Source organism: Rhinopithecus roxellana, chromosome 21 (assembly GCF_007565055.1).
Source record: "Rhinopithecus roxellana isolate Shanxi Qingling chromosome 21, ASM756505v1, whole genome shotgun sequence".
Classification (NCBI taxonomy): domain Eukaryota; kingdom Metazoa; phylum Chordata; class Mammalia; order Primates; family Cercopithecidae; genus Rhinopithecus; species Rhinopithecus roxellana.
The window spans coordinates 63,251,276-63,323,364 of record NC_044569.1 but is presented as its reverse complement, the minus strand read 5'-3'; the positions used below and the strand labels follow the sequence as shown (position 1 = coordinate 63,323,364).

At 42.8% G+C, this 72,089-nt stretch overlaps 1 protein-coding gene and 1 pseudogene across 2 annotated transcripts; both read right to left on the bottom strand.

Annotated features, from left to right (window-relative positions):
- Positions 1–13,793: 13,793 nt before the first annotated feature.
- On the bottom strand, positions 13,794–14,218 carry LOC104673014 (annotated as a pseudogene).
- A 9,340-nt stretch (positions 14,219–23,558) lies between these two features.
- On the bottom strand, positions 23,559–43,317 carry SEC11C (SEC11 homolog C, signal peptidase complex subunit). Of its 2 annotated transcripts, XM_010376896.2 has the most exons (6): positions 42,760–43,317; positions 33,121–33,230; positions 29,727–29,876; positions 26,611–26,730; positions 24,772–24,829; positions 23,559–23,763 (listed from the first exon to the last, which is right to left on the bottom strand). In XM_010376896.2, exons 1-6 carry the CDS (start codon positions 42,844–42,846, stop codon positions 23,710–23,712), a joined length of 579 nt encoding a protein of 192 aa, XP_010375198.1. In that variant the 5' UTR covers positions 42,847–43,317; the 3' UTR covers positions 23,559–23,709. The 2 variants fall into 2 exon arrangements, with proteins under 2 accessions (XP_010375198.1, XP_030781942.1); XM_030926082.1 differs by lacking the exon at positions 24,772–24,829.
- Positions 43,318–72,089: the final 28,772 nt, after the last annotated feature.

The window sequence follows — 72,089 nt, the reverse complement described above, 5'->3', positions numbered from 1 at the left end:
CTCTGATGACTCAAAAGATTTTTCTATCATTGATGTTCTTCAGTTTCACAGATATGTCTAGGTAAAGATTTAATTTTATTTAGTTTTCTCAGTATATAGAGAATATCTTTATGGTGAGGGCTCATGACTTTATTCAGTTCTGGAATATTCTGGAATAAGATCTTCAAATAATGCTTCTCTGGAATTTCCTCTTTTGTACTTTCTTGACTCTTTATTGGTGCATGTTGCAGTCTCTCACTCTAGCTTCTGTGTCTACCTATTTCCTTTTTCTTTCTTTCTAAGTCTCTTCGTTTCTCTGGCCTGCATTCAGGAGCATTACATAGTATTACCTTAAATTTATTAGTTATCTCTTTACCTGTATCTAGTCTAGTATATCCTATCCCTTGAGTCTTTAATTATTATTAGCATATTTTTATTTCCTGATTTCAAATTCCTTGTTTTTCATACACTCCTGTTTTTCATCCATTTCTGCCTACTTATTGTTGATTTTTATAGGTGGTTTTCCTTCATTTGCCTTTAGCAATCTTGAACATAATGACTTAAAATCCTTTAAACTTTGTTACATTATTTTAATTTCCAAGGGAGTCAGCTAATTAAATTGATCTTCCTGATATTTATTTTCCCGTTCAAGTTTTGAATCGTGGGTTGTAGGTTCATCTTTTCTAGGAGGCTACTCTCTCTCGTGGCTTTGCTACTGTCCCCACCAACCTTTCACATCCCCATAGTAAAGAGTCCAGAACCAGCTCTTATAAAAGCCTTGAGATACTGCAAAGCCAGACACAGAATCAGGCAGCAGCATAGCTAAGGTCCTGTGAGAAAGGATGTGTTTAAGTCCTGCTACCTCCCTTTTTGGGCATGCAGTTTTAGAAAAAACAGAACCCTAATCAACTGTTGCTACAGCTTTTCCCAGCCTTTTTATCCACATGGGGGAAGCTCACTCCTGCTTTGCATTCAGTCCAAGACCCTGATTCCATTTCCCTATCTCATAGCATTCTTCTTTTTATTTTTTATTTTTTTATTTTTTGAAACAGACTCTCACTCTCTCACCCAGGCTAAAGAGCAGTAGCACCATCTCGGCTCACTGCAACCTCCGCCTCCCAGTTCAAGCAATTCTTGTGCCTCAGCCTCCTGAGTAGCTGGGATTACAGGTGCACACCACCACGCCTGGCTAATTTTTGTACTTTGAGTAGAGACAGGATTTTACCATGTTGACCAGGCTGGTTTCAAACTCCTGACCTCAAGTGATCTGCCCGCCTCGGCCTCCCGAAGTGCTAGGATTACAGGGGTGAGCCACCGCGCCCAGACGGATTCATTTTATTTTTTCACTTTTTGAGACAGAGTTTCACTTTTGTTGTCCAGGCTGGAGTGCAATGGCGCAATGTTGGCTCACCGCAACCTCTGCCTACCAGGTTCAAGCAATTCTCCTATCTCAGCCCCTCAAGTAGTTGGGATTACAGGCCTGCACCACCACACCTGGCTAACTTTTTTTTATTTACTTATTTTTTATTTTTAGCTGGGATTACAGACATAAGCCACCACACCCAGCTAATTTTGTATTTTTAGTAGAGACAGCATTTCTCCATGTTGGTCAGGCTGGTCTCAAACTCCCAATCTCAGGTGATCTGCCCACCTCGGCCTCCCAAAGTGCTGGGATTATAGGCATGAGCCACCGTGCCTGGCCCGGATTCATATTTTAACTTAAAGTAGTATTTATTATTGTTGTACTCATGAGTAGTTTTTGGCTCCAACAAATTAACCTCATGTGTGTATATCACAAACATCACCCAACAGTGGCCAGAGAAGAAGCCCTGAATCCATCACCGAGGACCCCGAGGCCTCAGGGTGAGTAACAATAGAGAGTTACCTCAGCATTCTTTCAGGTCCACATGTTTTTCACCAGAGCTTTTCATAAGTCGGTATAAAGTATATTGATTTGAGTTTTATCTCCCTTCACTCTTCTCCTCTCGCCTACATTAGCCTGAAGCAGGTATCAGGAAACTCAAATGTCTGGACCATTTATAAACTGGGTAATAAATTCCTAAATGTGCTACTTACCTGTCTTTGTGTGTGTGTGTGGAATTTTAAAATGGAGATAGAGCCAATGTTTCTGAAGGGCAATAATATATGGAAATTAGAAACATATGTTAAGCTATCATAATCAAAAAATTCTGAAACAGCCCATCGAAAACACACTTTTGCAAACTCTGAGGGAAAAAGGCCACTGACTTTCATGTAGACTTTAAATATATATTCATAATCTACAATTTACTGCTGTGCTCTGGCCTCTAAAACTTTGTATTAATCTTCCATTTTTCTTCTGGTACAGGAACATCCCTCCATCATTCTTAATATTTCTGCTTTACTTTGGGCTGTCAGGAGTAATTTCCTTGTGGTTAGAGATGCAAATAGCCTCAGCCTTCCTTGGAGGGTCGCCCAGGCCCTGCCTAATCCCTTTTGCCGGGGAAGAGGCTTCATGCAGATGAGAGACAGAAAACTCAGCAGCTAAGAAAGGTAGTGTTCAGGGAAGAAATGAAATTTAAAATTCCTTCAGTGGTAGCTGTCATGGTGTGTTTTCAATATGGAGTCCTGCTTAGTACCTCCTGTTAAATGACACACCGTGTGTGGGGCTAGTGCTAATAGAAACATACAGTGCAAGATTCAAGCAGATTGTTTTATCCATGCTCACCCAATAAATGTAATTAGTGAGCACCCTTTCAGCTCCAGACTGAGATTGCACCCCCGGAGCTCCAAGGAAACAAGGTAAGAACTGGCATGCAGTGAAAGGGCTGATCACAGCACATGATCCCAGTATAATCAGGTGAGCATGGGCACAGAGGGTGGTCTTGACTGGGCAGTCACAGAAGGGCATGGACAGGAGACACCATCTTTCCAGGTTGCCTTCGGTCGTGGTTGATTTTCTGTGGATAAGCCTCATGGCTGTGTTACCCAGCGAGGAGAAGAAACACTTTTCACCTGGGCTCTTGTCTCAGCGTGTTCTGAGCTAAATCAATACAGCACATCCTACCATGAGTGAGGATCTCAGGTTTCTCTCATTCTGGTACCCTTGCCTATGAGGCCGTCTGACTCATTAGGTTCAAGTGGAAACCCCAAAACCTCCAGAGGAAAAGCAGGAGGGTAACAGCATCCTGGAGCCTTGCTTTCCACGTGGGTCCACTGACCAACAGCAGCAGCACCGCCTGGGAGCTTGTTAGAAATGCAGACCGGCAGCCCCATCCCAGAACTTCTGAAGCCGAGTCTGCGCTTTAACAAGATCCCCAAGTGATTTCTATGCACAGTGAAGTTCTGAGAAGCACTGACTTAGGGGCATTTATATGTGTGGAAACCAAAGTACTAACCTCCCTACCTGCTAAAGGCTGAATGTCTGTGTCTCCCCACATTCGTATGTTGAAATACAAGCCCCAGGGTGATGTATTAGGAGGTGGGGCCTTTGGGAGATGATTAACTCATGAGGACTGAGCCTTCGTGGATGGGATTAGTGCCCTTATAAAAGGAGCTCCAGAGAGCTTCCCCAGCTCCTTCCACCCTGTGAGGACACAGGGAGAGGATGGCCATCTAAGAATCAGGAAGACACCTCACCAGACACTGAACCTGCAGGTGCCTTCATCTTGGACCTCCTATCCTCTAGAACTGTGAGCAATCATCTTTTCTTTTTCTTTCTCTCTTTTCTTTTCTGACAGGGTCTTACTCTGTCACTCAGGCTGGAGTGCAGTGGTGTGATCACAGCTCAATGCAGCCTTGAACTCCCTGGATCAAGCAACCCTCTTACCTCAGCCTCCCAAGTAGCTAGCACCACAGGTGTGCACCACCAGACCTGGCTAATTTTTTTTATTTTTGTATAGATGGGGGTCTTACTATGTTGCCCAGGCTGGTCTTGAACTCCTAAGCTCAAGTGATCCTCCCATCTTGGCCTTTCAAAGTGTTGGGATTACAGGCATGAGCCACCACACCTGGCTGAGGAATCAGTTTCTGTTGTTGGTAATCTACCGATTGTATGGTATTGCTATAGCAGCTCCAATGAACTAAGATACTACCTTCCTCAACTTCATACACATACCACTGAGGTGCCCGTCTCAGATTCTCAAATATTGCCTTGCTGTAAGGAGAGAGGGATTTGAGGAGAATGCCACAAGGAGGAAGTGAGTGAAGCAGGTGGCTCTCAGGCAGGAGCCACCTCTGAGGGAACCTTTGCTCCATGGCAAAGGTGAGGTGGGTAGAACATCATCTAGAAATTCTCACAGTCGACAGGGCTGGAGATGCAGGGATCATTTGTCCTAGTAAATCCCCTGGAAGAGGAATCCCCGACCCGCTTAATGGGGACCACTTCTCCTCCACCAGAGATAAGAAAGCTGTTTTTATGTTGTGAGGTTCAATCCTGGCTGCCCTTGACAGTCACCTGGAAGCTTAAAAAGATACAATGTCTGGCCCCCCCTGCAAAGACTCTTCTTTCAAACAAATTGGGGCCAGAAACCATTATTATTATTATTATTATTATTATTATTATTATTATTGAGACAGGGTCTCTCTTTGTTGCCCAGGCCAGAGTGCAGTGGTGTGATCACAGCTCACTGCAGCCTGGAACTCCTGGGCTCAAGTGATCCTCCCACCTCAACCTCCTGAATAGCTGGGACTACAGGCATGCTCCACCAAGCCCAGCTAATTTTTGTATATTTTTGTGGAGATGGGGATCTCACTTTGTTGCCCATGTTGGTTTCGACCTCTTGGCCTCAAATGATTCTTCCTCCTCAGCCTCCCAAAGCACCCAGATGATTCTAATGGGTAGGCCGGGGCTGAAAACCACTGAGGATAGGAAACTCTTAGAAAATGAGAGCTGTTGGAAAATCCTGGGCTCTACTGTAGCTGCTTCCTTCCTACTTCCGGCCTCTTTTCCTTTCTCTCCCCTAACTCCCACCTGGCAAACCTGGAAATGACAAGAGATGGGGGAGGGGCAGGATGACCCCATATGCAAAGGAGTGTCCACCACTCGAGGTCCCAGAAGCCGTCTACCGTGGCTACAGGTGAGAGGCGCTTCAGAAGGGAAAGGCCATCCCAGCTCCCTGGGAGGCCTGCTGTGGGGTATTCTCTGCCAGTGCTGGGCCCGGGTTGCTCAATTTATAGCCAGGGAGAATTACAGGAACTGTCTGGAGCTCCACTCTTTATCTTCGGCTATTCGTTTTTCAAATTTCCTCTTAAACCCCTTAATCTCCATTTTACACCTTACTGTCATAGTCCTTGCAGTGATTTCTCGTTTTGTAAGTTCCTAGCAGTTGCCTGAATGACACAAATTTGTTATTTTGATTTTTTTATTTGACCAATTTGGACTGAAATTTTAAGCTAATCCATGCATCAAAAGCCACGTATGTGCACATACGCAGGGCATGTGTGTGCGTGAGGGTGCAGCCACAGCGTGGATGGGAGCCAAGGCATTTTCATATAATGTCAATTTCCAGTGGGTGTGGGAAGCCGAGCTTGTCAGCACGGGCCACTGTGCAAGATGCTGTCTAAACTCAGTTAATTAGACAAAACCCTGTGTTCAATAAACATAAATGTGTGACTTACTGGACTTAGAGAATTTACAGCCCCTGCACCCCAAATTTCCCTACTTAGCTATCAAGGTACCTGCACTGACCCCATTTGTGTTACCTCCTATGGAGATTGGAGGCAGAGGCAGACATTAAGCCTCTATTCGAGCTCCGTTTTTGCCTATTTGGTTAGGAGCTATGCCTTCAAGGTATGAGACCCAGAAGAGGCAACCTGGGGAAGCCCCACGGGTCCTGTGAGGACCAAAAGACATCTAGAGGTGGGTGGAGAGGGTGCCCAAGGATTTTTGGGTTTTTTTTTGGCTTCAGCTTTGGCTTTTTTTAGGGCCAAACCTAGATCAATCCCCACAGCCCTAGCAGAATGCTGAGAACATAAAGGGCAAGTGAATGACTGGTCAGGAATAATGGACAGTTACACACAGGACAGACGTGGAGCAGTGTCCCAGTGTTTGAAGCCTCTGGCTGACACCGCCCCCCTGCCCATCTCCTCCCAGACTCTAGACAGCACCTTGTGGGTGCGAACACCAGGGAAAGCCTCCCTGCTCCCCCCTTTCTGCCTCCAGGCTGATCTGCCCAGGCTTGTCACAGCTGTGCATTGAGCCTTGACACCCAGTGCCCATTATCACTTAATTATCAGGACTGAGACAGCCTAAGCAAGATAGGGCGACCCTGTCTCCACAAAAGAAAATTGTAAAATTAGCCAGGCCTGGTAGTGCACGCCTGTAGTCCCAGCTACTTAGGAGGCTAAGGTGGGAGGATTGCTTGAGCCAGGGAGTTGGAGGCTCCAGTGAAGTAGGATCATGCCACTGCACTCCATCCTGGGCAACAGAGTGAGTAAAAAAAAAGAAAAAATAATTTAAAATGATAAAAAAGTTGTTTAAATGGACCAAGAACTGAGGCCACCTGTGTCAATGTGGCTTAAATGTTTTAGGAAATGCTTCTGGGAAGAGAAGGAGCAGAGGCAGGCTGAGCTAGAGGATTTTGTCTTTCAGGCCCTCTTGCTGCTTAATTCAACAATTCTACACGACAGAAGGAACTTGTTTTCTTAGGAACCAGGGCTGCCTGGCTTTCTCAGGAAGCAGAGCAAGAGACCTCAGACATGCTGTGGGACAGAAGGAGCAAGAAAAACAAAGAATAGCTGAGAACAGGATCTGGGTCAAGACAGAGGAACCCAGGGTCTAGAGATCTCCAAGTTTCTACTGGAGGAATGAAGCTGGGTGCTGCAGCCACACAGATGCAGGTGGTTTGTCTTCCCTCCATAGTGAAATCATTTAGGATTCTGCAGATGCTGCTTTCAAAGATCTGCAGAGGCTCCCAGGAAAATGTTTCAAACTACTATCTACTTTAGAGATTTAATAATTTAAGTTGTCAAGAAGATAAAACTTTTTTTTTTTTTTTTTTTTTTTTTTTTTTTGAGACAGCGTCTCGCTCTGTTGCCAGGCTGGAGTGCAGTGGTGTGATCTTGGCTCACTGCAACCTCCGCCTCCCGGGTTCAACCGATTCTCCAGCCTCAGCCTTCCGAGCAGCTGGGACTACAGGCACATATCACCATGTCCAGCTAATTTTTGTATTTTTAGTAGAGACAACGGGGTTTCACCATGTTGGCCAGGATGGTCTCGATCTCTTGACCTCGTGTTCCGCCCGCCTCGGCCTTCCAAAGTGTTGGGGTTACAGGCATGAGCCACTTCACCCGGCCAATAAAACATTTTTAAGAATAGAATTGCTCTCATAGATGAAAGCACAGTTTCAAAAGATGGATCTATGAGCTTTAAGCAAAGGAAGCCTTATACATGGAGAGGGGAGGGGAGCCATGATCTTACGTGGGCCCAGGCTGGGGAGGTTACATCTCTGCTGCCTAAGAATTCGCATGCGTGAAATAAAGCGTTTTGTTTTGCTCTCAAGAGCAGGCCTGAGTGGGAAGCTGCTAAGAACTCACTACAGAGGATGCTGGTCATGAGAGAAGGGACTTGGGCTGTCATCCTAAGGAGGTGGCCCCAGTGACTGCTCTTCTACCAGACCTACATTTATAGTCACAGAGGGCATGAGAGAACAGCCTGAGATGTCCCACAGTCTGGCAGTCGAGGGCATTTCTTTGATGTTCCTGAATTGTGGGGAAGCCTAGAAGAGAGCAGAGGGAGGTAATGTGACCTCTGTGCCCTGGGAGCCTCTCTATTTCACAAGTTTGTTCCCAGGTCCGTGGACTAATGTGCAAAGGGCCTGTAGGCATTACTACCCTGGAGTTATTCTGAGCCCCATACTGAAGGGTGCGGGTCCCTCAGAATGTCCAGCAAAGTAAAGCAAACTTCCTGGAGTCCATCCTTGTTCTCTGGACTTTGTCTTTTCTACCAAAAACAAGCCAGACAGATTCAGCATAGTACGAATGTATCCTCCATTTCCTGGGTTAGCAACTTGAAGCCCATCGACAAAGTTCTGGACTATCCTCAGGAACACGAAGACTCAGTCGTGTTCTCTGACCTTCACAGATAATAGTTTCTCTAGCTAGAGGAAGAAAGCCACTGAAAAGGAAATTGGGTACACAGGTACAATTAGACTACACAGAGGTCACGAGACAATAGAATGGAAAGCACTATCCTCCTTTTGTGCATACCCATGACGCTTCATAAAATAGTCACAAATATCTTATGATGTTGTTATTATACTCTCATTATCTGGAAGAACAGGTCATGTGTGTATGTATGTGCCATGTGCCTCATTATTGGAACCTGTCTCTATGTCTTCCTCTAACTCTACCATATGAGTATCAGTGGGAGGTAGAGACTTCCTCCCACTATAAAAACTGAATATCTGAGATATTTTCTCAGCCTTCCTTTCATCAGGGCATAAGCATGTCACCAAGTCTCAGTCAATCAAGTAACCCATCTAGACCTTTTGTGTCTGAAGAAGCAGAGACAGAAGATGGCCAAGGCGCCCGTATCTCATCTCCAGAGACCCTGTGGCTGCCATGCCTCTGACTGCACCCACTGTCCAGAGCTCGTGGTTACTGATGAAAGTACCAGAATCATGTGATCTAAAGTGGCAGACACAGTGTGTTCATAGGACTGTTAGCAGCCTGACCTTTTTTTTTTTTTTTTTAATAAGGTTATGAAAATTTAACCTCCCTCTCTTCCTCCATTTTCTGAGACTGGATCTGTTGCTTCCATGGCAATTTGGTGAGTTACTAAAAACCCTTCCAGAAAATTGTTTTTCTGGTTGGATGAGAATTAGTTTCTGTTATTTGCAACTTAGACTGGATAGATATATCACATAAAATACAACAAGTTAAAAAATATTAGGTGGTGATAAAACTAGGATTTTAAAAAACAATTTCTACTTCTGAACAAAGCAAAGTGAATAGGAGCAAGATTTGTCCTCTCACTTTAGGCCAACTAGAAAACTGGATAAAATAATGAAACAATATCTTTACACACTAGACAACAGGTAGTGCAAGCCTGTAATCTCAGAAAAGGAATAAGATGAGCCCTATTATTGCACAAGCTTATTGCCTAGAGGCAGTTTCCAGCCCACAGCATATGGAGGAGAAACCCAAAAACAGACCAATAATCTTGAAGACTAGAGAAGATAGGTCTCATAGTTCAGAGAGGTCAAGATGGCTAGAATGTGTGGGACAGGGTACTAGAGAAAAGAGAGCTGCACAGAGAGAGCTCTGGAAATCTGTAGAGGGGTCCTCTTAAAGTTTTGACTGAGAACTAACCTGCATATACATGAGAAAAAGACCAGGGAAAGAACCACCTAAAAGGAGCAGACAAAACAATTAATGAAGTGCGGGCAGGAGTGGAATAGCTTGTACTCCCTCCAGCCAGAGTGGAAAGACCTTGTAAACATGGTTCATCATTTAGAATCCTCAGAAGGGCATCATCTTAGCAGTGGGGTTGCATTAGCCCTAGGCCAAAAGATAGACTAAAACCACCCTAACAGAGCTTAAGTGCAAGTCTCAAAAGAAAAAATACATATATTCAAAAGAATACAACAAAGTCTAGTGCCCAGAAACAAATTCAAAATGTCTGGTACCAAATAAAAAATTCCCAGGTATGCAAAGCAGCAGAAAATTATAATCGAAAATGAAAAGAAAAAATTCACAGGCCCCCAAATGGCAGACATAATGGATGTCAAGGACATTAAAAGAGCCTTTATGAATCTGTTCCTTATATTCAAGAAGGTAGAGGAAAACATTGCCATAATGATGACAGAAATAAAATACATGTTTTAAAACATATCTAGAGATTTTAAAAAAATGAATTAAAAAACACATTGGATGAGATTACCAGTAGAGTACACACTGCAGAGGAAAAGATTAGTAGTCTTGAAAACATAGTACATAAATTACTCAAAATGAAGAACAGGAAAAAAAGATAAGAAAGCATCCATTACCTGTAGGATGTTTGACATATGTGTGATTGGAGTCCCAGAGAGGACAGAGAATGAGACAGGAAAAAAATGGAAAAACTAATGGCTCCAAATGGTCCAAACTTGACTACAGGTTCAAGAAACCCAACAACCTCCAATGAAATAAATAAACCCATGTCAGAGATTGTCACATGCAAACTGATGAATACTAGTAATAAACAGAAAATTTTAAAGTAGCTAGAGGGTAAAAGATACATTATGTTCAGTGGAACAAAGATAAGAATAACAGCAGACTTTATGTTCGAAATTATGTAAGCCATAATGTAATGGAAATATTTTTTAAAAACTGAAAAAAAAAAAAAAAAAAAAAAACCATACCTGTCAACCTAGGTTTCTTTATCCAGCAAAAATATTTTTCAAAATCAAAGCAAATGAAGACTTTCTCAGCAAACAGAAGCTGAAAGAATTCACTGTAAGCAGGTTTGCACTACAAAAATAGTTAAAGGAAGATTTTTCAGGCATAAAGAAATATCTACATTCATTCCTTTGATAAACTCATCCAGTTTTATGACTTTTAAATAGTATCGTTAACCTAACAACTGCTAAGTTTATATCTCCAGCCTCAAACTCATCCCTGAACTCTATATTGATGCATACAACTGCCTGTTCAACATCTCAACTTGAGTGTTTAATAGCATCACAGACTTTACTGTGTCCCAAACTGAATATCTAACTTCCACCCACAATCTTCACCATCTGGACAAATGACATTATCCTTGAAGTGTCTCAGGCCAAAAACCCTTCAAAGTATATCCTGAATCTGACCATTTCTTTATGTTTTAAAAAAATTTTATGGATATATAATAGTTGTACATATTTAGGGAGAACATGTGATATTTCAATATAAGCATATGACGTGTAATGGACAGGGTAATTGGGATATCCATCACCTCAAATATTTACTTTTTCTTTTTGTTAGAAGCATTCCAATTCCAATCCTCTAGTTATTTTGAAATTATACAATATTATTATTAACTATATTCACCCTATTGTAATACCAAACCATAGCTCTTATTCCTTCTATATAACTGTATTTTGTACCCATTAACAAAGCCTCCTTTATCTCCCCACTCCCCACTACATTTCCCAGCCTCTTGTGACCATTGTTCTACTTTTTACCTCCACAAGATCAATTTTTTTAGCTCCCACACATGAGTGAGAGTATGTAATATTTGTCTTTCTGTACCTGGCTTATTTCACTCAACCTCATGTCCTCCCATTTTATCCACGTTGTTGCAAATGACAGAATTTAATTCTTTTTATGGCTGAGTAATATTCCATTCTGTATATGTACCTTTTTTTTATTCATTTATTGTAGACACTTAAGTTGATCCCATATCTTGGCTGTTGTGAATAGTGTTGCAATAAACAACGGGGCACAGATATCTCTTTGACATACCGAGTTATTTTATTTTGGCTATATATTCAGAAGTGGAATTGCTGAATCATTTAATAGTTATACTCTTAGTTTTTTGAGGGACCTCCATACTGTTTTTCACAATGGCTGTAATAATTTACATTCTCACCAACAGTGTATGAGCATTCCTTTTTCTTCACATCTTCACCAGCATCTGACACTTTTTGTCTTTTGGCTAAAAGCCATTTTAACTGAGGTGAGATGATACCTCATTGTGGTTTTGATTTTCATTTCCCTGATGATTAGTAATGTTGACCATTTTTAAGTATACCTATTGGCCATTTATAAGTTGTCTTTTGAAAAATGTCTGTTCATATCTTTTGCCCATTTATATATATTGTTTTTTGCGATTGAGTTGTTTGAGTTCCTTATATATTCTGGTTATTGTTCCCTTTTCAATTGAATAACTTGCAAATATTTTCTCCCATTCTGTAGGTTGTCTCTTTACTTTGTTAGTTGTTTCCTTTGCTGTGTGGAACCTTTTTAGCTTGATGTGACCTCATTTGTCCATTTCTGCTTTGGTTGCCTGTGCTTATGAGGTTTTACTCATGAAACCTTTGCCCAGACCAATGTCCTGGAGAATTGCCCCAATGTTTTCTCCTAGGAGTTTCATAGTTTCAGGTCTTAGATATAACTTTTTAATCCATTTTTATTTTATTTTTGTATATATTGAGAAATATGGGGTCTAGTTTTATTCTTCTGCATATGGACATCCAGTTTCCCCAGCACCATTGATTGAAGAGCCTGTCCTTTCCCCAACGTATGTTCCTGGCACCTTTGTCAAAAATTAATTGGCTGTAAATATGCAGGTTTATTTCTGGGTTCTCTATTCTGTTCCATGGGTCTATGTGTCTGTCTTTATGCCAGCACTCTGCTGTTTTAGTTAGTACAGCTTTGTATTATGTAGGTAACATGATACCCCAGCTTTGCTATTTTTTTTAAATCAGGATTCCTTTCACTACTTGGGGTCTTCTACAGTTCCATATAAATGTTAGGATTGTTTTTTCCTTTATGTTAAGAATGTCATTGGTATTTTGATAGGGATTGCATTGAGTCCATAAATTGCTTTGGGTAGTATGGACACTTTAACAATATTATTTCTTCCAATCCATGAACATGGAATCTTTCCATATTTTGGTGTCTGCTTCAGTTTCTTTCATCAATGTTTCATAGTTTTCACTGTAGAGATCTTTCACTTCTTTGATTAAGTTTATTCCTAGATATTTTATTTTATTATCATCATTATTTTTTTTTTTTTATAGATGGGGATCTCACTCTGTTACCCAAGCTGGAGTGCAGTGGAGTGAACCTTGAACTCCTGGGCTCAAGCAATCCTTTTGCCTCAGCCTCCTGAGTGGCTAGGATTACAGGTACAATCTATGGGTCTGGCTCTTTTATTTTATGTGCAGCTATGGTAAACGGAATTGCTTTCTTGGTTTCATTTACAGATAGTTCACTGTTGGCATATAGAAATGCTACTGATTTGTATGTTAATTTTGTATCCTGCAATTTTATTAAATTTACAGTTCTAATAGTTTTTTGGTGGAATCTTTAGGTTTTTCTAAATATAATATCATGTCATTTGAAACAAGGATAATTTGATATCTGCCTTTCTAATTTGGATGTCCTTTATTTCTTTCTCTTATGTAATTGCTCTGGTTAAGACTTCTAGTACTATGTTGAATAAAAGTGGTGAAACTGGACATCCTTTCCTTGTTCTAGATCTTAAGGAAGGTTTTCAGTTTTCCCTGTTTGGTATTATATTAGCTGTGGGTTTGTCAAATATGGCCCTTATTGTGTTGAGGTATATTCTTTCTATATGCAGTTTGCTGAGAGCTTTTATCCATTTCTTCTACTTTTTCCAACTTATTGGCATATAGTTGCTCATAATAGTCTGTGATGATCCTTTGAATTCCTGTGGTAACAGTTGTAATGTCTCCTTTTGTCTATAATTTTATTTGGGCCTTCTCTCTTTTTTTCTTAGTATGGCTAAAGGTTTGCCAATTTTGTTTACCTACTTTTTTTTCGGTTTCAAATTTTATTTCATTAACTTAAAAGGTAGACAAAATGTTTATTTCAAATCGAATTGAAATTTATCTGAAACAGGTAACTTATTTCAAGTAACTTATTGTACATTGTCCATTTAAAAATATTTTTTCTTCCAAAAAACTGCACTGAAAGACTAAAAACTTCTTTTATACTGCATAAAAGCGAGATGCAAACTTCTGATGTAAATTTATTTAACTGTCAACTTCGATGATAAAGATGAGAGGTTCCCATCTTTCACAAGGGTTCAAAGTTCAGTTAAATGATATAAAAAAAGCTTCTGTTTTCCTCCAATACAAATTCGAAGCCTCCATTCATGTTTCTGCAAACTCGATGCTGATACTAGGTTACTTCTTTTTCTTTGCTTTCCCTTTTCTACTTCCCTCTCCTTGTTGAAGACTTTGGTCACCACCTCCTGTTTTTTGTGTCCTTCTTTTTAGTTTCGGTGTTATTTTTGCTGCAAACAACATTACTGACTTACATGACAGGAAGGCAGAGGCCGCCATCTTCCTGTTTTGAGCTGGACCCGGACTCTGTCTCTGTATTGGACATCATGATTCCATTCTCTAGACTACATTTTATTTTTCTCAAGAAATACATTAAGTCCAACTTCTGAACACACATCTTGAATCTCTGTAGCTGTAGGATTTTCAACAGCCTCACTTATGGGGATTCGCCTTCCCTCTGCAATGGTCTTATTACTTAAATAAGCAGGATAGATACAAATAAACCTGTCCTGGTTGGCCGGGAACCATGAGGCAGTTCAAGCCATCTTCACAAGAGTCCAAACAGCAACCTTGTTTACCTATTTTTTTAAAAAAACTTTTTTTCATTGATCTTTTGTAATTTTCTCTAGTCTCAGTGTTTTAATTTCTGCTCTGGTCATAAATTTTTCTAGTAATTTTGCCTTTGGTTTGCTCTTGCTTTTCTAGTTAGGTTATTTATTTGAAGTCTTTCTGTATTTTTAATATAGGTGTTTATTACTATAAATGTTCCTCTTTATATTGCTTTTGCTGTATCACAGGTTTGGGTATGGTGTTTCCATTTTCATTTGTTTCAGGAAATTTTAAAATTTCCTTTTTCATTTCGTGACCAGTGGCCATTCAGGAGCATGTTTAATTTCCATGTATTTGTGTGGTTTTCAAAGTTCCTCTAGTTATGGATTTCTATTTTTATTCCATTGTGGTCAGAAAAGATACTTGATATAATTTTAATTTTTTAAAATTATTTGAGACTTGTTTTGGGACCTAACATATGGTCTATCCTCAAGAAAGTTCTGTGTGCTGAGAAAAATGTGTATTCTGCAGCTGTTGGATAAAAATGTTCTGTAAATGTCTATTAGGTTCGATTTGTCTGTAGTGCAGATCAAGTTCCATCTTGCTCTGCTGCCTACGCTGGAGTGCAGTGGCGCGATCTCGGCTCACTGCAAGCTCTGCCTCCCGGGTTCACACCATTCTCCTGCCTCAGCCTCCCAAGTAGCTGGGACTACAGGCGCCTGCCACCTCGCCCAGCTAATTTTTTGTATATTTAGTAGAGATAGGGTTTCACTGTGTTAGCCAGGATGGTCTCAATCTCCTAACTTGGTGATCCGCCCGCCTTGGCCTCTCAAAGTGCTGGGATTATAGGTGTGAGCCACCACACCCAGCCGAATATGATTGTTTAGTAAGATAAATGCATCAGGTGTCTGGGCTACGAAAATAAAATAGAAAATTGCTGCCGTATGTGTAGGATCAAAACCAAGGCTGGTGGCTTTAGCGCCTTGCATACAATGCTCAACAAAATGTTAATGTTGATCAGCCTCTGATATCATTCACTCTTCACCCCACCCAAATCTGACTTCTGCCCCTCCATTAAACCAGCTCTCAAACCCTGGTCACCAGTGAGATGCTTTTTCTTTTTTCCATGATCTCATGGCTGCATACATAGATCTCTCCCTCCCTGGGTGATATGGAGGATGTTGAGGAGTCCATATCACCCCTCTGATGGAGGAGTCCGTACCACCCCTCTGTCCTGGATTCCTCCTGCAGTTCAGCCACTTCTTATCGTGCTCTTTTGTGGACTTCTCCACTCACCCTTTCAACGTTGGCGTTCCCCAAAGTTCTGTCTTCTTTGCTTCCGAGAAACAGGAAATTATTGTGGATCACCCCAAGTCATTCTCTAGTCTAATACCTTGAGAAGTGTTCTGGGTGTTTCTGCTAACTGAACCTAACAGATTCCCGTATCAAAATGCATTTGGAAAGTGAGAAGGCATTACGTATTAAACATCAGGCATCCACAACTCCCTAGAAGTTCCATCACTTCTTTGGACTTTATAAGGATCCTCTCATCTAAATTTTCCACCTTGAGGATCTAACTCAGTCTGGAGAAAGTCTAGAAATGTGTAAGAGAAGCTTCTTCTCTTCTCATGAGAAGCATGTGGTCAGAGAGGTCATCTTGGAAGCAACAGACTGAAGAGGTTCTTTGAAAACAAAATTTAGGCCAGGTGCAGTGGCTCACACCTGTAATCCCAACACTTTGGGAGGCCAAGGCAGGTAGATCACCTGAGTTCAGGAGTTCAAGACCAGCTTGGCCAACATGGCGAAACCCCATCTCTACTAAAAATACAAAAATTAGCCAGGCGTGGTGGCTCACACCTATAATCCCAGCACTTTGGGAGGCTGAGGCGGGTGGATCACCTGAGGTCAGAAGTTTGAGACCATCCTGGCCAACATGGTAAAAACCCCTTCTCTACTAAAAATACAAAAATTAGCCAGTTGTGGTGGTGGGTGCCTGTAGTCTCAGCTCCTTGAGAGGTGAGGCAGGAATTGCTTGAACCTGGGAGGCAGAGGTTGCAGTGAGCCGAGATTGCACCACTGCACTCCAGGCCGGGCAACAGAAGGAGACTCCATCTCAAACAGGAAAAGAAAAGAAAATTTAAAAACACAGAGGAGGGCATTTTCCATGGGAAGTGTTTTTCCACTTAGTTTCTTATAGTCGACATTACTTTCAACGCCTTTGAGTGCAGTAGCCTGCCTTGCTCCTGATGGCCAGGGAGCAAATAAAAAGCCAGACCTTTGTAAACTATGACTTTCTACACACGTGTCAGGAAGCTTTTGTATGGACCATTGTTCAGTTTAAAAAATATTTAAAACCCTTTTTTTATTCACTTAGCCATTAAAAATCAGAGTAGAGACTGGGCACGGTGGCTCACACCTGTAATCCCAGCACTTTGGGAGGCTGATGCTGGCAGATCACAAGGTCAGGAGATCAAGACCACAGTGAAACCCTGTCTCTACTAAAAATACAAAAAATTAGCCATGCACGGTGGCAGGTGCCTGAAGTCCCAGCTACTTGGGAGGCTGAGGCAGGAGAATGGTGTGAACCCGGGAGGCAGAGCTTGCAGTGAGCCGAGATCGTACCACTGCACTCCAGCCTAGGCGACAGAGTGAGACTCCGTCTCAAAAAAAATCAGAGTAGAAAACATAACATTTTAGGGATAAAAATAGGAAAAATGGTATTTCAATGCTCTTTTTCATGTTTGTTTCCCATGTTAATTGAAAAGGCATCTGGCCTATGAACCATGTATGAAGTGGGACCATGAGGTATGAGGGACTAAAATGTACCATCTGAAGGATGATTTGTGAAATTTGAGAATGAATCACAGGACTCCCCTTGGGTCTTTAATCCACTATCAAGCTCCAGTTGACTATTCCTTGTGTTACCAGGTAGGAGGAGCTCTATCTAAATGGCAGGCTGATTCTGTTAGGCTGTGTTCCTTCTTTAGTGAGAAGTCAAAATCAATCCATCTGCCTTTAAATCCACTGATCGAATCAAGAGAGCTTGAAACTGATAACCAAGAGGGAGGGGGAATGTATACCCAGATGCAAGAAATTAACCAGATGCTGGAAAGGATATCAGGCATGTCCAGTGAAACAGAAAAATAACAGAGGAACCTCCCAATAATTCTCAGGGAGAGGAAGAAACTCAGCCGTTTCTATACCATTGCACAAATCAAGGCAAGCAGATAAAAATTAAATTGAGATTTTTAAAAAGAGAAGAATTCTACCTCATAGATGGGGTTGAGAAATGAGACTTACAAAGGAATATGGCAATGGAAGTTTGCATGTTTTCTCCAGACATAAACACTTAATAAAAATGCTACGATGTGGGTATAGACAAACGAATTCTAAAGTTTATAGAGAGAGGCAAAAGACCTAGAATAGCCAATACAATATTTAAGGAAAAAAATCCAAGCTGGAAGACTGACACTACCCGACTTCAGGACTTACTATAAAGCTACAGTAATTAAGACGAGGTAGTGTTGGTAAAAGAATGGACAAATTGATCAATAGAACAGAATAGACAGCCCAGAAATCCACATAAATATAACCAACTGATCTTAGACAAAGGAGCAAAAGCAATAGAGTGGAGAAAAGATAGTGTTTTTAACAAATGGTGTTGGAAGAACTAGACATTCACATGCAAAAACACTTAATCTAGACACAGATCTTACACCTATAGAAATTAACTCAAAATAGATCACAGTCCTAAATGTAAAACACAAAACTATAAACTCCTAGAAGATAACATAGGAGAAAATCCAGATAACCTTGGACATGGTGATGACTTTTTAGATATAGCCCTAAAGGTATGATCCACTAAAGAGAGAACTGGTAAGCAGGACTCCATTAAAATTAAAAACCTCTGCTCTGAGAAAGACAATGTTAAGGGAATGAGACTAGCAACACACTGGGAGAATATACATGGCGAAAGACACATCTGAAAAAAGGACTATTATTCTAAATATACAAGGAACTCTTAAAACTCAACAGTAAGAAAATAACCCAATTTAAAAATGGGGCCAGGCATGGTGGCTCATGCCTATTATCCCAGCACTTTGGGAGGCCGAGGCAGGCGGATCACTTGAGGTCAGGGGTTTGAGGCCAGCCTGGCCAACGTGGTGAAACCCTGTCTCTACTAAAAACACAAAAATTAGCTGGGCGTGGTAGAGGGCGCCTGTAATCCTAGCTACTTGGGAAGCTGAGGCAGGAGAATGGCTTGAACCCAGGAGGCAGAGGTTGCAGTGAGCCAAGATCATACCACTGCACTCCAACCTGAGTGAGACTTAGTCTCAAAAAAAAAAAGGGGCAAAAGACCTGAACAAATACCTCACCAAAGAACAAGGTATACAGATGGCAAATAAATATGAAAAGATGTTCAACATCATATGTCATTAGGGAATTGCAAATTAAAACAATGACATACCTATTAGAATGGCCAAAATCCAAAACACTGAGAACACCAAATTATGGAGAGGCAGTAGAGCAACAAAAGCTGATTCATCGCTGGCGGGAATGCAAAATGGTACACCTGCTTGGGAAGACAGTGTGGCCGTTTCTTACAAAACTAAACACAGTCACCGTATGATCCACCAATCATGGATCGTTTCTTGGTATCTACCCAAGTGAGTCTGAAAACTGATGTCCATACAAAAACCTGCACCACTGAGGTTGCACCAGGGCACTCCAGCCTGGCTGACAGAGCAAGACTCCGCCTCAAAAAAAAAAAAAAAAATACATAGAGAAAACTTAAATGTACATTACTAAGTGAAAAAAAAAAAAAAAAAAGCCTACCTGAAAAGGCCGCATACCATGATTCCAGCTATATGACATACTGGAAAAGGGAAAACTCTGGAGACAGTAAAATAATCAGTGGTTGAAGGTAGGGAGGGCTGAATAGGTGAAGCACAGGGAATTTTTTTATGGCCATGACACTATTCTGTGTGGTGCTATGATGAAGGATAGATGTCATTACACATTTGTCCCAATCCACAGAATGTACAGCACCAAGAGTGGATCTCAATGTTAACTATGGACTTCGGGTGATAATGATGCATCAGTGTAGGTTAATTGATTGTAACAAATGACTCACTCTGGTGGGGTGGTAAGTAGTAGAGGCTGTGCCTGTGTAGGGGTAGGAGGTATATGGGAAACCTCTATACTTTCCATTCAATTTTGCTATGAACCTAAAACTGCTCTCAAAAATAAGGCCTATTAAAGAAAATGTCCTGCAGTATGGCAGAAGCTAAACACTAGTAGGGAAATCACTAAACCTGAGAAGAGGCAGATGACAGCAAGTGTTTGGGTGATGGGACTGTAGAAGAGAGCGAGGCCAGAGGGAATCCTACAAAAGAAGGCCTGGTCACAGCACATGTGTAGCTAGCGTTTTTTCCCCTCCTGGCACAGAACTGGCGCAGAAACAAGACTCAGTGTAAAAGAAGTTTCTGTCCCCCTGCACCATCCTGAAGCTTCATGCAGCTAAAAGCAAGGTCCCTGGGAAAAAATGTCCCTGCCATAGGATATGTCTGCAACAATCTAGGCAGGGAGACTTAAAATTCAGAGAAAATATAGGTAGAATTTTATGGCCAAAGACAATAGAGAAGAGTGTTCAAGAGGATTGGGGGGCTTTAATTAATTCTAAGTACTCAAACTCAGTGATCTTGAAGAAGAAATAGTAAAGCTGTTTGATTAAATCCAGGCATCCAATAAACTCTTGACCTGATGCTAATTCTGGAGATAGGGAAACTGAGTCTGAATTTGTTAAAGATTTCCTGTTTGGTAGGTTGAGGCAGGGCTTAAATCACGGTGTGACTCCCAACTCCTCCTTCTATCCTACCCCACCCCATACTCCTCATTTGAAATGAAGAGAACCTGGCCGGGTGCAGTGACTCACGCCTGTAATCTCAGCCCTTTGGGAGGCCAAGGCGGGCGGATCACGAGGTCAGCAGATCGAGACCATCCTGGCTAACATGGTGAAACCCTGTCTCTACTAAAAATATAAAAAATTAGCCAGGCATGGTGGTGGGCGCCTGTAGTCCCAGCTACTCGGGAGGCTGGGGCAGGAGAATGGCGTGAACCCGGGAGGCAGAGCTTGCAGTGAGCCGAGATCGCATCACTGCACTCCAGCCTGGGCGACAGAGCGAGACTCTGACTCAAAAAGAAATAAAGATTACTTGATGAACACAAGTGGTAAAGGATGGATCTCAGCCCAGAAGCTCAGGATGAGACTAAGTTGATCGCCCAGTGCCCTGGGCCAAAGGCTACTTTGTAAGATGCGGGCTCACCTGGAAATCAAGTGACCATCCAGAGACGTTAGCATCATCTTAGTGGGGGAAATGGTGGTGAAAGGATGACACAGATGCAGTGTGTTTCTGATTTCTTCTTATGCAATCTGAAAATAACTTCATGAAGCCGAGAAGGAAGATATGAACAGTCAAGCATCCTAATCACATTTATTCTCAACTAATGTGTGCAGACGTCTGTTTCTCGGTGGTTCTCAATACTGACCACACATTAGTCACCTAGGGAGGTTTTTTTTAAAGACCAGATGCCCAGGTTTGCTTCCTCTAAATTAGAAATTCTCCTTCCTTGCTAACTTAGAAAGGTTAGGCTTCCTTCTCTTCCCAACAATGTTTCATTTGCCCAAACTTGCTGGGACAGTGGCAGGTCCAGAATCTCAATAGAAGAGCGATTTAGTGCCCACAATCTGGTTGTTGGAGTGTTTGTGCATGTCTGCAGGAGCTGTTTTTCTAGCATTTGCATAATGTTAACATATTGTCAAGGGGGAAAGCGGTGGAAGAGCAGGACTCAGGCCTGTGGCTTAGGAAATCAACCACAGGTTCCACCACTCACCTCTTGAAAAAACTGAAGCTCACCCTACCCCGTAGTAGAAACTTTCCAATCCGGATGAAAACCTAAATTGATCTCAAATGCAGTATGGCAAATGCCATTTAACTTCTTCCTAAGTGTCTTCTTATAGCACAGTGTCGCCTTTGTGGATACACCGGGCTGCTTCCTGAAATCCTTGCATCTGTTTTTTTATAGTTTGTATTCTTCCTTCTCAGTGGGTATTACCTGTCTGGCCACTGTCTACCAGAAACCCTCTACTCTGATGCTTCTAAGCTATTGCGAAGTGGAAAAGCAGTTGTGTAACCATGTGAGAAATGTGTCACATGAACAATGAAAAGCTCCCAATAAGAGGTTCTACCTGATGAATAAACTGCAAGCAGCTTGGATGTTCTAGTGCTGATTTTGTCTGCTCAGATACATCCTTGGTTCGTGTTGATATGTTCCAGACACTGAGGTTACAACTGAGACCCCCAGATAAAAGAACTTCAATCCCACACTAATTGCCATCGCTCCCATTTTATAAGGACCAACAGCATCAGGGTGGTCAAAAGACATCTTTGTCACTAAAATCCACAATTCAATGGCACTGGCTGAGCCCTGTCAGGGTTCTTAGGTGTCTTTGTAAAGTTCACTTCAGAATGTTAGGCATGTTCAAAGAATTACCAAAAAGCTTAGCCATGATAAGAGTTTTTTAAAAATTTACAGAAACCCAAGAAGATGATAAAATAATACGATTTTGACCCAACATTTTATAATATCAGTTTTAGGTAAGGGGAAAAAAATCAATTTTTTTTAAGAAAACAATTTATTACAGGGCACAAGGGAATAACGTTTTTAGAAAGTATTCTGTAAATCTTCTTTTCTTTGACTTTGCCGATTTCAACAGTTCCATTATTGTTGCAATAGTCTATTTTAGCAGAGAGAAAGGCTTAAAGGGCAAGCTGTCCCGAACAGATCACTCCCGCTGGTCCTTACCAAGCCAGGCGCTCACTCAGGAAAATTCACCATACAGGTGTGACACAGGCTTACACTGAACGGGAAAAAATGAGCAACAACAGGGAACGTCTATCGAGCGGATACTGTGGACGCGTCAAGGACCATGCGGCTTACTGCTCACGACAGCCCCATTCAGTAAATGCAGTTCTTATCCTCCATCTGGGGCTAAGGGAAGTTAAGTTAACTCGCCTGAGGCCACATAGGTGGTTAAGTGACTTTTAGGGCTTCTAAATTCTTAGATCAGAATTGAACAAATGCAAAAGAATGAGGTAGATTTGTAAGTCCTGATTCAAAGGATGTCAACAGCACTGTGTTTGGTGAAAAGAGAACATTTTAGTAACGCTGAAGAGTGCATTTTAAAACATCGCTGGCCTCCTTTTGATTCCTCTAATATTTCACTATGCGAAGTGGGCACCAGCTTTGGTGCTGGGCACTAGCAGCATGAGCATCCCCTGGGAGCATGTTAGAAGTACGTCAAGTCAGGCTCACCCCAAACCTCCTGAGTCCGCATCAGCAGTGAACAAGACGGGGCTGTGTACTCCTTAAAGTGTGAGAACCCTCTAGCCCGCCAACAGCACTCCCTTTTCTGCACTTGGCTATGATGCACTTCCCGGGATTTATGTGCTCCACTCCCTCTCATTTCTTTCAACTCTGCTTAATGTCACCTCCTTAGAGAGGTCTCCTCTGACTTCCATCTGAAAAGCAGTGTCATCTGTCACCCTCTATCTGCTTAACATGCTTTATCTTTCTTCATAGCAATGACCAGTACCTGAAATCACAGGCTCGTGTGTTATCTGTTCCTCCTACTCCAGTGTGGGTTCCGTCAGGGCAGGGACTTCGTACCTCCAGCACATCAGACAGTGGCTGGGTAAAAGCGCTTGATAAATACTTGCAAGAGGGTCTACTTTCTCCGCAGGACTATATAGCGTGCAAATACCTAATTTAATGGTGGATATCCCTGGTAAGCGGAAAGGGAAGACTGGGGAAAGAGACCTTTTGTAGTTTTTGCAATTTTCAACTTTTACCCTTCTGGAGTTTTTGCAGTTTTTCAAAGGCGTATGCACCATTTAAAATAATTTATTAAACACTTTTCAAATAATTTAACAAACTAGCTCAAGATATATCATACCACAAAACAAAGCAGATTACATCCCTTCCTTCTAAAAGATTTTGGCTTTCTGAGTTTCTCAGATTATACTTTAATAAGAAACTATGTCCTTTTAAGGGCCTCTTTGTTTCCCCCCAGAAATGTCATTATATTAAGAATTTTACTTTTGAAACTCAGACATTACAACTATACATGTGGACCATGCCTTGCCCCACTAGCAGGCCAGGCCCTAAACAGCCTGCCTGGTTCTTGAAGTGGTGCAGACCCTCACACTCAGTGTAGAGTTTCCCACAATTGGCAGAGAGATTGAGCAGATTCAAATCAGATTCCACAAAAGAAAATCATCTTTACTGGTGAATCTTTTATTTGGACAAGACAAAAACATCTCCACACTGTTCCCTTTTATACAGAAAATGGAACATCTCAAATATATTAGTTTTTCTCTTTTTCACAGAATTCATTTCAATCTGGTCCCAGGAACTGCTTCTCATTTTAGGATTCACGTTTTAGTAACACATATGCACCCATTATAGCCAACAGAGCATACTGGAAAGAAAACACAATGGAAAATCACTGTGAGGTCTACAAAGAAATTTGGTCTGTAAATGTATTCAGATGAAGTCCGTTAAATACTGGGCTGAGGACAAAATCAAAAGATTACCTCTTCCCCCCATGCCTTGTTCTCTAAATGAGCTGTTCAATGCCACATTATGATCAAAAACCCAAATATATACTGATGGACTGAAGATCAGACAACGAACAAACACAGCAAATGCAGTGCTTACTCCTACGCAGGTTTCCCATTGTTTGTCAAGTGATTTTTTAAAAAAATATAGATACACGCCTGTAATCCCAGCACTTTGGGAGGCTAAGGCAGGCAGATCACCTGAGGTCAGGAGTTTGAGACCAGACTGGCCAACATGGTGAAACCCTGTCTCTACTAAAAATACAAAAATGAGCTGGGCGTGGTGGTGGGCACCTGTAATCCCAGCCACTAGGGAGGCTGAGGAAGGAGAATCACTTGAACCTGGGAGGCGGAGGTTGCGGTGAGCCGAAATTATGCCACTACACTCTAGCCTGGGTGACAGAGCCAGATTCCATCCAATATATATATATATATATATATATATATATATATATATATATATATATATATACATACACACACACACACATTTACATATATACGATATATACACACACATATATATACACATATAGAGAGAGAGATACCATTTTTGTTGAAGTTGAGAGGTAAGCATTACTAGTTTATGGGACTACTTTTGTGTGTGTATGAAAATTTCCATAATAAAAAGCAACAATTAGATAAATGCCATTTTAGAACATGAACACACAGGGGGAAAGTAGCTATTTTAAATAATTAATTTAAATGTTACTACTTTAAATGACTACATTAATTTGTGGTTAACTATAGATATTCTGCAGGCCTATTAATGGCAACATGTTTTAAGAAGACTGCCTCTTTACAGTTGCACAAGTAAAAGCTCCAATATTTAACTAAGTAAATAAATATAGACACAAATAAATTCCTACCTTGAATTTTGGATAGTCATTCATTATTATGGTGACCATACCAACATATGGTAAAAACCTAAATTGTGGGATAAAAAGCAAGAGATATAAAAATTGTTTATAACATGATGATGGCAACATCTGAAAATACTATAAATCAGTCTTAGGAAATGAATCGTACGTGGGAATGCCACTGACCGGGGCTGTAAGGATGTATTCAGCCCTGTCTCAAACAGCTTTATTAGTAAGGAGCATCAGCACTGGCAGCCAGGACAAGTTTTCTAAGTAGGCACTTGAGTTGAGATAGTGATGCTGGTTGTCTTCACTTGCTACAATTAAAATAGTTAAGCCGCTTATACAAAAAGATGAGGCAACTTTCACAAATCTAGTTTCTATTTAGAAGAGAAGATTCAGAGAGCCTATATAAAAACTGCTGTTAGATAAAGCTTTCAAAGCACATGAGTAATGAGTTTGTAATGCAAATAATTATTTTGATTTCCCAGTGCTTGTCAACAAATAAATGTATAGGGTAGCAAATACAAATGTGAATACCATAACTTACACTCAAATATGATTATGATCCCAGAGAGAGGAGGTTCAGTGCAGAAACCAGCCAATGATTACGCTGACAAAATTAACAGCAATATGTCATCAGATGGACCCAGGTCTCAATCACCTCTGCTCATGGGAAACCAGGTAACACACCCATAGTACCTTCCAGTCTTTTATAAATCAGTAGCTCCATCCTCTCTCTTATCCAAAGTCTCTCACCAGAGTGTCTAGAAAGACAGGATGGACTAACTGGAAGCCCTCCTGGTCCCCCCGGAGATATTCAAGTGAAAACGCAACAAAGAAAAATGGTTAAAGGAATAGGAAGAAGCCGTAAGCCACAATCTGACTGATAATGCTAAATCTTACAAAATGGTAGCCAGTCTCTCCAGCCTTAAAAAGCTAGTGAGATTTAGGTAAGATAAAAAAAACATTTCTACGTCTGTTCAACATAAAACGGGTTGCCGAGAGGGGAAGAATTCCCTTTTTTGGTTTTTAATGAGGACACATTCTCTGTTATGTCAATCAGAAGCAGAACTCATTGCTGGACAACTATACAAAGATGAATACTAAAAGATGTATCACAGAAATGTTTCTAGTTACAAAAAATAGGAAATAATCTAAGTGTCCACCAAAAGGGGATTGGTTAAATAAATTTTTATTCACAATAAAACAGCTTGTAGCCACTTAAAAAGATATAGATGTAGATTTGACATGAAAAGCTATTTCCAACTTCCTGCTGGGTGAAAAACAATCAAATTCTAAGTGAAATTATATATATGCATAACACACATAACCAGCCCAGAGAGTATCTACAGCATTCCCTGAAACGTTAAACAGTGGTTATCTCTGGGAGACTTTCTTGTAATGGTTATTTAAAATCCACAAATAACTAATCTCTCAGTGAGGATTTCTTTTTATTCATTTTTTAAGAACAAATTTTTTTTTAATTTTTCTTAATAGAGATGGGGTATCCCTATGTTACCCAGGCTGGTCTTGAACTCCTGGGCTCAAGTGATCCTCCTGCCTTGGCCTCCCAAAGGTGCTGGGATTACAGGTGTGAGCCACTGCGCCTGGCTGGATTTATTTTTAAACAGATTTGAACCCATCATATAGATAATTGGGCTCCATTTTAGATTTTAGGTCTTTAGGAATTTATAAGTTGTATTTGTCTTCACAGGATAAACTAGAACTGCTTAGAACTCTCCTGATATGTCATATTTGTAATTAACGACTCAGTCTATCCATTTAATTTCTTCATTTCTAAGTGTTTTCCATAACCTTCTATATAACTTAAAGGTGAATTCTCACCCTCTTGCTCTTCCCACCACGTCCTTCTTTTCCAGCCAGTTCTGGCCTTCTTTGTACAAGCCTCTATCGTCAACTTCATTATTATCTCCTTTAGTCAGAAATTTGATGTCTCCATTATCTCTGGAAAGCAAAATAATGTCCTCTCAAAAATTATTTTCAGCACAGTATCATTTACAAAAATATTAGTTTATCCAAGACTTTACTGTCAGACAGGAGCATTTAGAAAAACAAAGATAACCTGACCTTCTTTTAGTCTAAGATGACTGCTTTAGACAACCATTCAACTGAAGCACAAATCTAATGACAATTTTGTAGACTTAAATTCCAAAACACTCAAGTAACCATGACAACAAAAACCATGACCAAGCACAAGGGCAACGATTTGCTTCCAGCACAGCACACAATGAAGAATTCCTTCTCACCACATGGCTTCTGGGAATGACGAATACACTAGGACCTAACATTTTTTTAACCTGTAAACAAGTGTATTCCTGTCATTCATCAGTGGATAAAATCATGTGAATTACCGTTGTGCAATTCTTTCAAGTCCAGATTCATAATACACAAAAACACTATTGACAAGGAGCTTTTCCAGGCTCACTTCATTCACTTCCAGTCAGAATAGGTCAGAAGTCAGGACATGAAGCTGGTTTAACAACCTGTGCTGGACTTGAACTGTTTTCATTCTTAGACCTCATGGAACAATTTGGTTTTTTGTTTGTGTGTTTGTTTGTCTGAGATGGAGTCTTGCTCTGTCACCCAAGCTGAAGTGCCATGTGCCATCTCAGCTCACTGCAACCTCTGCCTCCCAGGTTCAAGCGATTCTCCTGCCTCAATCTCTGAGTAGCTGGAATTACAGGTGTGAGCCACCACACCGAGGTAATTTTTGCACTTTTAGTAGAGGTGGGGTTTTGCCATGTTGGCCACGCTGGTCCAGAACTCCTGACCTCAAGTGATCCACCAGCCTCGGCCTCCCAAAGTGCTGGGATTACAGGCATAAGCCATCGCGCCCAGCCTCATAGACCAATTTGTTAACATGGATGATATTCCTCTTCACTCTAGATATAAACTTAATCCTAGATCACACAGATTTGAGCACAAGGTAATTTAAATGCAAGTGTGCTCTAGGCTGTCCTCAGATTTCCTTTTCCTTGCCAAATGCACAATTTGTTACTGCATTATTTCCTTCACCACTGACCACGGTAGTATAAAGTCGAATTTGCAGGGAAACAAGAATCACAAATGGCATAACACCAGTGTGTTAAAGCGACATGTGGGACCCGTTTTAAGCATTCTAAACTGGTGCTCAGATAGCCTTGACTCTAGAAACATAATATTGTAGTATTATGGAGCTGTAAAGAGGGTCTTCTTTCAATAAGACAGATGAAAAAAGAATGCACTATTATAATGCAACAAAATGCCAAAACCCCAAAGATTTGAAACCATATTAAAAAGAGCAAGCTGAGTTGCAGACATGGTTATAAAGGAAATCAGGATAAAAATCCTGACAGTTTCTCATAATTCATGCAAATTAGAGCAAATAATCATTTCCTCAACTTGGAACAATTGATCATCTTTAGAAATTAATTGTAAGTCAGTGCAAGTACTGTCACATCATGACTGAGGATGCTTCTTCCTCAGGAATCTAACAGGTAGGCAACAAGTAACCGTTAGCACAGGACCAGTGTATCAGCACAGGTTGAAACTGGATTGTTTTCATGTTTAGAGTAATGTGAAGTGAATAAATATCAATATCTGTGGGGTACACTTGTGAAGAAGCAGTAAATGGGCCGGGCACGGTTACTCACGCCTATAATCCCAACAATGTGGGAGGCTGAGGTGGGTGGATCACCTGAGGTCAGGAGTTCGAGATCAGCCTGGCCAACATGGCGAAACCCCATCTCTACTAAAAATACAAAAATTAGCCAGGTGTGGTGGCACGTGCCTGTAATTCCAGCTACTTGAGAGGCTAAGGGAGAATTGCCTGAACCCAGGAGGCGGAGGTTGCAGTGAGCTGAGATCACGCCATTGCACTCCAGCCTAGGAGACAAGAACAAGGCTCTGTCTCAAAAAAAAAAAAAAAAAAAAAAAAAATTAGCCAGGCATGATGGTGCATGCTTGTAGTCCCAGGTACTCAGGAGGCTGGGGCAGGAGAGTCACTTGAACCCGGGAGGCGGAAGTTGCAGTGAGTGGAGATCACACCATTGTACTCCAGCCTAGGCGACACAGTGAGACTCCATCTCAAAAAAAGAAGCAGTGAATGGAATGGGAATCTAATACCAGATATGTACAAGTAGTTACTTCTCTCTCTCAAACTCAAACACACACACATACAGAGTGAGAAATGCTCCGTTATTAAAAAACATACCTAGGCATACCTAAATTTAATTCTGACTCATACAGATAAAAATCCATACTAAGCTGCATAAAGGTAAATGAATAACCAAGTATATATGAAATGTAACACTTCTACTAATCATGTGAAGTACTCTCTCATGAGAACTTTATATATTTGAGCAAGAAGTAAATGTTTCCGGTTCCAGAAAAGGATCTTAATAAGTAAGTCATGGCTGGTATTAACAGCAAGGCTGTTTGGGGAGTGGGGGATGTGGCAATGGAAAATTAATGCAGAATATGCAATGACCAAATCATGAGATGAGTTGGAAAAGGAATTTTTATCCATCCAGGACTAATATTACTGCTGAAAATGCCACTTTGGCTAAACACAGAAAAACAGCTAGTTTTTTTGCATTTCAGAAAATAATTTTCATATCAAAACCGTCCTCTGTTGCAGTGTGACTCGATTTTCTTTGAACTCCTTCAAATAACTACCATGTCATAATATATCACACCTTACAATTGTGCAGCAATTTAAGTTTCTGAATTGCTTTAGTAAACATTAGTTCACTTCATTCTCATAATCACTCTGTGAGTTACTGTGGGTTTAACGACCACAACTCTCATCCTACAGAAAGAGTTACGCAGTTGGTCCAAAGTCACCCAGTGAGAAAATGGCAGAACTCACGACATAATCCTGTGCTTTTACTAGTTTCTAATTAGCCATGAATCTACCAAAAATTTACAAAACAAAACCAAAAAGAAATAAGCCTCTTTACTTTTCATGAACTTTGATTACTCTGTGAACTATTGGAATGTCTCGTCCTTCAACTTTAAAAACAACTATTTCACCAGCTCTGATTGGGTCTTCCCGGAAATTTGTGAGGAACAGGAGGTCTCCTCTGTGAAAGGCCGGCTCCATACTGCCACTAGAAAGAAGCACAAAGTCAGTATCAGCATTACCCTGTGTCCAAAAGGTGATCAGAATAAACATGTCAGAGGTGAAACTCAATAGTCAAGTAGGTCTCAGGAGCTATAAAACAAGCCACTGCAGCTTCCTTCTGACTGCTCAAGGTAGTAACATGTGCGAAAGGAAATGACTTCTACTGACATTAATGTGTCGTGAGCACTGGCAGAACCCTCTGCAGTTTGTATCAGGTAGAAAAGAAACCAGGATTAACGTCAACTCTGAAGTAAAAGCTACCAATTTTTAGCTTTCAAAAAAGTCCTGCATCTACAAATACAGTAGTGTTTTCCTCCAGAACTGCAGAACTTACAGCTAATCATCTAGGGCAATCCTTTCGTTTTAGAGCAGATCCCCAGCACTTAGGATACTGCAACACTTACTTAAGAAATGAGCCGGGCGCGGTGGCTCAAGCCTGTAATCCCAGCACTTTGGGAGGCCGAGATGGGCGGATCACAAGGTCAGGAGATCGAGACCATCCTGGCTAACATGGTGAAACCCCGTCTCTACTAAAAAATACAAAAAACTAGCCGGGCGAGGTGGTGGGCGCCTGTAGTCCCAGTTACTCAGGAGGCTGAGGCAGGAGAATGGCGTAAACCCGGGAGGCGGAGCTTGCAGTGAGCTGAGATCCGGCCACTGCCCTCCAGCCGGGGCGACAGAGTGAGACTCCATCTCAAAAAAAAAGAAATGAGGAACACATGAAAGCACTTGGGGAGCACGACCCACCCTGATGCCAAACTGAGGCTGGGACAAAACGGGAACCCAAGTCCTTTGCCTCCTGCAGCAGCAGGAGAACATGGTGGAGAATTCCACCATATTCTACAAAAGCCCAATTCTAACAAACATGGACTGGGTTATTGTGGAAGTCAATAAACAATTCCACATGATACCAATTTAAACCTGTGCCAAAATCTTTGGTGGATTCAAAGTAAATTGCAATATGCTGGAAGCTAAAATTTGAAAAGTTCATTTTATATATATATATTATATACATACACACACACACACACACACACACACACACACACACATATGTGTGTGCTAATTCTTTGCTTTAATACATGAGAGAATAAGACCTAGAAACACAGGGGGCTCTGCAACCAAGGACGAGTAACGGCTGCTGAGCAGGAAGAACCTGAGGAGAATGAACCACTGAAGTTCCGTGGAGCTCTAGCAGAAACAAAGAAAACCGTGGCTCCCAACAAGAGTTTGGGAAGCTCGCCCTCCTTCCTTCCAGCCTGGCCCACCTCAAACATCTCAGCAGGTGCAGAAGGTGGCAAGGAGAAATGCAGCCTGTCAAACCAGTGCCACTAAGTGTAGTCATGGATGAAGCATTCAAAATCAGCCAATCTGAATGACAGGGGAAAAGGGCTAGAAATACAACTGACTTAAGAGAAAACATCACAGTCAACAAATTCGAGTTTGTTCTGTCCCCCAATATGAAATTCTACTTTGTCTTCTTCTGAAAATAAAACGTAATTGTTTCAGGGTTAAAAAAAAAAAAAAAAGCTAAAATGCTTAAGATAATTTCTTCATCTGTGGTCTCATCTTTACTCCTTCAACAAAATTCTGGAAGATACAGTGGGAAGATGTTGATAGAAAAGTAACGGTGTAAGAGAACTGCCGCTGGGGAAAGATCCCTGCACAGACGACAGAGGCCATAGGTGTCCTGAGGGTGGACATCAAGGGTCACTATCACGTCCTATCAGGAGAGCAGTTCTTTTCAACGTTTCACTAATATCAATGTCTACTTGCTTTCCTCATGGGCCAGATTCCCCCCAAAACCACACATCCCTTAGGGATGTCACTGGTTTATGTTGACAAACCAAATTGCTTTACCATTACAAAGAATGCTTTAAAAAAAAAACAGTCCCTAAGTGCAGCAATTTCACACTAGCTCCTGTGTGAAAGTGTGTCTGTGAAATCTGACGAAGGCCAGGAAATCTCAGATCTAGTGTTGGTTCTGCCAAAAGTTACTGGGAGATGCTTGAGGCCTGGCCTCATTGGGCCTCAGGTTCCTTGTCTGTTAAAGGAGAGGGTCCATCTAAATTTGAGGTTTTAAATTCCTTCTTCTTTAAAAAAAAAAAAAAGCCTTAAAATCCTTCCTTCACATGAACTCTTACCAGGAAGTGTAACCACATAAAACACATAAGCGTGGAACTGTTACATGTGAAGCAAGGCTAAGGTTTCCTGAATCCATGAGTGTACTTCCCTTCTCCACACTCCTAATCTACCCACCCCAACGCTAGGGGCCTCCCTAAAGCACAGTGTGAACACGAGTGGGTCGGAGGTCCCACAGCTCTGCTGTGAGCTAGGCTGTCCTCAGTCTTCTAAATTCATGAAAACTCCATCTCTAGAAGTGTGCCCCTTGGCCAAGCACATGAGGGCGGCCTGGTGGGGCGTGGATCACGGCTATGGCCCCACAAGGTGGTGGCAAGGCCCGGTAGAGGGAAAGGGCACTGGTATGGGAGCTAAGAGCCCTATGTTCTGGCCTCGGCTCCTGTACTGGTAAGCTGTGACTCTGCCCAAGTTACTGCCACAGCCCACCATGCCACCTTGAAAACAACAGATTTGATGACCTAAGACACACCAGACAGACAGCATCTTGAAGCACCTACTAGTTCCCAAACACGGCCATTTGATTTCAAATTGATGTGAAGTTTTTCCCCTTGGATGGCTTTATGGCTGTGTGAAGTTAACTCCAGTGGTAACTTTTCTAAAATAAACATGCTGTACTTTTATAAGCATCATAGTCTCAAGAAGATAGTAGCCATCAATACACCAGTATTACTGAAGAAGCTTGAAAAAAATACTAGACACAATGCTACGCACTGGGGATACAGACGCCCTGCCTGTTTGGTACAAAGAAAATGAAGTAACATTTTTAGTTATGTTTAAAAATCAATTTGTATAGAAATAATGCATGAATACCATATTATTAAATTGTCATTTGAAATGAATTAGGTGCACGAGCATCAACATGGTTAAAGCTCTAAAATGTCTACTAAGATAAGATTTTTCAAAAGCCAGAAAAAAAGAAACATTCTCAAAATAGGTATCAATAAAGACTAATAATTTATCCAATTAAAATCTTGAATTTCAGCTGTCATACAGGTTTTCACTTTAGGCTCTTTACGCTGCCCCGCTCCTCAGACCCAGGGCAGCCTTGTGATGGAGGCTTTGGCTGGAGGCCAGCCTGGGGGACCTACCTCAGCACCACCACGATGGGGCTTTCGCTGCCGGTGAGCACGATCAAGCCTTTCCATATCATGAGGGCAGAAGACACAATCATGGCGAAGTTTAAAACCTGGTAATAGAGCTGGAATGAAAAAGAGGAACCACAGTGAAAACCAATAGCAGAAGACCCACCACCCTGAAGCTGGAGATGCACTTATCAAACTTTTCCAAAGACAACACAAGGTACAAACTTCTGCAGTATTTCAACTTTTGTCCCTGGAAAGAGCCTGGCAAATCTCTCTCCTTAAGTGAGAGAGAGGGGAGGAAAAAAAGAGCAATCTGTGAGGCCTGTCTTGTTAAAGCCTCAAGGAGGCCCTCATCACCTCTTCGGGATTTCCCAGCGCCTTGTACCCTAGAGAGTTCCGCTACTCAAGGCCTGCCACCAGAGCCTCCCGATGAAGACCATTCCCAGACACAGTGCAGCATGGTGAGCACAGGTCTCACCCAGATCCGCACACTGTGGATTCACCTAGAACTACCTTTAGCCTCAAACGGAAGCTTCCGAGTCCTATAGTGCTTGGCAATGAGATCATCCTGCATCTAAAAATGACATTTTAAAACCAGTGAACAGAAACTCTAAACATCTTAATGTTTAAATTTTTCATAAATGTTTTAAAAGGTAAATAACAAATATTTGGTTAAGAGCACAGGTGGGGCTGGGCACAGTGGCTCAAGCCTGTAATCCCAGCACTTTGGGAGGCTGAGGCAGGCAGATCACGAGGTCAGGAGATCGAGACCATTCTGGCTAACACAGTGAAACCCCGTCTCTACTAAAAAATAGAAAAAAAAAATTAGCCAGGCATAGCAGCGGGCGCCTGTGGTCCCAGCTACTTGGGAGGAGGCTGAGGCAGAAGAATGGCGTGAACTCGGGAGGCGGAGCTTGCAGTGAGCCGAGATCGCACCACTGCACTCCAGCCTGGGCGACAGAGCGAGACTCCATTACAAAAACAAAAAGAGTACAGGTGGGCGGGTCACATGAGTTAACGCATAAGCACTAGTTATATCAGCTCTGAGAAGGAGGTAGAAGCCCACCCACTCTACCTCAGACCAGTGCGTTTAGACCCACTGGGCTTGCCTCGCTCCTTGCAGCATGGCACGAGCTGAAGCACAGGCTCTTCCTTGCTGACAGCTGCCTGCTGCACCTGCCAACTCCTAGTGACTAAAGGAGAAAACAACACCTGCCCATGTGCCAGCACCCTGTCAGGCTGGAGCTGACCCGTCAGCCCAAACATCCGCCTTCCTTCCAGGCACAACAGGGACTAACGCTGCTGTGGCTAGGACCACTCAAAATCAAAGCCCCTCATGGCATCGCCAGCACCGCCCGCCAGGGAGGCTCCTTACTTTGGTACCTGCCTCAATCTTCCTCTTCACAACCCCTGCAGTTGTTGGGGTGATCTGCAGAGCCAGGTGGGTGGTCCATCAACACTGTGCTATCTCAATTCTTGGGCCCCCATCCACATCTCCAAAGATCTTCCCTCCACTGGGGCCACCCACTCTCAGCAACACACCCCGGAACCAAAATGGCTCTATCCTCACGTGGGTCTATCCCCACTGGTTCAATGACCCCCTTCCACTGGGCCGCAGGTGCCTATTCTCCTGGCACCTGTGCTCACCTCTGTGTATACCTCAGGACCCATGTTCTGTCAGGTCCTTCACCCCTCATTTCTGTTTTTCTACCCTCAGCATGCAGTGTGCACAGTCACTTATAGGGTGGGAGCCACAACCCTACCAGGCCTGGCAGCCCTTCCTCCAGAGATTTCTGTTCCCCTCTCCAGGGAATGAACTCCCAGACCTCTGCTGAGGAAGGTGAGGCCTCTGGGTGGAAGACAGGAGAGCGAGGGGTCTCACTGCTTCTATGCTTTTCTACCCAATCTAATTTATTTCAGCCCTATCTCCCCTTCGCCTCCAGTTCTGGGGACACCAATTCCTGGGTCTCTGAGGACTATCTCTGCCTCACAAACCTGAAGAGCCACAGCCTCCCCCAGTGCCGTTCAGATCCTGGCTTTCTCTGGCTGTGCCAGTTCCCATTCTTCCATCTGTTTTCCAGCTTCTAGTATTTGGCTGATCTTGTTTCCTTTCCCAGGCATATCCTGGAGTAACTGATAACTTCTAAAACCTCCTTGCTATTAATATAGTTTTAGTGTTTTGGAGGCAGTGCTGTTAGACAAGTTAGATCCCACCTTAGCTCCCTACCAGCTTTCCAGAACATCCTTTTGAATGAAGTTTGGAGTGAGGACCTGGATCACATGGCTCTGGGCAGCATCATTTTCCTCCACTATCCAAATTTAATTTTAACTGAGATGGATGTGGTGGTATGAACTCTTTTTGAGCATTGAGTACAATTTAAAATACAGTTTTAAACACAGTTTAAATACAGTTTAAAATATACAAGGCCGGCCGGGTGCGGTGGCTCAAGCCTGTAATCCCAGCACTTTGGGAGGCTGAGACGGGCAGATCACGAGGTCAGGAGATCAAGACCATCCTGGCTAACATGGTGAAACCCCGTCTCTACTAAAAAATACAAAAAAAATTAGCCGGGCGAGGTGGCGGGCACCTGTAGTCCCAGCTACTCAGGAGGCTGAGGCAGGAGAATGGTGTAAACCCGGGAGGCGGAGCTTGCAGTGAGCTGAGATCCAGCCACTGCACTCCAACCTGGGCGACAGAGTGAGACTCCATCACAAAAACAAATAATAAGGCCTGGGCGCGGTGGCTCAAGCCTGTAATCCCAGCACTTTGGGAGGCCGAGACGGGCGGATCACGAGGTCAGGAGATCAAGACCATCCTGGCTAACATGGTGAAACCCCGTCTCTACTAAAAATACAAAAAAAAAAAAAACTAGCCGGGCGACCTGGCGGGCGCCTGTAGTCCCAGCTACTCGGGAGGCTGAGGCAGGAGAATGGCGTGAACCCGGGAGGCGGAGCTTGCAGTGAGCTGAGATCCGGCCACTGCACTCCAGCCTGGGCGACAGAGCGAGACTCCGTCTCAAAAAAAAAAAAAAAAAAAAAAAAAAAACAAATAATAAATAAAAAAAATACACAAGGCCTGGAAAAGTCAGGCTGAAAGAGACACTCAGGAAGTTCAAATAGAGACTTCCCAGGTGGTTCTATGTGGTTCTGACTTCTGGGTGTATGGACCATTCTTCACAGCGGCAGCGTGCAAGCATCAGTGTGCACTAGGATCGGCTGGCGATGCCTGAGGAATGCACTTCAGACACATTCCCAGGCGACACGAAAGCTGCTGGTGTGGGAATCACAGCTGAGAACCACTGCTCTATACCATTGGTTCTCAACCTTGGCTGCACCTTAGAATCATCGGGGAAGCCCTGGAAAGTCCATCCCAGACCAGCTGGATCGCTGGGAGGGGTGGGGTGATTCTGAGGTGCAGTGAAAGTTGAATCATGGCTCCTCCTCCCATCAGCTAAAGACTCTCCCATCGCAAACCCTTCCTCCACCTCACATCCTCCTCCAGCTTTCACACTCTCTCTTCTCCTTCACAGCTCTTCTCAAAACAGTGTCTACCCCAAGTTGCTCCCCTTCTTCACCATCTATATTCAGTCCTCAACCTACATAATCAGTCACATGCTCACTAAATCCAAAGGATAACTGTCGGCCCTCACCTTACCTGACCTTCCAGCAGCTCTCAACACACATGATCATTTCTTCAAACCCTTAGCCCCTGCCTTCCAGAATGGCATGCCATCCACTTCTGACCACTTTCTTGTCTTCCTGCCAGTTGCTCCTCCTCCACCTAAACCTCCTCCTCTACCTGAATGCTGGCATTGGTCCCATCATGCTAACTACTCCCAATTCAGAGACTTCCAACTGCCTACCTGACATTTCCACTCAGATGTCTTTAAAGACACCTCCTGCTCAACATGTCAAAATTAAACTTACCTTCTCCAAAAGCTTTCAGTGCTAGTGATCCTTCTCTCAGCAAATGACATTATTATTGCCCTGCTGTTTGGAGCCACCCCGTACCCATTCATTCTATACATTCTGGCTTTCCAAACATGTCTGGAGTTTGTACAGTTCTCTCTATTCCCACTGCCGCCACTCTCATAATATCACCAACGGGGCCCATCAGGCTGCTGTGACAGCCTCATGACAGGTCTCCTAATGCCCATGCACACCTCTTCCGATCCATTCTCTGTGCTACAATCAGGGCAGTCATGCGCCACTTTATGACAGACACATTCTGAAAAATGTGTTGTTAGGTGATTTTATTGTTGTCTGAACATCATAGAGTGTACTTATACAAACCCAGATGGTGTCGCTTACTACACCCCTAAGCTATACAGTGTAGCCTATTGCTCCTAGGCTAGAAACCTGTACAGCTTGCTACTAGATTGAATACTACAGGCGACTGTAACACACTGCTAAGTATTTGTGTAACTAAACATAGAAAAGGCAGAGTAAAAATATGGTATAATTTTATGGGACCACCATCGTGTATGTGGTCCATCATTGACAGAAACATCGTTATATGGTGCTTGACTGTACTGGTTTTCAAATGCACATCTGGTCACCTGGTCATGTCTATGCCCTGCCTAAAGCCCTTTGATTATATTCCACTACTCTGAGGATGAAGACTAAACTACAATATGGCCTCTAACGCCCTGTCTGATATATCCCCCCAGCCCCACTTCAGCTGCTGAAGCTCGCCTCACCCCAGCTGCACTGGTGGTACTGTCCACGCTTCCACCTCACATGCTTCTTTCCACCCCAGGGCCTTCATCCAGAAGGCTCCCTCCCTGGACCCCTCAGTTTACCAACACTCACCTTTACATCCACCTTTAAATGCCAGTGCCCAACAGAACCCTGCCCTGACCGGCTAGACCAGAAATCAGCAAACTTTTTGTGTAAAGGGTTAGACAGTAAATATTTTATGTTTACGGGTCACATAGTCTCATTGAAACTACTCAGCCCTGCCAATGTAGCAGGAAGGCAGCCATAGACAATATGTAAAAGAAAGAGCATGGCTGTGTGCCAATAAAACTTTACAAAAACAGGTGATGCAATGGGGTTTGCCAACCTCCACTCTGGCCAGCCTAGGTCTTCCTATTACATATTCTCACTGCATCCTGTATTTCTTGATATTATTCATCAGCATCATAATTAAGCATGTAATTACCTAATGTGTCTTTTGTACTAGACTTTACATTCCACAAAAGTAGGCATCATTTCAGCCTTGCTCATAGCTGTATCCTCAAGATTCAACACGGGCTTGGCAAAAAGTTAAGTATTCAATTTGTTGAATAAATAGTGATAAAATAACCATCTTTAATGGTGAGTGCAGGTTGAGAATTATGGCCCAAAGACATTCATTACAGTCTTAATTCTAATAATGTGGAAAAGGCAATAAATGAGCAACAATAGGGAAATAACTGAGTAGAAAATAGGGCCGAGTGCAGTGTAGCTCATGCCTGTAATCCCAGTACTTTGAGAGGCCGAGGTGGGCAGATAATCTGAGCTCAGGAGTTCAAGACCAGCCTGGCCAACATGGTGAAATGCCAACTCTACTAAAAATGCAAAAATTAGCCAGGCATGGTGGCACATGCGCCTGTAATCCCAGCTACTCGGGAGGCTGAGGCACAAGAATCTCTTGAACCCGGGAGGTGGAGGTTGCAATGAGCCGAGATAGCATCACTGCACTCCAGCCTGGGTGACAGAGCAAGACTCCATCTCAAAAAAAAAAAAAAAAAAAGAAAAGGAAAAGAAAATGGCAGATTAGTCCACTATTTAAAACAATGCATAAAGAACTCAATGGGAATGGAGGAGAAAGCGGGTTGGGTTAGGGGAGGAAAATAAAAAGGAAGTTTAATGACACGACCAAACACAGTATGTTGAGTGAAAAATGTAAGCTGCAGTAGGAGCTCACCAAACGATAAAACAAACACAAAGAGATGCCCCAAGATGCTAAGAGAGGCTATTTTAGGATAGTGAAATTATGAGTCATTGACTTTTCTTCTTTAAACTATTCTCTATTCTGAAAACGTATTCTGACTGATGTAAGGTAGGAAAAGCAGAGCTCAAAACTGTCTCTTGCTAATGTTAAAACTGTAACAATAGGTAATTTGATGCAATTATGAAGGATACAACTGAAAGTGAGGACATAAGTGAATTAAGATAATTGTTAGTGTATTTGGTGCAATAAATCAAAATAGGAACATAAATATAATTCAACATTAAAGTTACACCCTTTTTTATTTTTTTTTGAGATGGAGTCTCGCTCTGTTGCCCAGGCTGGAGTGCAATGGCATGATCTCTGCTCACTGCAACCTCCGCCTCCCTGGCTCAAGCGATTCTCCTGCCTCAGCCTCCCGAGTAGCTGGGATAATAGGTGTGCGCCACCACACCCGGCTAATTTTTATATTTTTAGTAGAGACAGGGCTTCACCATGTTGGCCAGGCTGGTGTCAAACTCCTGACCTCAAATGATCCACCCGCTTCGGCCTCCCAAGGTGCTAGGATTACAAGCGTGAGCCACTGCACTCAGCCTACACACCATTTTTAAAAGCAACTTGGCTACTATGTCAATAGCAAATTATGAAACTATCATTATATTCCCAGGAGACTGAAAAATGAAACTGGAGTGCTAAGCAGACATTGTCAAAGTGTTGGGCTATAATATGTTAAACCATTGCTTCTTCTGGTTACATGGATTAAGTTTTTTAGTGGTCGTTTCTAAGATTTTAGTGCACCTGTCACTGGAGCAGTGTGCACTGTACCCAATATGTAGTCTTTCATCCCTCATCAAATGAAGAATATTTACCAGAAAGTTGCCATGAAACAATCAAAGTCTTTACACCATTTCACCATAAGCTCAAAGAGCATAACGGAAAAAATCAAAAATCACAAAGCAAATATTTAAGAATGCAAAGAAGTGAGCATTTAGAAGAGATAAAAAAAATTCATGTCTTCATTCAATAAATATCGAGCATCCAACAACAACAACAACAACAACAACAACAACAACAACAACACGCTTCTAAAGTAAAATCAGCCTTACAAGTCACGTCACGCTAAAGCAGAAACTGTTCACTGGAATTCACATTCAAAAACCTCCCCAGCTGCTCTGCCTGACTTAAAGGACTTGATAAACAACCACTGTTTCATAATGAATTACATATCCAATTAGGAAAGCCCCAAACCATGGTTTTAAACAAAGATTGCCGTTTTTAGACAAGGTTTCAAGCCATCTGGCTCCACCCTGATAAAAGCAAATTATAAAATCTTGCCACTTATCCAGTAAAGACCTCGTACCAAGAATATATTTTCCCGTATAACTTCCCAAGCTTGAAAAGTTCAGTAAGGGGAAGCAAAATCAATTCCTCAAAAAAACTTCCTTTGAGCAAACCATCTACCTGCCAAGGAAATGCCCAAATACAAAAAAATCTAAAAATCAAACTAAGAAACCACAGATAATACTTGCAACACCTTAACTTTAAGAAACCTACTAATCAGATTCTAGGCTTAAAATCCTGGAATCCAGAAAAGTAATTTTGACTGAACTCCTGACAAGCTGACTGGGGTCTAAAAAAAACAAAACCACCACCATGTTTCACGGGTGCTTTTGTTGTTGTTCACCTTTGCCTACCAACTTTGTATGCTCAGCACTTAATGAGCATACAAAGTGTAGAAGTAAGTCCACACTCAGTCATTGTCAACCAAAGATGAAACAGCCAATGTCTAAGAGTTTTAAGCAAACATTTCAGACCAAATATTCTGGCTGACAGCAGCAGCACTGCCAGTAGCTGTATTTCCTCCTCTCTTCCTCACTGCAGAAACAAAGAGCCCTTGTCTTGCATGTGGGTCCTGCTTTAATAGTAAGCAGGGGCGGCAGAGAAAGAAGGTCCTGCTTTCAAGACTGGTGGAGCATGCAGGCCTGACAAGGTGTCATAAGATGCTATTTTGGAGGGAAGAAGAGGAACAAAAAAAGAAAAAAAAAAAAAAAAAGCAAACGGACAAAGCTTTTTAAAAAAGTACCGAGAAGCAGTAGATTTGAGCTTGCTGAATTTTAATTAGAAGACTAGCAAAACAGGCAATACAGCCAGCTGCTGGCAGGCCTTATCATTGAGAGCAAAAAACACACTGATCTTTCAAAGGGCAAAGTGGTTTAGGGATCAATACACTCATCAGAGGGCCTTTTCTGACAGTCTGCAATTACAGCCATCAGTAGTCAGTACTAATTTTAGAGACATTTTAAAAACTCAGCCATTAAGTCTAAATTTTTAAACAAAGCTCTGCTTCCTGGAGGGCATTCTTGTGAACAGCATCAATGCTCAGGACATTAGCAGTTACTTTTTTAAGCTGGTGATAGTCTCTACTACAACTCATCTTCCAGAAACAGGAGTATATCAGCTGTGCACACCTAGACACTACCACATCCTAAACACGGTTGATGAAATAGAAATTATCAAACTTTCCCACACGACTGCACTAGTCTGAAATTTTACTTGGGGGAGGGGGAGGAGAGTGAGAGGGGAAAAAACACATATGCCTAAGGGAGTAGTTGTGACCTCCCGTGGGCACCACCCCACATCTCAACTGATGGAGCAAATGAAACTGGATGCCCTCAAAATAATGAGGATTAATACCATTTTCAAAGACAATCAAAATCCCTTGGTTGGAAGGTCCCATTTTTCTTAGCACAATTTATTAGTAGCAATAGTGGCATTAGTATCCACCGTGATATTTAGGCCCTACAGGTCCCCCAAATTCTCTACCTAGAAGCTTACATAATCGTATTTTTCCTGACTGAGAGGGCTTCCTTTCCAATCCCTACTAACTCTTAACCTTATAGTGAAGAGATAAGGACCCAAAGACAGTGATGATGGCCAATAAGTGGCTAAGGAGAGAGCAAGAGGAACGTTTTCCTCTGAGGTCTTCTCAGAAAGGAGAGGGAATTCAACCACCCCAGCTGCCCAAAGACCCTACACTGCCTCCTATATTCATAGTGCGGCCAGAATGATGGCATCTTGGAAGTTAGAGAAGGCTTCTGGAATCCCGCTGGAAACACGGGTTGAGTCCACAATGATTGCGCACGGCTTGTGAGCTCTCTAGGCACAATGAGCATTATTGAGTCCCGACCCACGGTCAGGGGAAAAACAACTGTCCAGGTTGGAAAGAGACTGCTTTGGGAGGCATCGCTGGACAGCTCCCATTGTAGGAAAGTTCTTCCCTCTCGCCTGCCTTTCTGCCACTTCCACCCGCCGGCAGTCAGGCCTCTGAAGCCCCACAGAGAAGTCGGTTCCCTCTCCACCGGGTGGCCCTTCAAATACGCGCAAACAGCTGTCGCTCACATAGTCAACTCTCCCACAAGCGTGGCTGTGGCTTTCTCATCCATATTTGACATTCCATAGCACGGGGTTTCTATTCTCCCCTTTCCTACACCCTCCCCTAATTGTGCTCTTGTCAGGACAAGGAAGTGCACACCCATGCCCACACGTGGGCGTAGAACCCAGGGCCTGAGAGCCCAGCGCGGGAGCTTCGGGTGGCTGCCCGGCCGCAGTCACTGGGAGCTGCCCTTCCCGGAGCCCTGCACTGGAAGCCCCGACTCCCCGCAAGCACAGCCGGTCCCGGCCTGGGCGCGCTCACCACCCGCCTCCGTCACCTGGCGCTTGTTCATCTTCCTCAGGTCCCCGAAGATGTCCAAACCGGACGCGGGGAGATGCGCCCCCACGGCGCCCGCGCGTAACATGGCGGGGTCTCCGGGGACCTAGCGGCCAGCCGGCTCTGGATGTCACAGACGCCAGCGGAGCACCTGCCGGCCCCCGCCCACCGGCCCCGCGTCCTTGCGGCCACGTGACCGGCGACTCGCTTGGGCGTCTGGGAATCGTAGTCTCGCTAGTCTTGGGCACTGGCCAGCCAGGAAGGAACTTGAAGGAAGAAAACTACCACTCCCAGAATGCCGCGGGGCGGGCACCTCGGCCAGTGAAGACCCAGGGCTCCTAGGGAGGGCAGCGACAGGGCTCCGGAGCCTTGTCCGACCCTTCGGAGGGAACGTCGAGGAGCGAGTGACCCCGCATACCTTGGGGCCAACTCGGGGAAGGGACTACTCAAGAGAAGCCGAATTTCCCGACTCTGGTCAGGCGCCAAGAGGACACCTAACTCCTGCTCGCAAATCACCTAGCCGTGTATCTTGGCTATTGGACGACTGCAGCGAGGAAAGGTGGTGCCTCTACACTGGGGGCGGGCTGAACCGAATCGGGGCGGGGCCTAAAGATGGATGTGAGGTGGGCGGGGCTTGGAAGAGGTTGGACTTTGATGCCGCTGAATTCTGCGTTTTTGAGTGGTACCACTTGAATGCAAGGAAGTATCTTTGAATGCCTTGACCACAGTTGGGTTGCAATGGATATTAATTAAATGAATACATAAGCACCTAATTTCATACACGAGAAGGCAGAGGCCCAGAAAGGTTCATTGACGTGGCCAAGGTTAAGTGGAAATGAGTCTGGAATAGAACTCAAAGTTTTAAATTTAGAAGTCCTAGATCATCACAATTCTGATCCTAGATTACCTTTGGTTCATTCCCTCGTTTATGCATTATTTATTGTATTTATTTATCCACAAATCTTTATGGAGCACCTACCATGCACCTGGCCTTGTTCTAGGCACTTGAGAAACATCAGTGAACAAAACAAGCAAAGATTCTTGCCCTCATGAAGCTTATATTCTACCGAAGACAGATATAATAGATAATTTATACAGTACCTAAAGGATGGAGGTGCTATGACAACAGGAAAAGCAGATAAGTTGAATAGGGAGGTCTGGGGGAAAGGATCAGGTTGCAATTTAAAATATACCAGAAGCTGACTTACCATAAAGCTAATGAAAGGTAAGTTTTGGGTCCCTTCAGTTTCAAAGGTGTTTTCCAAGGCGTGGGAGAAACTTAACCACAGAATGTGTAAAATTTTCAAAAAACAAGATATTGCAATTGCCATTGGTCAAGAGTTCTGTTTCTTTGCATTCCAACTTCACCTCTATTACATTTCCCCTCCTGTTGGAGGGACAAGGAGAATTTTGGGGATCCAGCTAAGGAGGAAACGAGTTGGAGATACATTTAGTTTGAGTTTGATGAATATATTTATGTGATTCACGGTCTTTCCTGCCATCCTGGTGTAAAAAATGGCTTCTGGGAATACTGCCATCCACTGTGCCAACTCACCTGGCATCGTGGCAGGGAGTCGCACTGGAAGTGGCATCTGATATGAAAGTGTTCTGTCGCACCTGGCCTTGGAAGTATGTGGGCAGGAGAGGAAAACTGAGGTTTGAAATGTACAGATTCAGAAGCTAGTCTGTGTAAAATTCTTCCAAATATCAGATGTATAAAATTGTAAGTGGAAGACACAGTGCTTAGTACATGGGAAGATATGGTGATAGTTAACGCCGTCACTAATAATTGCTGGAACTAAGGTGGCAGCACTAAAGGTTCAGAATCTGGATACATTTTGAAGAAAGAGTCTTCAGGATTTTTTGAAAGAATAAATATAGGGCATGAAAGAAGAAAAGAGATTGAAGCTGACTCCGGGTTTTTAACCTACAGAACTAGAAGGGTAGAGTTCCCCTCAACTGCAATGAGGAAAGCTGTGGGTGGAACAGGTTTGTGGGAATAGAGTAAGGGTCCCAAATGTGACCAATAAACCTAGAACCCAGTGTGATATCTTCAGGTCAGAACCTTTGGCCCGGCCTCCAGGCTCCTGCTTAGGCTGAGCATTGGGTGAGAAGCAACACAGGAAGACATTGGGTAGAAGTCCCTGCATATTGTCCAGTCTTAGACCAATTTATTCACCTCCATGAACCCTTTGCTCATCCACCAAATAAAAACTGTATTTGTTACAGCCACTTTGGAATAAAGTTTGGCAATTCCTTCCAAAACTAAGCATCCTCTCACCATATGATGCAGCAATTGCACTCCTTGGTATTTACCCAAATACCAACTTGAAAACGGATGACCACACAAAAGCCTGTACATGGATGTTGTTAGCATCTTTATTCATAATTGTCAACACTTGGAAGTAACCAAGATGTCCTTTAGTGGATGAATGGATAAGTAAACTGCAGGATATCCAGAAAATAAAATATTATTCAGTGCAAAAAAGAAATGTAATATCAAGCCATGAAAAGACAGGAGGGAAGTTTAACTGCATATTACTAAGTGAAAGAAGCCTATCTGAAATGGCTACATACTGTAAGATCCCAACTACATGGCATACTGAAAAAGGCAAGGGATGTTGTGAGAGTCAAGTGAGGTATTAATAATATGAAAAAAAAAACCTCCTACCTGACTCAAAATAGACTCTCAGAACCCGTAGGAGGAATTATGGCTACCATTAATATTTTTTTCCTTAATCCAGGACATAAGTGATTAAGAGAACTAGAGTGTTAACTTCATTGTTCTGTCATTGGTGACCTCTTCCCCAGTGAAGTACTCCTTCCCCTGAACTCTAGAGGCAAGACTATGGAGACAGTAAAATGATTAGTGGTTACCAGGGGTAGTGGGGAGAGCATGAGACTATAATGATGAGTACATATCATTATATATTTGTCAAAACATAGACTGTACAACCCCAGAGTGAACCGTGATGTAAACTGTGGACTTTGGGTGAGAAAGATATGTCAGTGTAGATTCACCAATTGTGACAAATGTACTACTCTGTCAGGGGAAGTTGATAGTGGAGGAGACTGTGCATGTGTGGAGGGCAGGAGTAGATGGGTATATCTCTATACTTTCCACTCATTTTTGCTGTAAACCTAAAACTACTCCAAAAAAATAAAGCCTAAAGATTTTAGGTACAACATACACTGCTCAGGTGATGAGTACACTAAGATCTCAGAATTCACCACTAAAGAACTCACTCACATAACCAAAAACCATCTGTATCCCAAAAATTATTGAAATATAAATAAATAATAAAAATAAAGTATAGTTTTAAAAAGTTTTTCGACTGTCAGGTAGCATCTGCCCTGATGGTTATGACAATCACAGGTAGGATATGTAAAAATGCTTTGTAGACTGTAAATGTAATAAATGTTAGATACAAGCATGTAGAGAACCCTGGAAATGGAGGTATAAACCACATTGGCCTGCACGGAGCCATTGGAGCATGGGCCCTGCGAAGATGTCTTCCCCACTTTTGTGACTGGTACGCAGCAGATTTGTTTCTCAGGGCTGCCATAACAAAATGCCAAAGTCAGGTGACTTAAAACAACGGAAATTTGTTTTCTGACATTCTGGAGGTTTTGCTGAGACTTGCTTCCCCCGAATCCTCCAGAGAAGGATCTTTGCTTGCTTCTTCCAGATTCTGGTAGCCCCAGGCATTCCTTGGCTTCTACAGCATAACTCCAGTCTCTGCCTCCATCTTCCCATGGCTGTCTCCACTCTGTGTATGTGTCTTTCCTTTTCTCTTCTAAGGTTAAAGGCCATATTTGTTAGAACCCACCCTACTCTAATATGATCTCATTGTAACTTGATTACATCTGCAATAAAAGACCCTATATCCAAATAAGGTCACAGTCACAGGTACCAGGTGTTAGGACTTGAAAATGTCTTCTTGGAGGACACAATTTGACCCATAACATGTAGTTTGTACACTGGAATAATAGCTTAGCAGAGAGGTTTAGAGCCTAAGCTCTAAGCAAAAGACAGCCTTGGGTACCAATCCAGGTTCTAAAACTTACTAGCTGTGTGGCCCTGAGTAAGTTATCTAACCTTTCTGTGCCTCTTTTTACAGTGATAATGGTTACACCTACATTACAGGAGTAGGTTATGAAGAGTCATCTCTATATGTAAGGCACATAGAACAGTGTGTGACACATAGTGCTCATTAAATGTTAGTCATCATCATCGTCATCATTAATTACTACCAGTGATCAGCACAATGATCACCACCATTCAGGTTCATAGCTAAAGTCTTTACCATCTCTCTGCATGTATTACAGACATTCTAATGGCAGGTGCAGCTTGTTCTTAGTGTAACTCACATACACCTGGTGCTTTCCTGACCAGAGAGACGTGTCGTAAACTTCCATTTTTACACAGGTCCTCTAACCACTGAGCTGTTCTCATGTTTGTTTTGCCGTTGGAAAACCATGAATCTATTTGCGGTGAACCCAGAGACGGTCATCAAGAGATAGGATGTGAAGGACAGGGAGGCCACTGAAGACTACATGAAACAGAGACAGCCTAGCACCACTAAGATGGAAGCCAGCACCAGCCCAGGGCCCGCAGCAAGGAAAGTACGCTTTCCCCTGCCCTGCATCCAGCACCGTGATGAAGCAAGGCTCATGGGACAGTGCTAGTTGGGGAATCCTTTATCAAGATGTCCATCCAGCTCTACACTGTTGCTGGGGGATGAGGAGGGAGACATTAATACCCACCCATCCCCTGGCACATAGAAGGCTGCTCTTTGGTGCAGTCTTTTCCTCCCTGAGGCTGCCCTAATAGTAACTTCAATCTGAATTTTCTGAAATGGGTGGATGGCTCTGGGATAAGTATGCTACCCTGCAGGCCTCTTTCTCAGCTCCTGATCTGGCCATATTCCCTCTCTTTACCTGATCTTGTTGTGACTTTATGTGCCAGCCACTGCCCTATGTTCCTTGCAGTCATTTTCTGAGAACTTCCCCTCTCGGAGAGGGTAAGGGGTGCACCCAATGGCAAACAGCCAACCTAGGCACTGCCAAGATTTGATGCCAGGTCCTTGGGCTGGTGCTTTCTCCACCATGAAGTTGACACAAAGCATTTCAGGGATGAATTTTTACCCCACACTTAGACCATAGTGAAAGGTGCACTGTTGATGGTGTTCTGGATGCAAATCCCAGTTCTACCATTTACTAACTGGTCACTTTAGGCAAGTGAAGTAATCTCTCTGAATGTCAGTATCTTCTTCAATAAAATGAAGCTAATGAAACTACCTAACAGAGATGTTGTGAGAGTCAAGTGAGGTAATATGTAAAAAGCACCTATCTGACTCAAAATAGACTCTCAGAAGCAGTAGGAAGAATTGTCATTACTGTTTTTTTCTTAATCCACGATGATAAGTAATTGGGAGAACTAGAACATTCTCTTCGTTGTTCTGTCACTGGTGGTCAGTACTTCCCAAATGAAGTACTTTTTTCCACGAACTCTAGAGGATTCTAAGCCTTTTCATAAGATTCACTGAGTTGCTCCTCTTGACCTTGGGCTGGGGCTGCCATAATAACTCAGTGTCACTATTCTGGCAGTTTTGTGGGGGAGCTTATACTTACACTCATGTACAGTTTCTTCCCCCATCATAACCTTCAGCCTACACTTATATTCTGGAGATTCTCAAATCTATATTCCAGGCAAGGTCTTCCTGCAGAGACCTATCCAACTGCATATGGACACAACCTCATGGGTGTCCCAAGGACATCAAACTCAACATTTCCAAGATGGAAATTCATCAGTCTTCCTTTTTAAATCTTCGGCTATTCTCCTTCATTCTCATATCCCTCTTCTTGATTAATGGCACCTCAACCTACCAAGATTTCTAAGCTAGAAACCTGAAAGTTACCCTTGATTGCTCCTGCAATCTCCTGTAACTTTTATCCCACATCTAGTGGTTAGCCAGAAAGCCTGTTGATTCTACTTCCAAATATTTCCCATATCTTTTCCTTTTCATGTTCTGTCAATGTCCTGGCTCAAGCTTCCTCTTCTTTTTCTTTAGCTTTATTCATTTCTCTGCCTCTGATCTCACACCCCTCCAGTCTAACCTCCACACTGCTACTGGACTGTTCTTTTTAATCTGCAAGTGCAATCATGTTGAGCAAGTTGCCACTCAGAATTTTTTAGTGGTCTCTATTGCCTAACCAGTTAAAAGCAAAACTACTTAACATGGCAATAAAACCCTTATTATTTGGCCTTTGCATGCTTGTCTGATATGCAAAGGGCAATATTGTCTGGAAATGAGACTGAGGGCCCACCATGAGTTGCCCAAACAGGCAGCTAGCTGAGACCCAGGGAATCCTCTGGTTCCACAAGAGGGTAACACCCAAGCCTAGCTTCCTACATGACCACAGCCTCCTCCTTCTAGAATAAAAACTTCTAACATCCCACTGCTCCAGATTTCCCAGGGTGGAGGGCAGCTGGCTTTCTCAAATCCAGCCTTGTGCTAAGCAACCTTGTATATTCTCCTGCTGACAAGAACATTTTCTCTCACTTAATCCATAAAAACCCAGATAGGCTAAGGCTCCATCCACTGGAGTAGAACCTATGCCATGTTTATCACATACCCTAGCAGACTTCTCCATGGGGAAAAAGAGAAGACTGGAGAACTACACGCACCTCTGCTTACAGACCTTGGCTTTGTGAGTTTGCACGTTTCCCAACAAAGCCTGTGTCTTAGCTCATGCCATGTGACTTTGTGGAATTTATCCAACTCCTTTGCATGACAGGGGAGAGTCCTAAACACATACACGTAGAATAACACCAGCTTCATCTTTAATCTTTCCCTTCTTGAAATGTGTACTGCATCATTGTTGAATTACTCATGGTGCTCTGAACACTGTATGTGATCATGCCTCCCTGCCTTTTTTCCTGCTGGAGTCCCTTTTTATAATGCCCTCCCTTTGTCCCAGTTCTCTGTCTAGAAGACTCCTCCACACCCTGGAAGAAAAAAGGCCCAACCCTACTTCTCTGTGAGAAGTCATTTCCCTGCTACACTCAGATTTCCCTTCTTCTATTTCCCCTGCTGTACATGAGACACCCCTTTTCTTATAGTCATTCTGTATATTTCCTATCTTCTCATGGATCTATGTGATTCCCTAGGGTAGAGATTGTGTTACAAGATCTTTGGGATGTCAGTTTTCTTCCCGGAAACCTCTGCAATGGTGGTGCCTTTGCCCAAGTTCTTGTTCCGCGTCCAGGAAGAATGAGGTTCACAGACAAGTAAAGGGTGAAGAAGACAAAGAGGAGCTTTATTTAGTTTTAGAACAGCTCAGAGGAGACCCACAGTGGGATAGCTAGCTCCTCTCTGTAGGCAGGTTGTCCTGTCGTGTGTTCATCTCTCAGCAGAGAGAAGCCCTGAAGAGGGTGGCTTGTCTCTGCCCACTGGTTATCCTGACATCTACTGCTCTCAGCAGAGAGGAGACCCTGGATGTCTGCTACTCTTAGCAGAGAAGAGCAACCCTGGAGAGGGTGGCTCCTCTCCCAGGCAGATTCTTCAGACATCTCTGCATGTCTCTGAAGATCTCAGCAAAGAGGATAGCTCCTCTCTGAGGTGGTCATCCCGTCATCTCTCCATTCCCTGCCCTGCTCTGGTTGTCCTCTCTCCTGCTCTGGCTGAGCCCTGCTCTGGCTGAGCCCAGGGCTTTTATGAACCTCAGAGGGGAGGAAGTATTTGCTGATTGGTCCATGAGGAGCCATGGCCAGGCCTGGAAGAGGCACCACAAGTCCCTGCTCTGGTCAGCAGGACTGGCACCCCAGCCCCCAGCCTTCAGGCCCTGGCCTGAACCCTGGCATTCATGGCCCCAGGGCTCTACCCCAACTGCCCACTCTGAGAGCAGAGCCAGCACAGGGAGTGGAGAGGGGCCAGGCAGCAGGAGCAGACACCCCTGAGCCTGCAGGGGTGGGGGAGGGGATTCCCAGGCCCCCCAGGGTGCAGGATGGAGAGACACCCAGGTCCTGCACGTCTGTGTGTTGCTATTCCAGATCTGTATTTGAGGAACACAGCCCGTGGCACTTGGTATACACTGTTGACTTAAACAATGCTTTTCCCCCTCGTATCAATTTATAAGAAGCACCAGAATTAAACCACCCAAACCACCAGCCACAGTTTGGGTGGCTGCAGCAATAAGCAGGGAGCTCTTTCCCCAATTCAGAAGGAGCAGGGCTCCCACCAGCTCCATGGGGTGTGCAGCCCCAGCCACACCTTCCTGCTACAGCTAGTGTAACGGCAGCCGCTGCCATCAATTGGATCTCTTAAATTCTGCATGCCGGGCAGCAAATACCATGCCTGGCAAATAACAGGTGCTCAATTTTTTAAAAACTGATACAATAAATATCCTTATCAATTTCTTGCCTCAGCTCCAAGTTCATCCTTCTTCATTCTGCTTTGTGATACTGGAAACATTTCTCCATTGTCAGCTGGAATAACTTTAAATGTTGTTAAGCTTTCTCAGTAGATGGTGCTGGAGAGACACTAGAGGAGGTAGGGGCTTCTTTTTCTAGTTCCAGTGGCCTGTGGGACACCCAGGGGTACATGCTTTCCAGCAAGTTTTCCCAGTACCACTTAGAGTGGCTCCCTAGCAATGGTAAATTATACCTCAGAGGGTGGCTTCCCAGGGAGTCTCATCAGCACCAAAGTAGGCAGTTTCCACTTTGCCAGTCCCAGTCTGTCACAGTTCAGATAACTAACAGTCAGGTAGTGCATACCTTAGCTTTTTTCCTAAGCTTTCCCAATGAAACATCTAGTCATTTATAAGAGTGACTGTACACTGGGGAAAAGGAACTGCCCAGATATTTTGGGAATTAGCGGACATTGTCTCTGTATTGATGAACTCCTAGAGACCTAAAATGTGACCGTGCTCACAAGTCAAAGTGGAGGCTTATAGCAATCAGGTGGCAGATTAAGCCTTAGCCCACATCTGACTCACAGTGGGACCAATTTGTCTATGCTCTCCTTCCCCCAGTGGTTTTTTCCTCACCTCTTGGATGTATATTTGAAATTGATATACTTGTCACTCTCAGAATCCCCAAGTTATTTCTCTGACCCATAGGTAAGGGCCACTGTGGTAGGAAGGACTAAGTAGAAGCCCATAGAGAGTTCCCTCTTCACCAGGATAGTAAACCAGAAGCAATACTGCATCCCTGGGGGTGGGGGAGCAGGGAATTGCAGAAATCAAGGCCACTATTAATGAATAAAATGATACAGAGTTTGTGATATCTATCACATTCCCACTTAACTCACCTGTTTGACCTGTACAGAATATGGGTAAATACTAGAGAATGGCTATGGATTATTATAAACTTAACCAAATGGTGATTCTAATTGTGTTGCTATTCCAGATCTGCATTTGAGCCACACAGCCCCTGGCACTTGGTATGCAGCTGTTGACTTAAATAATGCTTTTCCCCCTCATATCAATTTGTAAGAACCAGCAGAACCAATTTGCTTATACCTGGCAGGGCCAGTAGTACACCCACACAATCTTATCTTGGGACTATGCCAACTTTCCTGCTGCCTGCTATAATATAGTTACAGAAATCTTTATCATCTTGACACTCTGGAAAACATCACTTTCTTCTACTACATTGATAAAAGTATACTGATTGGAGCTGATGAACTGGAACTAGAAAGTGAACTAGATGCCTTAGAAATATGCAAACTGGAAGGTGTGAGAAAAAAACACACACAAAAATTTCACATCTGCCATCTTAGAGATGTTTCTGGTGGTTCAATGGTCTGGATAATGTTGAGGTATTACTTCCAAAGTGATAGATGAGTTGTTACATCTCTAAACAACTACTGCAAGTAAAGATGCACAACAGTTGGTAGGTCTTTTTGGAATCTGGAGACAACATAGACCACTTTGAGTGTGTTACTTTAACCCGCCTGTGACTCATAGGCTGCCAGTGACCCACAAGGCTGCCAGTTTTAAGAGGGGAACATAAAAAGTGAAGCCTCTGTTTTAAGAAGGGACCATAAAAAGAGAAGACTCTACAGCAAATCCAGCTCCTGTGAAAGCTACTGTACCGCTTAGATCTCATTATCCAACAGATACAATAATAACTCAAAGTGTGCATGACAAATAAGAAAGCTATATGAAAACTCTAGCAACTACCAAAGAAAATTGCAGAGCAGATTTTTAGGATTTTGGAGGAAACCTATGCCCCCCTCTCTAGATAACTCGTCTTTTTAAAAAACAGCTTCTGTATTGCCATTGGTCCTTGGAGGGACTGAAAATCCAAATGTGGGACCTCAGGTTACTATGCAGCTCAAGCTTCTTACATATACTGAGTATTTAATGACTCACCTAGTCATTAGGATGGATGTATGCAGCAGCAATTTGCCACCAAGTGGAAATGGTATATAAGAGACCAAGCTTAGGCAGATCCAGAAGGAATGAATAATTTGAATAAGCAGGTGGCTCAGACTCCTTCAATACTACTGCATTGCATCCTCTCCAGTCCATACCTTCAGTCCCCTTCTGGGAGTTTTCCCATCTGCAGTTAACTGATCAAGAAAAAGCTCAAGCCTGGTTTACAATAGGGTCTGCATGATATGCTGGTACCACCTGAAAGTGGACAGTTGTGCCACCTAACAGCCCCACATAGAGGTGATTCCAAAGGGCACCTGAAGGAAAAGCATCTCAGTAAGCAAAACTTAAAGTAGTACATTGAGTTGAGAGGGGGCCAGAAGCATGGTTCTACAGTGATCTATGGACATTTGCTAATTATTTGACTGGATCATCAGGGATGTGGAAGGAACTGTATGGGAAAGTTGGTGACAAGAATATCTTTGGAAGAGGTATGTGACAACTGTCTCAAAATGGGTGCAAATTATGAAGATATTTGTGTCCCAAGTGAATGCTTATCAAATGCGTATCATACAGAGGAGGCTATTAATAACCAAGAGGACAAAATTATATTCTCCATGGATATCAATCAGCCTCTTTCCTCAGTCATCCAAGTACTTGCTCAATATGCCTGTAACTAAATTGGACACGGTATCAAGATAGAGGTTATGTATGCGCCAAAATATGGCCTTTCCTTCTCCAAGGCTGACCTGAATAATGCCACTGCTGATTGCCTACTCTGCAGATAGCAGAGACTGACATTGAGCCCCAATATGGCAAAATTTTTTGGTTGGGCTAACCAGCCAGCTGGTCACAGGTGTTGATTACATTGGATATTTTCTATCATGGAGAGGGAAGAGATTTGTTCTCACTGAAATAGATACATATCCAAATATGGATATGCCTTCTCTGCATCGAATACTTCTGCTAGCAACACCATCTGTGGACTCATAGCATTCCTTACCCAACATTGTGGCATTACATGCAGCATCACTATTGCTTCTGATCAAAGAACTAATTTCACAGCAAAGAACATATTCAGCATTGGTTCATGCCTATGTAATAAGCTGCTTTTACTACGTACCTCATCACTCATAAGCAGCTGGCCTGATTGAAAAGTAGGAGGGCTCCCTGAAGTTTGATAATGATATCAATTTGGAGATAATTCTAAAAATTTTAGTTTCGTCTTATAGAATGCAGTGTATGCTTTCAACTGATAACAATTATGTGGTGCTGTTTCCACAGCCAGAATACATGAGTCCAGAAATAAAAGAGTGGTGGTGAGATTGGTTCCTCTCACTATTATACGCAGTAATGTATGCTCAAAAAGTTGCTTCCCATTTTGGCAACCTTAAGCTCCACTAGTTGGAAATCTTATTCTCCAAGGGGAAATGTTCCTGCTAGGGACACAGCAATGGCTCCATCAAATTGGCAGATGAAACTACCCTCTAGCCCCTTGGGGCTCCTTATACACTGAATCAGAAAGCAGAAAAATGGCTGGAATAACTGATTCTGATTACCAGAAGAAAATCGGATTGCCACTACAAAACGGGGCCAAGGAGAGCTCTACCTGAAACCCGCTGGGTACTCTAGGATGTCTTTTAGTTCTTTCATGATCAATAAAAAAGGCTACGGCAGCCAAAAATGTTTTAAAAGACAGAGCTATTGAGGACTCACACCTTTGAGAAACAAAGTTTTTGGTTACTTCACCATATAAACAATACTTATCAGCCAAGTTTTGCACTGAAAATAAGGGAACTATAGAATAGGTAGTGATAGAAGAAAATCATCACCTTGACCTTGTGGCCAGTTATAGAAATGAGGGCTATATTAGAGTTGCATATTTTTTCTTTGTCCATTATATGCACATATTAATTTTCATGTTATAACCATTTTGTTCTTGTTCCTCCTACCTATTATCCATTTATATGCAAGTTCTTGGAGGTTAACTTTACAATTTAGTCTTTAGGTAACAGAATATTCAGTGGAACTGTGGCTGAATTTAAAAAATAACTAATATAGCCAGCAAGTATACAATGATTGGGACTGCATATGTCCTCATTTTGAAGAAAGTGAGAACTTTTTCACTTATTCAAAGGTTAGCTGCTGCTTGTTCATTGAAAATATAGAGTTGTTTGCAGGGGCCATTAAAAACAATATGCTAAGAATAGATAGGTCTCAAGGACAGTATTTCCAGTTGAACTTTTAATGAACTCCCGTAGGCGACAAGAAAGCGGACAGATAAGGAAGAGCTTAGAGACAGAGAACTAAGCAGAAAGATACATCTGGGTACAGAAAGTTTGTTTTACATTGTGTTATTTCTGCTGACGTGGAGTTTATAGAGTATAAAATAAGGCGGAGGCTCTGGGGGTGGCCGCCATGTTCTCTGTTTGTCTTTGTCTCTTGTGTCTGTTCATTCTCCACCATCCCCGGCGCGGTCCCCAATAAGTGGTGCAGCGAGCAGGGTCCGCACGGGTGAGTAGCGGGGAACAAAAAGGGGAACCCCCTAGGAGCGGGTGAAACCCAGAGATTGTTAAGGGGAACCTTCTTGAGCTTTCATAATGGGGAATTCCAGTTCCTTGGCCTCAGAATATTTAAGATTATTACAAGGGCTTTTACTTTCGATTGGGGTTGATGCAAAAGAGAGAACTTTGCAGAAATTGTTTGCTCATGTGGAACAACATTGCTATTGGTTTCAATATCAAACTAAAGTGCAATTAAATAAACGAGATTGGCAACAGGTTGTTAAGACCCTTTGTCAAGCGCACCAGCATGGTGATGTAATGTCGGCACCCTTGTGGGCCCTCTGTGCCTCTATTACTCAGGCCTTGGAGCTCTTAGAGACAGACTCTGAAAAAGGGGAAGGTGGGGATGAGGAGTCTTCGAAGTCTCCGATAGCTATTTCCTCTCCTTTAGATAATCCTGCAACTGGTGGAGAAGGTCCTTTGTATAATGATGTGTCTCATGAAAAGGAATCAGAAATTCAAAAGGAGCTTCAGCTGGTTGTCCAATTGCTACAACAAATTTTACAATTGCAGTTGTCTCCCCCTAAACCTTCTCCTCCACCCACTCCTGTTTTTACTTTTCCTATGGTTCATCCACCCCCCTCAGCACCCAAAGCGGAGGAGGAGGATAGTTTTCCACCACCACCGCCGGTGGAAATGTTGCCTCGTTCAGGCACAGTTTTTGCTGTCCCCGCTTCTACTGCTAAAGCTGTAATTGAGGTATTGGATTCTCAAGAGGATGAGGATCCTCTACAATTGTTCGCCATTACTAGGCAACCTTTTGGCCCTAATGATCAATTTCCTCAAGGAGGTATAAATGTGCAGTATAATGTCCTTCAATTCAAGTTCCTTAAAGAAATGAAGGCAGCTGTTGCTAATTATGGCACTCAATCTCCTTTTGTCATGGGGCTTCTAGACTCTTTCTCCTCTGAGAATCTGTTTTTGCCTCTTGATTGGGAGACTTTGGGGAAGGCTGTTTTGGACCGCTCTCAGTGGCTTCAGTTACGTAGTTGGTGGTTGGAAGATGCCAAAGAACAGGCCCGCCACAATGCCGCTAGAAATCCTCCAGGACCAACAGAAGAGCAATTAACAGGTACTGGTCAGTTTGCTACCGTAGCGGCTCAATCTGGGCTCGATGACATGGCATTATCACAAGTTAAAGGACTTTTTTTAAAGGCTTGGTGTAAAGTAGAACCATCGGGAAAAACTGCTTTGTCTTTTGTTAAGGTTTTGCAGGGTGCCAATGAACCTTATCCTGATTTTGTTGCTCGGCTCCAAGATGCTGTAATAAAGACTGTGGGTAATGGGGCAGCCGGCAAAATCCTAGTAACCACATTAGCTTTCGAGAATGCCAATCAGGAATGTCAGAGGTTGTTGCGTCCTCTAAAGGCTGCTGGAAACTTACAAATAGAAGATTTTATTAGAGCCTGTGCAGGAGTGGGAGGGGCTGCCTATAATGCTCAATTGTTTGCGGGAGCTCTATCTAAGACACTCATGGGAAAAAAGGGAGTTTGCTTCCAATGTGGAAAGACCGGTCATTTTAAAAAGGAGTGCCGTAAGTTATCTAATAAGAATGACTCCTCCAAAGTAGGATCTAAAAGGCTTCCCACTGAGCCCTGTCGTCGTTGCGGTAAAGGGCCACACTGGACTAATGAATGTCACTCTAAAGTGGACAAAAATGGTAATCCTCTAACTTCCGGATCGGGAAACTTGCAGAGGGGCCCTTCAGCTTGGGGCCCCAGCAACAATACAAGCCCTCTTCAATTGCAGTTTCCAGTCAGCTCGGGGGTCCAGCATCAGCAGGCCAATCAGTCAATGTTAACCCCCACTTTTCAGTAGCTCAGCTTTTCTCTGCTACTTCTGGTAGTGCCGCTGCTGATGTGGTGATTTTGCAGGCCGTTGAACTCACCCCAGAAATGGGAGTTGTTAAATTGGCTACAGGTATCTTTGGGCCATTACCTCCACATACCGTTGGATTGCTTATAGGATGCAGTAGTAGTATTCTACATGGTTTACAAGTTCATTTGGGTGTTATAGATTCTGATTATAAAGGGGAAATTCAAATTATGGCACAGACTCATACGCCCATATCCCTTAAAGAGGAGCAGCGATTACACAACTCCTTTTATTACACTATTTTCAGTTTCCTTCACGGAGGCAAGAAAGAACCAGAGGTTTTGGAAGCACGGGTAAACATATTTTTTGGGAAACCTTAGTAACTCAACAAAAACCCTTGTTTCCCCTTGAAGTAGAGGGACAAATTTTTCAAGGCTTGGTTGACACTGGAGCTGACGTTTCCATTATTGCCTCTGACCAATGGCCTTTACAGTGGCCTAAACAGCCTGTTGCTGTTTCTCTTACCGGATTAGGTTCCGCCTCTGAGGTATATCAAAGTTCTCAAGCCTTGAGTTGTCGAGGGCCAGATGGTCAAATGGCCCAAGTCCAATTTTATATTGTTCCTATTGCCCTAAATTTATGGGGGAGAGATTTATTGCAGCAATTTGGAGCTTTTGTTTCCATTCCTCATGTCTCTAATTCTGCCAAGAATATGATGTCCCGCATGGGCTACAATCCCCTTGAAAAATCTTTAAACATGTAGCCACTGTTCAGCTGCCTCAAGCCCTTCCCTTGACATGGAAAACTAATATTCCTGTATGGGTTGAACAGTGGCCTTTGACACGTGAGAAGCTTGAGGCCTTGGAAAACTTAGTTCAAAAACAATTATCCTTAGGTCATATAGAACCTAGTACTTCTCCATGGAATTCCCCTGTCTTTGTGATAAAGAAAAAAAGTGGTAAATGGAGACTATTAACAGATCTTCGTGCTATTAATGCATGTATTCAACCCATGGGATCCTTACAACCTGGCCTTCCTAACCCTTCTATGATTCCTCAAGATTGGTTGCTCATGGTTATTGATTTGAAAGATTGTTTTTTTTCTATTCCTTTGGATCAAAAGGATTGTGAGCGTTTTGCGTTTTCTGTCCCTGTTTTTAATAATTCTCAACCACTTTCTCGATATCAGTGGAAGGTTTTACCTCAAGATATGTTAAACAACCCTACCTTGTATCAAGAGTTTGTCCATCGGGCCCTGGATCCAGTTCAAAAGCGTCATCCTTCTGTTCTTTTATATCATTATATGGATGACATTCTTCTTGCTGCACCCACTAAAGAAAAGCAGCAAGATGCTTTTACATCGTTACAAACTCAGCTTTCTTTCTACTCACTTAATATTGCCCCAGAAAAAAATCAAGTGGATTTTCCTATTCAATATTTAGGTTATACCTTGGGAGCACAAAATATTCGACCCCAAAAAATTCAAATTCGACGCGATCATTTAAAAACATTAAATGACTTTCAAAAGCTTTTGGGAGATATTAATTGGATGTGTCCTGTTTTAGAAATACCAACATATCAATTACAACATCTTTTTTCTATTCTAGAAGGAGACAGTCGCTTGGACAGCTCACGTCATTTAACTCCTTTGACTTTACAGAAACTCCAGCTTGTAGAAGAGCAACTTCAAAAGGCCCATTTACATTATATCCTTCCCGACGTTCCCCTTTCCTTTTGTTTATTTCATACTTTACATTCTCCCACAGGAATGATTCATCAAACAAATCGGCCGTTAAAATGGATCTTTTTGTCCAGCAAAACATCTAAACGCTTGACTACTTATATCGACCGTTTAACTGAACTGATCATCAAAGGACGGCATCGCTGTCGGCAACTCTGGAGAGGAAATCCTTCCTTCATTATCTCTCAATTCACTCATAGTCAAATTACTTATCTTCTTGCCACTTCTGATTCTTGGCAAGTTGCTTGCGCCTCATTTGTTGGACAATTTTCTACCCAATATCCTAAGTCTCCGATCTTTTCATTCTTCAGACAGCATTCTATATTGCCTTTCTCACCAATATCTGTATTTCCTGTTCAAGGTCCTACCTTTTTTACTGATGCTAGTAACAATGATAAGGCTAGATATTGGAGTGTTCATCAATCTCGAATTACCATTTATCCTTATTCCTCGGTGCAACAGGGAAAACTGTTTGCTATTCTCATGGTCTTACTTGATTTTCCTACCACCAGTTGTAACATTGTTAGTGATTCTCAATATGCCGTTTATGTTACTTCTTATATTTCTCAAGCCACTCTACCTCTTTGTGCTACTTCTTCTCTTCAAAAACTCTTTTCTTTGTTGTCCTCTGTTTTGAGCCAACGTCGAGCTCCTTTATTCATCACTCATCTTCATTCTCATTCTCAACTTCCTGGACCGTTAGTTCATGGTAATACTCAGATTGATTTGCTTTTAATCAGCCACCTGCAGGCTGCAAAACAAGAACATACTCTACATCACACTAATAGTTCTGGCCTTCAACGATGACTTCATTTAACTCATAAACAAGCTCGTTCTCTTATTCGAGCTTGTCCTTCTTGTGCTCCTTTGAGCATTCCATCTTTCCATCCCAGAGTTAATCCGCGACATACTCAGGTTAATCAGATTTGGCAAATGGATGTTACTCATGTCCCTTCTTTTGGACGATTAAAGTATGTTCATCATACCATTGATACTTTCTCTCATTTTCAATGGGCAACTCCGTTGCCATCTGAAAAAGCTGATTCTGTTATTACTCATCTCTTAGCTTGTTTCGCCATCATGGACATTCCTCTTATACTTAAAACTAATAATGCACCTGCCTATGTCTCTCGTAAATTACAAGTTTTCTTACAGCAATACAATATTCAACATCTCACCGATATCCCGGGCAGCAGTCAAGGTCAAGCCATCATTGAACGTGCAAATTTAACCTTAAAAACTCAACTGCAAAAACAAAAAGGGGGAAATGAGTCCCCCAAAAACCAGATTTTTGAAGGTTCTTTTTACCTTAAATTTTTTGAATCAATGGAGACAATTGCAGGACTCCGCTGCCGTAACTCATCTTTCCTCACCTCCCTCGGTGGTAGTCCCCGCCGACAATTTAAGGGTTTGGTATCCTAATAAAGAAGGTAAGTATGCTCAAGGACAAGTTCTAAAACGGGGACGGGGCTATGCTCTTGTCCTTACAGGGAGTGGACCTGAGTGGCTTCCTACAAGAAGATTAAAACCCTGTTGAAAAGAAAACTGGACTCAGCATGCATCTCTTCCTTTGTTGGTTGTGCCTCGGCGGGGGACTTATTTCCCTTAGTGAGGCTTTGTATGAATATTGGACTTATATTCCCTTTCCACCCTTGTATCAGGGAGTCACCTGGGGGGGAGGCAGAAATTAAGGTTTTCACCAATGACACTACTTGGATGCCGTCCCCCTATATGGACAAGGACAACATAGAGTGGGAAACGGGAATAATAAAGAGCACATACCAATTTGGAGTGAAAGGACTTCCAATTTGCATGGGAAATAGTCCTCATTGTCTCCAAAAATCGCATGAAGCTTGGGCTGTTCACTATAATCATAGCCATGTGGCTGCTAATACTGTTATTATTATAACTAGAAGCTTTCAGTATAATCATACTGTATATAGTAATGAGACTATTCCTAGTTCCTTACCTTTTTGTCCTATCCCAGAGGTTTCCCCTAATATTGAGGTGCTAGAGTGGCAGCACTGTTGGGGAACTAAGCCCCGGATTTTATTAGAATACAATGGGCTACAAGTAACTGATTGGAGTGTGCACAGTGATTTTCAAACAAAATTTAGTCACATACCTTTGAAATGGCACCGTGTAAATAAAAATATTGCTGCTGACGGTAATGAAACCTTGGCATGGCGTGAAGGAGGCCTGTCGCCACCTATGCCTCATCTTAGACACTCTTTACAAGTACAGAGTCATCTTTGGAAATTATTAGCTGCAGGTGATGCCATTAGTACTTTTGTGGGAAATATGTCCCTTAATCTTTCTAACCCGAGTAACTCTTTTCATATTCAATTACATCGGAATACCTCCCGATATATCATTGCTTGTGTCTGAAAGCCTTATCTATTATTAGCAGGGAATTTGACATGGAATAATGATACAGGGATTGTTAATTGTACAGATACGTGTACATTTTTGTCTTGCCTCAATCATTCCTGGTGGCACGACTTTACTAGAGATATTTATATCCTCAGGGCTCGTAAGGAAATTTGGCTACCTGTCAACCTTACGCGACCGTGGGGGGCATCACCTCTTGAGACTTATATTTGGACTTCCCTCCAGCGGACCCGTCGTGCCCTTTGACTTATAATTGCCTCGGTGATGGGCCTTGTTGCCGTCGCCTCCACTGCGGCCGTGGCAGGGCTTGCTCTACATCAAAGCATACAAAATGCTGAATTTGTGCAGCAATGACACGAGCAATCTCACTGGTTGTGGCTTCAACAACGAAACATTGACACTCAACTTGCTGAAAGATTGGACAACATGGAGCAAGCCTTAACGTGGCTTGGAGATCAGCTCACTGTCCTCAGTACTCGGATAACATTGCAGTGTGATTGGAACTCCACTCAGTTTTGCGTAACACCTGTGCCTTTTAATGTCTCTCAGAATTGGACCAAAATCCGAAAATTATTAATAGGCCATAAAAATATCAGTTTGGACATCCAAGAGCTCACTCAAAACATTTCCGAAGCATTTCGACAACAATTACATGTATTATCCGGAACAGCTACCCTGCAGAAGCTGGGTCAACGCCTTGCTGCCCTTAACCCATGGACCCAGATGAAAACATAGATTTCTACAATCTCTGGAAGTATCTTGCTTTGGGCACTCGGATTAGGTCTACTTCTCATAGTGATCCGATGTTCCCTCCGTCACATACAAAAACAAAGAAAAATGCAGGAGCAAGTATGGGCTACCTTTCTAGAATTGAGGCAAAACAAAAAGGGGGAAATGCAGGGGCCATTAAAAACAATATGCTAAGAATAGATAGGGCTCAAGGACAGTATTTCCAGTTGAACTTTTAATGAACTCCCGTAGGCGACAAGAAAGCGGACAGATAAGGAAGAGCTTAGAGACAGAGAACTAAGCAGAAAGATACATCTGGGTGCAGAAAGTTTGTTTTACATTGTGTTATTTCTGCTGACGTGGAGTTTATAGAATATAAATAAAATAAGGCGGAGGCTCTGCGGGCGGCCGCCATGTTCTCTGTTTGTCTTTGTCTCTTGTGTCTGTTCATTCTCCACCATCCCCGGCGCGGTCCCCAATAGTTGTTCATTTGTTGTCCAGAAGTTCAAACATGTATAGGAGGATGCATATGGAAGCTGATTAGCTAAATAAGCGACCTGTGCCTTTGAACAATTTATGGCCTCTCTCCAAATCTACCCTTCCTTGCCCTGCTTTGTGATACAGAGCTGAACCCTGTGAATATTCGTCCTTTGCCAGCTGACACAATGTTAAGCTTTGCCAATAGAGAGCACTGGGGCACACCAGAGGAGGGCAGGCCGTCGTGTGCCTTTTCCCCTGTTCCTGTGGTATGTAGATGCCTGTGGTATTTAGATACCAGTGGCAACCGTGATTCCCAGTGCTGCTCACCCTCCAGCAAGTCGCAATGTTTGCACAAAGGTTGACTCCCCTTTGAGTTTCACCCATGTCCCAGATGGCCTTCCAGTGCATCTCACTGGCATTTCTGTGGGCAGTTTCCTACTTGCCATCCTAGCCCGTCACACCTCAGAGAACTTCTCTACCATCCAGGGGACACAGCCACAGCTTCGAAATCTTATCTCAGACATCAGGAGGCAGATCCTCTTTCAAGTTTGTTCTTTTCTTGGGTATACTGCCTCAGCCCTGTAAGTCGTGGCTACTCCTTGTATCTGCTAGTCCTGTATTCTTTAGAATTTTCTTTACTCCCTTAGTAGTTAATCCACTGTTATTAGTTGCTAGTTACTAACATATTAAATTTTCTCTGTTCAAATTACTGGTGTGATCTTTGTCTCTTGACTGCACCCTGAGTCATATAACTAATCATTGAAGAAGCTGCTCCAACTGCCAAACACAGTATCTGACTTAATAAGCTAGGTGAGTTTTTTTCATATAGTCACACAAGGAACACATAAATATTCCCATAGAAAACCCAAATTACAACAAATGAAATCTCCCTTAACCCCACTCCACTCTCAATGCAATCCCAGTTACTTCCCAGTGTTGGAAGTATGATGTGTGTCCTTCCAGACCTAGCCCCTCTCCCTTCTTATTAATTTATTTCTACTTTTTGCTTTTGAAGCAATGTTACGGCGTGTTGGGGGGTGGGACGTGGCGGTGTCTTGGTAGTTTTGTAAGATAAAATTCCTAGAAATTGGATCACTTAGCCAAAGAGCATTAACATTTAAATTTTAAATTTCCCTCCTGAAAGGATAAACTAAATTCTCATCCCACACAATAAGATTTTAGCCAGTCGCAGTAGCTCACGTCTGTAATCCCAGCACTTTGGGAAGCTGAAGTGGGCAGATCACTTGAGGTCAGGAGTTCAAGACCAGCCTGGCCAACATGGTGAAACCCTGTCTCTACTAAAAATACAAAAATTAGCCAGGCGTGGTGGCATGCACCTGTAATCCCAGCTACTTGGGAGGCTGAGGCAGGAGAATCACTTGAACCCAAGAGACAGAGGTTGCAGTTAGCCAAGATCGTGCCACTGCACTCCAGCCTGGGTGACAGAGCAAGAACTCCATTTCAGAAAAAAAAAAAAGATTGTAGACAGTCAAGGTATGTCAAAGTTAGAAGGTACCATAGAAATCACATGGGTAAAACTTTTTCACCTAACTGATGATGAACTAAGGCTGAGAGAGAGAAATGACTTTTCATCAATGTCATACAAATAATAAATCTAGAAGGCAGGGGGAAACTTAAGTTGTTGGACTAGGCTTTTAAGGAATTACATTCAAAATAATGGTTCGATATTTAAGTCTTGTTGACCCAAAGCAAAGTGGAGAACTGAGGCAACTCTTCGTATAACCACTCTTCCAACAGCCCTATATTTCAAACAAAATGATCTATGTGTCTTGGCCATGGGTGAATTTGCAGTCCAAATCACCCAGCTATTGGCCAGTTGTTTTTTAGGATCATAACATCTAAGCCTTCAAAGGGATTTAGAATCCATCAAGGTCAAATTTCTACCTACAGCAGCATCTTCTCTAAAAGACTAGGCAATCCTAGAACCTCTCTTGAAATGTTACTGAACAGCTCCTAAATTCGCTAGTGAAAATGGAGCAAGGGAGAAGCACTTACCAAAAATTATCCTCAACACTGTTCATATGGCACCTCCTTAACAGTAGGCCCTTAAAAAACAGGAAAAGAGGCCTAAGTGATGAAAGCAAAAAAGCAGAAGCAGTGACACCCAACCACCCATCCTTCCAACCTCACAGCCCTGTTCACAAGGAAGGGTACACTCTCAGCATCCATACGGTTCCTCAGCATGGAAGTGGCTGTGACAGATGTGATCTTGAATATGCCTCTTGGATCAATTCTTGATGCTGCTGGGCCCCTAGTTTTGTCTTCTTGACTTGTGCTTACAAAGGAAGTCAATAAAGTCAAGTGAAACCTCACAGGTTCATCAAGCACCTAAAGAGTCCCCACCCTTTGCTGGGGATCAGCTCTCTTCCTCTCTGTTCTCTGTTCCTAGCTCTTCATTTTTCCATCTCCAATTTGCTTTGATATCAAATACAGGGTCTTAGCTCTAATTGGCCTGTTCTTCCAAAGACCTATGAAAAGCAGAGTCTGATTGCCGTTGGCTCTGCCAGCATCTGGGGAGATCTAGTTTAGCGTTACAAATCAAGAATCCTCTGTCTGCTTAGGTCCTGGTCATTATAGCATTTTCTTGATTATGTAGTTTAAATCAAAGCATAGTATTTCTTTATTTCTCCCTTTTCCATGGAAAAATAAACAGGTAAATTTTCCATAAGAAATTCCATAAACACAGGCTGACACACACCACAAACCATCTCTTTATAATTCCTAGACAGCCTTGTTTCCTTCAGGTGAGATAATCAGAAATAGAAATTTAAGAAGTCTTTCATGCAACAGTTTTCTCTTTCTTATTTATTAAATTATTTGCTCCATCTGGCACTAGGAATCCAGAGGTGAATAAGACACTGTCTTTGGATCCAGTTAAAGCTGTAAATGTGCAGGGTGACATCTCTAATGGGATAACAGGTGAACGAAGTAGGCCATCATCAAAGGTACGCACTCTTAGCATACCAGGGTAGCCCTTATGAGTGTGGAGGATGTAATTGCTACAGAAGTAATGCCAGATAACATTTCCTATGTGTTTATTTTGTGTCAGTTAAGTACATCTTTATATTTACTATCAATTTCATTCTTACCAAAAAAACACTATTTTATAGAAAATGGGTAGTAGTTCTCAGAGATGGTAAGCAACATGGCTGACATCACAGAGCTAAGAGATGACGGTGCCTAACTTGAATACAGGTCTGCCAAATCCAAACTGCCATCTGCTGCACCACACAGCCTCTCCTCAGTTTTTCCTACCCTTAGAAGCCACTAGGCTGCATGAGCAAACCCAGCCTCAGGTAAGGGTTCCAGTTTGTGAGTTCAAGTTATTGCCTATAGACTGATGGTGGCGGAAACCAACAGCAGCTCCAGTCATGAGTGCTGCAGAACCTCAGGGATCCTGTTCTATTTTTTCTTGATGGAGAGAGGTAGAACTCATTCTTCAATGAAGCATAAACAGAAAGACATATGATGAATGACTGAGAATTTGGTCAACCCTAGCAAAAACACTGCAAGCTGTCTGGATAGGAATGAGTTGTATCGTCTCAGATCTGAGTCAGAAGCAGCTGGTTAATGGTGCCAGACACCAGCTCTCTGAGTCACTCCCTGCCTTCTCCATCTTTTGCATCTGTGGAAGGGTATGCCTCAGAAGAACGGCTCTGTTCCCTAGAGATGTCATAATCAGAGGGTGGAAATGTGGGCTGCCTTATCCCTCCTCCTCAGTCCATCTCCCCCTCTGCTGCCTAAGTGCTCTTGTCAAAATAAGCCATTTCTCAAATTACCAGCCTTTTCTACCCCAGCTGACTGTTCTGATTGCCTCGCTTTTCCTTGTAGATGCTACAACCAGTCATGTGGAATTTTATGGTAAGAAAAGTGTCAGGAATAATTAAAGAGAGGGAGGGAGAGAGAGAAAAAGATAGAAAGGAAGATAACGTTCCTTAGCAAAAGATGCTTATTGTGATTTTATGTCCCATGCTACTTAACTGTCATGAAACAGTCAAGAGCTGTTAAATTTTGGCTCCTAAGTTTAATTAAATGCTGTATTTTTCTTTTAAATGCTGGGAGACATTTTCTTATACTTGATGTACCAGTGAGACTCAATACTTTCTGCATAAGTTTGATAGATGCAGGAAGGCAGCACCATGTGATACTGAGCAACCTGGAACCAGAACCAGGAGATCCAGGCTGTCCTCCTGACTGTGCCCACACATAGTAGTGTCACCTTGAACTACCCATCTTACTCCTTGGGCCTCAGTTTTCTCATCTGTAAAAACCAAGTGGTGGCCTCTCATGTTCTGTGCCAAGTATAAATTTTGCAATTATGGCCTCGGGGGAGCAAAAACGTAACTTTACTTTCCTGTCATTTAGAAAAGTTGACTGGGAGCAGTGGCTCACACCTGTAATCCCAGCACTTTGGGAGGCTGAGGCAGGCAGATCACTTGAGGCCAGGAGCTCGAGACCAGCCTGACCAACTTGGTGAAATCGCATCTCTACTAAAAATACAAAAATCAGTTGGGCATGTGGCAGGCACCTGTAATCCCAGCTACTTGGGAGGCTGAGGCACCAGAATCACTTGAACTGGGGAGATAGAGGTTTCAGTGAGCTGAGATCGCACCACTGCACTCCAGCCTGGGCAACAGAGGGAGACTCTGTCTCAAAAAAAAAAGAAAATAAAAAAAAAGAAAGAAAAAAGTTACATTAAAGCCCCCTTTATCTGGTTGGCAACAACTGAATATCATCATTTTCAGTTTTAAAACTGCGTCTCAGTAACCTCAATAATTTGAAATTATTTTAAGATTCTCTCCTATCCCCATTTTCTCCCCCAACATGACAAGTGAGTTTAAGGAGGTGTAATGTGGCCTTCAGGGGCAGCTCTTTGTATTTGGTTCTCCCTCTTGATCTATCTCACTCCGGTTCTAGCATCCCTTGAAGGGTAGCCTGTCTTAGCTGGGCCTCAAGTGTCTTCCACAGTGGCACCCTCCAAGTCATTGGCTCCTGTCCTCACTGTCCCCATTGAAGTGCCTGAGGTCCTCCTGCGGCTGTGGTCCTCACCTCTACTTGCAACCATCAAATCTGAAGCCCCAGGCTGCTTCAAGTCCTCTCTCTTTGGGGCCTTTCTTGGCTAACATCCTGAGCCCATCTCTATTCTAATATCCTATGCCACTGTGGCTCAGGAGACACTGGCAAGGCTGTTGACACTCAGAGGTATAGGTGACACACTTCCACTGTGGAATTATCAACCCTAGAAAGGACAGATATCTTCATACATTGCCGCACCTTCAAGACTAAACTGAAAGGGGGACAATGTAAAGATAGCCCTTGGAAACTCTTCAGATTCCCCTCTAACTCTACTCCCTGTGCCTTAGTCTAGAGTTTTGAAGGGATTTCAAGGAAAAATGGATTATTCCAGATGTCATCCCCATTTAAATCTTTCTGACCTTACATCTGAATGGTGATTTTAGCTTTAGAAGTCAAGAATTCACCACTTTAGTGTCAGACATTGACCTCTTTTTTTTTTTTTTCCACCAAAGTAGGTAGTTCGTGTCTGGTTGTCTATACTGGGGCAAGAACAGCATCCTGGGATTCACGTGGCAGTATTAAAAGAATGTACACATGGAGAAATGGAGCAAAACTATCAATACTACATATGACAGTATGATAATTCTATGATTGGATGACTTGACTTGGTTAAGTATCAATTCTAAGTTTTAGGCTAGGTGTGGTGGTTCATGCCTATAATCTCAGCAATTCGAGAGGCTAAGGTGGGAGGATTGCTTGAGGCCAGGAGTTTAAGACCAGCCTGGGCAACAAAGTGAGACCCCCATCTCTACAAAAAATTTAAAAATTAGCCAAGTCTGGTGGTGTACACCTGTGGCCCCAGCCACTTGGGAGGCTGAAGTGAGAGTATCACTTGAGTATCAGAAGTCAAGGCTACAGTAAGCCACATTCATGCCACTATACTCCAGCCTGGGTGACAGAGTGAGACTGTTTAAAAAAAAAATCTAAGTTTTCAATTAAAGGTTTGCAGCTGGCCATGGTGGCTCACACCTGTAATCCCAGCACTTTGGGAGGCTGAGGTGGGTGGATCACCTGAGGTCAGGAGTTTGAGACCAGCCTGGTCAACATGGTGAATCCCCATCTCTACTAAAAATACAAAAATTAGCTGACTATGGTGGTGGGTGCCTGTAATCCCAGCTACTCGGGAGAATGAGGCAGGAGAATTGCTTGAACCTAGGAGGCAGAGGTTGCAGTGAGCCAAGATCACGCCGTTGCACTCCAGCCTGGGCAAAAAGAGCAAAACTCTGTCTAAAAAAAAAAAAAAAAAAAAAGTAAATTAAAGGTTTGCTTCTCTTTGAAGAAACTCACTAAAGTCACTAAAAAGCATATATTTATAAATTCTTACTACTTACATTTTTATAGAAACTGGGGATTCAACTGTGTGCAAGTCAAGGTCCTTGCTTGTATGATGCTTTAGTGTGGAGAAAGACGGTAAACTAGCAGATGAGAAATAATTTTAGACATGTATACTGCTGTAAGTAATGAGAAGGAGCCAGCCATTCCATGCTTTGGGGGAAGAGCATCCTGGGCACAGGGATTAGCAATTGCTAAAGCCCTGAGAAGGAAAAGAGCCTAGAGTATAAAGATGTCACTTAGAACTGTCTGCAAAAGATGGATAAATGATCAGAACAGTAAAAAGACATTAGTCACATACGGAAACTCAGAGAGAATGGTGAATTTCAGCGAAGCTGGGTTGCCCAAAGTTGAGATGATAGTAGGGACGTAGGAGCAACCAGAATGTCATTTAGTGATATGTTTGTTTGCATCATTTATTAAGGGATATAATTCATTCTATAAGGACTTATGGGGAGTTCTAAGGGTTACAAAACCAAACAAAATCATGGCCTTTGCCCCCAAAAATTTTACAAATTAAGGAAGGAATTGAGACATGTATAAATAATTACATTCAAGGTACAGTGTGTTAAACACACACACAGGCACACAAATTTTTACTGCACCATAGTAAGTCTAAAGGAAATGAAAACAGATGTACTGAAAGAGAACCAGCAGTCCTCAAGAATACTCAGCACTTGCTTTTCAAACCCAAGGTTTTGGACCAAAAAGGAAAATAAAAGCCATTTCTCTCTTATAGGTTCCAGTTCCTGAAAGCCCAGACTTTCAAGACTATGGTCTCTACTGGGAGTTTAGGAGTCTATAATAACTTGGTCCCCTTCCCATATGGTAGCAGGAGGAACTCCATGGATGCAGTCCCCAGTGAAAAAAAGAAAAACTGGTGGAATTTACTTAAACAAACCATTCAAATTGTCTGGAAATTGTCAAAAGGGCACACGACAAATGAAGAAACATTTACTCAAGAAAGTCTATTGAAGTCACTAAGAAGAATAAGAGTTCATGGCATTTGAACTGCACCCCAACCCCTCCCTCACCCTACCCTAGCTCAGCTTAATGGAAGTTCCACTCCAAGTGGGTATGGCCAAGAAGATGGAGCTCCATCTTCTTATTCAATCAGAGGTTGCCATAACTCATAATGGGGGACTGGCCATCAGCATTTCTCATCCTCTCCAACTACAAGTTGAATGGCTAAATTTCTGATGAGTGCAACCAAGAGGTTAATATAACTTCCTCCTTCCTCTGTCAAGCTCCCATTCATGGGATGGAGCCTCTACCTCAGGTACAGAAGCCCATGAATACTTGGAGCTGGTCACCTTTGCCCCAGCTCACTCCCAAGGCAGTGGTTCCATGATAAGAGAGATAAGCCAAGAAGACCAGAGGCTACTGCTCCTGCTCAGCTCCCTGGATAGCAGGTCAGAGATTTTGACAAGTGGAAAGAGGCAGTAGGTGAAAACAGAGAGCTCCAAAATATTCTCCAGAACAACCAACTTTATTTGAAACAGAGTGTGGGGAAGTTCAAGCCTAAGGGTGCTCTTGAGAAAAATATTCCTTTTAAGCAAAAAGCTAAACTATAGGCTCTTATCTTAGTCTGTACATGCTGCTGTAACAAAACCCTTAGACTGGGTAACTTATAAAGGACAGCAGTTTATTTCTTACAGTTCTAGAGGCTGAGAAATCCAAGATCAAGATCGCAGCAGATTTAGTGTCTGGAAAGAGCATCAAATTGTATTTTCTAAATGGGTGAATTGTATGTTATGTGAATTATATCTCAATGAAGCTGTTTTTTTTTAAGTGCTTGTAATAACTTGACTGTTTGTTATTGACCATAACAGCATGTAGAAAGCTATCACTGGCCGGGCGCGGTGGCTCACGCCTGTAATCCCAGCTCTCAGGGAGGCTAGAGGCGGGAGGATAGCTTGAGCCCAGGAGTTCGAGACCTGCCTGGGTAATACAGCGAGACCCCGTTCTCCACAAAAAGGAAAAAAAAAAAAAAAAAAGACAAAAAAAAAAAAAAAAAGAAAGAAAGAAAGCTATCACTGGCCAGGCACAGTGGCTCACGCCTGTAATCCTGGCACTTTGGGAGGCCAAGACGGGTGGATTGCCTGAGCTCAGGAGTTCGAGACCAGCTAGGCAACATGGTGAAACCCCACCTCTACTAAAATACAAAAAAATTAGCCAGGTGTGGTGGTATGTGCCTATAATCCCAGCTACTCGGGAGGCTAAGGCAGGAGAATCACTTGAACCCGGGAGGCAGAGGTTGCAGTGAACTGAGATTGTGCCATTTACTCCAGCTTGGGCGACAGAGTGAGACTCTGTCTCAAAAAAAAAAGAAAAAAAAGAAAGCTATCACTGCTTCAGAAGGTTGAGGGAGTGGGGGTGGGTGGGCACAGGGACAAATGGGCGTAAGAAGGAAAGAAAGTCACAGAGTCACAGGGTAACCCATACTCAAGGAATAGGAAAACAGACTCTTCATTATAAGAACAATGAAGAATTGTGTGCATTTTTATAATCTACCACACATACCCTAACCTGTGCACTGAAAACATTTTTTTTTTAATTTTCCTTGATTTCATAGCAGAATTCCTTTTGACAAACTTTTAAAGACATGAGGGTACTTGGGAAGATTTAGGATCTGAATTTACAACTGCCCACTGGGGCAGGACAGCTTACGGGTTCTCAGTCTCCATGGCAGGTCATGGGAGACAGTACAGGCATAGCTCAGTGTCCTATGTGGTAGAAGAGAAGACAGTGGGTGTGTAATCAAGCCTCAACTTCTGGGTCCAACACCTACGAACAGAGT

Excerpts from the sequence above, each read along its gene's own strand:
- SEC11C (XM_010376896.2), bottom strand. The coding sequence starts at position 42,846 with ATGTTACGCGCGGGCGCCGTGGGGGCGCATCTCCCCGCGTCCGGTTTG. Across the intron at positions 33,231-42,759 it reads GGAAGATGAACAAGCGCCAG|CTCTATTACCAGGTTTTAAA; the intron begins GTGACGGAGGCG and ends TTTTCATTCCAG. Across the intron at positions 24,830-26,610 it reads GTGGTGGGAAGAGCAAGAGG|GTTTTTACCATATGTTGGTA; the intron begins GTGAGAATTCAC and ends CCCACAATTTAG.